A 72,089-nucleotide genomic window follows, 5' to 3' on the forward strand; every position below is an offset into this window, starting at 1 on the left:
GTGAACCGCTTCCTGATTCAATGAGAACTCTGTACTTGAGCTGTGAGGAGCAGTTTGGGATCATAAACTTGCATTTCCCAGGAACTTTCCAAAGTACTGGAAAGAGCTGGACAGTTTGAAAGTCACTTACATACGATACAAAATAGTTGACTCTAATAGTGGCTCTAATTTAATGCCCAATGGTATTTCACATGTAGTCCTGTGTGAGATGAGGTTTGGCACTCTTCGCTAAGTTTATGCTATCTGTGTAGAGTAGAATTTCAAGTCACATTTTTATTGCACACGGATGCTGAGAGGAAATATGAGGCATAATACAGAAAGCCCAGCATGATTTTGGTAGCACCGTTCCTAAACCACTTACTTGCGGACGGCAACAGCCACTGGATTTCCTACAAATGGTTGCGCCTCAGTTCATTCTTGAAACTGTTTGCCTTAGTTTTTGTTTCGTTTTGGTTCTGATCATAGTTAAAACTTACCGAAACGCTAAAAAATAGGGAGATGGTTCTACTTGAATAGCATTAGTAGCTTGTATTTGATGAGCACCCATTACATACCAAGGCACCGCTTTAACCCTTTTGAAATATTCCCTCAATAAGTCTTACCGCAATTACGAAGTGGCTGGGATTGGTTTTTTTCCTTATTTCACAGTTGAGAAAATTTGCATACAGAAGGGTTTTCCCGCAGCCTCTTGTTTCAGAATAGAGAAATAACATTATCCAGACTTAGGTAATTGGTGCTTAATTCTACACTCTCAGTTATAGCTTCATACGGCAGCAGTAGATAAAGATGGAGGACAGATCAGCAACATTAGCTATTCTCATCCAGATTGTATCAATTAATTAGATATACAATTGTGACAACTCATTGTCTATATGACTCAAGTGTTCTCATCAATTGTGTATACATTTATACAATGTATAGCATATACTGTATACATATAATAATATATAATATAGAATGTATATGTAAGTATATAGTATTATATATGATATTACATATTATATACTATCATATATAATATATTAATAATATTATATGTATATATATTTGACTGTGCTACCCGTTATGATAACTCCTATCTCCTTGCCTTTGCCGATTCAGTGTTGTGTTGCCACCTGGTCCCTGCCACTTTAGACCCAATTTTAAACCTATGGCATTTCATTCATCTAACTGAGCAACAGTTTCTTCAACCCTCAGGTCTGGCACAAGGGCAAGTGTGACAGCAAAGCTCTTCAAATGTGCTGGTGCCCCGCAGTGTTTTTGCATCTTGAAGGATTAGCGCAGGCCATGCCTTCTGTGATGCCCCATCGCAGAGGATTAGGTTTTATAAGGCACAGCCACACTAGCATTGCAATTTTCCCAACTCTGAAAATCCCTTCGGCAACACTAAGCCAAGAGATATTAGGCATCTCCGTCTCCTTTTCAGTAGGCTATCTTTTGACAAATGGTTCACTCAGCCGTTCAAACCATCTCTTTTCCCTCTCTTACTCAAAACCCTGGGTTCAGACTTTAGTAGCAAAGCCAAGCAAAATGCGACCTGAAAAAAGTCCCTGCAACCTATTATGAATGAAATAAATATAGTGCTCTTGTAGGACATTATCAGCAACACGAAATCAATGTACAGAAGAATAAAGAAAATTAAGTCCTCAGCTTCACAGAGGATGTTTGTATGGTCCTGTCTTTCATTTAATAATTATCCTAGAGAGGTGTTGGCCTATCAGTCTTAGGCCAGGTCACAACCACTTGTCAACAGGTGTGATTCACCTCAGGTCATCGATCATTGTGTATCTCTCCTCTTCTGCACTTTGTCTCTGCAAAAAAAAAAAAAAAAAAAAAAAAGAGTTCCTTATCTGTAATACGAGAGGCATCTGATAGACTGGGGTGATAGCATAACCACCTTTACATGTGAATTAGCAGCAGAAAGGGTTGAGGTATTCCATAAACTCAGCCTGAGGGCAGTCTTCTCTTATCCAGGCAAACTCATGTCAGAAAAAAAAAATCAACAGAAGTAAAGCAAATAATTGATCTCCAACATGTGCTTCTAATTAACATGAAGCACATTTACTCACCGGGAGGCTTATGTGTGATGAAGTCTTTTATATGAAAATGTGAAGACTTCTACATTATTTTTTTTTATCTCAAGAAAACTCCACAGTGAATCTTTCTTGAGTCGGGGTTCTTTCTGTATCAAGTTCAAGTTGCTTAGATGGTGTTTAAGGATGTTTTATAGGCCCCTGGGGTCGACATAGCAGTAGAGACAGAATCATTCCATGATTATGTAATTTAGCAAGAGAATTTGCTTGAGTTTACACACATTGGGATTATGGAAAAGCTCAAAGTAACGATTTTCTCTGTAGCCTGGGAAGTTTTCAGAGTGATAGGCTTATAATAAGTCTGGGAACCTCTGTTTGCCTGTTTTATCTTTACCCATCTCCCTTTTTTGATGGAAGCATGTAGGCATATTCCTATAGTTGTGTATACATATGTGTGTGAGTGCACATGGAGACCAGAGGATAGTTTTGAGTTCTAAATGTTCAAAAGGTGTTGGCGACATTGTTTCTGGAGACAGGATCTCATATTCTCTTGTGGCTTATGACCAGTGAGTCCCAGAGACCAGCCTACATCATCATGCTGAGCATTAGAATTATGGATGCTCTGTGTCATGACTACTGCTTTTAATTGGGTTCTAAGGGTCTAACTTGTGTCCTCATGTTTACAAATGGTATTATGATTTGTCTATGTTCAGTCCAGGGAAGGGCACTATTAGAAGATGTGGCCTTGTTGAAGTAGGTTTGTCAGTGTGAGTATGGGCTTTAAAACCCTCATCCTAGCTGACTGGAAGCCACTATTCTGCTAGCAACCTTCAGGTGAAGATGAAGAATTCTCATCTCCTGCACCATGCCTGACTGGATATTGCCATATTTCTGCCTTGATGACAGTGGACCTGTAAGCCAACCCCAATGAATGGTTGTCTTTTAAGAGTTGCCTTGGTCATGGTGTCTGCTAACAGCAATAAGACCCTAAGACAGAAGTCGGTACCGGGACTGGGATACTGCTATAATAGGCCTGACCGTATTTTGTTTGGCAGAATGTGGATTGTGGAACTTTGGGTTTGGAAAGCAATGGGGATTTCTTCTTTACGTGGGGCTAGTAGGAATATGGAAGATTTTGTTGCCGAGGGTGATTTGAATTGTGGAGACCTGGTTCTAGAGGTTTCAGAGGAGAAGAATTTTAATATGTGGTCAAGAGACCGGTTTTGTGATATTTTGGTGAAGAATGGGACTGTTTTTTGCCCTTGTCGGAAGAGTCTACCTGAAGCTAAGGTAAAGAGATTTATATTAATTACATTAACAAACTAAGTCTCAGAAATGCTCAGCATAGACTTTGTTCTCTGGTTAAGTCTCAGGAAGTGCTTTTTGAACAAGCTTAGAAAGGAGACATATTAAATATATGGTTTAACTATTAAATGGGCACCAGGAAGTAGAACGGAGCTGAAACCTATGTTCTAGGAGACAAAAGATTAAGAGAGTAGGGTTTGTGGCAAGATCCTACCCTATTAAGTTTAGATCCAGGCATGGTGATACATGCTTTTAATCCATGGAGATAAAGCTAACCAGGTCCCTGAGTTCAAGGCCAGCCTGAGACAGAGCAAGTCCTAGGTAAAGAAAATCTTAAGTCCACCTTTAATCCAAGCATTGATCAAGTCGAACAAGGCTGGGGCGGGGGGCATGTTCCAGCCCTAGCAAGCAGCAGAACTCAGCAGTTTCTGCCATATGGCTCTGGCTTCAGAGTCAGGACTAGACAGGGACTACTAGCAGTGATTAAGAAGAGACCAGCATCACTGGGGTGAAATCTGGGAAGTGTTTTCTGAGAGCACAAAAAAGCTGTGTTCCAGAGATTGCCAAGGTTGTACCTTATGCTACAGCTGTATTTGGTAATGTGTAAGAGTCACCCAGATGGTACTGGTTTTGAAGGCACAAGTCATGAAGAGCAAATGAGTATCGGCACTGGGAGAGGCTATGAAAGGCCATTGGTGAAGGTGCAGCCTCAGTTGTAATTGACAGCCCAGGACTGAAGTCATCAAGCAAAGGAGCTGAGAATTGGCACTATGAAGAGAACCTATGAGAAGCCATTGGTGAAGCCTAGTTGCAGTGGAAAACGCCAGTGTATTGGAGAGGCCAGTACCATGGGATGATCACCAAGAACAGCAGCAGCAGTGGAGTGGATCTACCTGAGCTTAGAGTGCTACAGCAGGCAGAGCTAGAGAAGTGACACCAGCCCTTTGGAGGAGCCCAGAAGATCATGTGTGGATCCCAGACATTGGAACAAGAAGCTGTAATGTTGAAGTTGCTTTGGAGACCCCAAGATGTTCAAGAAGCCAGAGCCATGAGATATCTACTGAGGAAAGCGGTTAATAGGGAGTATAGAACCAGCCCAGGAGAAAGAAGTTTGTTGCAGTCAGCAAGGATGGAAAAGAACTTAAAGATCTGAAGATCTCCTAGAAATCAGACATGGAGATGCAAAGTTTGGAGCGTGCCCAGCAGGTTTCCTGCCTTGCCTTGGAGATTACAGTTAAGTGATGGGATGAATCTCAGAAGAGACTTTGAACTTTGGACTTTTAACATTGTTGAGATGGCTATAGGCTATGGGAATGTTTGAAGATGGACTGAATGTATTTTGAGCTATGTTTAGGTATGGCCCCCATAGACTCATATGTTTGAACAAGTGAATGGGGGCCAGGGAGTTGAGTGTGACGGTTTTATATGGTTGGCCCAAGGAGTGGTACTATTAGAAGGTGTGTCCCTGTTGGAGTAGGTATGGCCTTGTTAGAGTAGTGTGTCACTATGGATGTGGGCTTTAAGACCCTCCTCTTAGCTTCCTGGAAGCCAGTATTCTTTTGAAGCCTTCAGATGAAGATGTAGAACTCTCAGCTCCTCCTGCACCATGCCTGCCTGGACACGGCCATGTTCCTGCCTTGATGATAATGGACTGAACCTCTGAACCTGGAAACCAGCCCCAATCTGTTGTACTGAGAAGAGTTGCCTTGGTCATCGTGTCTGTTCACAGCAGTAAAACCCTAACTACAGCACAAGGCGAGCATTTCACCACTGGGCAGTCTCCCCATAGCCACCCGCCTTCTCTTGAAACAACAGGCGCTCTCCAGGCATGGCGCTCCTTTAAAGGATTATTTAAAGAGGTGTTTGCTTTTATTCTATGCATGTATTTTACCTGCATGTATGTATGTGCACCATGTGCATGGCAGAGGAGGGTGTTTGGTATGCATGGAACTACCGTCACCAACTGTTATTTATCACCACGGGGATGATGGGAATTGAACCCAGGTCCTCTGCAAGAGGGGCCAACTTGGAATGCTGGGCCATATTTCCAGCCCGAACTTTACAGTATTTACACAAATTTTGAGTAAGACTGAAAATTCCAAACGGCAAAAACGTTATTTATATTCTTATTTTATTTTATCCTCTCTGTCTTCCATGTTAGGCATTCCTCCACCAGAATACCTGACAAACTTAAAGGTTACTTTCTTTTTTAAAAAAATTTGGTTATTTTATTTATTTATTTATTTATTTATTTATTTATTTTACATTTCTATAAATCCCCTATCATGTCCACCCTCCCCTTTGCCTCTAAGGGAGTGCTTTTCCATCCCCCTTCCCCTTTGCCTCTGTGAGGGTGGCCTCTACCTACCAACCCACCCACTCCCACCTCACTGCTCTAGCATCCCCTACACTGGGGCATCAAGCCTCCACAGGACCAAGGGCCTCCCATCCCCGTGATGTCAGATAGGGCCATCCTCTGCTATCTATGTAGCTGGGGCCGTGGACTGGCATATGTATACTCTTTGGTGGTTTAGTCCCAAGGAGCTCTGGATGTCCAGTTAGTTGATATTTTTATTCTTCCCATGGGGCTGTAATCCCCTTCAGCTCCTTCAGTCCTTCCCCTAACTCTTCCAGTGGGGTCCCCAGACTCAGTCCGATGTTTGTCTGAGTTTCCGCATCTGTATTGGTCAGGTCTTGGGCAGAGCCTCTCAGGGAACAGCTTTATCAGGCTCCTTTCAGCAACTGCTTCTTGACCTCAGCAATAGCGTCTGGGTTTGGTGGCTGCAAATGGGATGGATCCCTAGGTGCAGTCTCTGAATGGCCTTTCCTTCAGACTCTGCTGTTTTTTGTCTGTTTGTTTCCTTTAGACAAGAACAATTCTGGGTTAAAATTTTTGAGACTGGTGTGTGGCCCCAACCCTCAACTTGGGGGGCTGTGCCTATCTACTAAAGGTGGTCTCTAAAGGGTCTAACTCCCCTTATCTAGCTAATGTCAGCCCAGTTGGGTCCTGGGAGCCTCTTACTTCCCTGGCATCTGGGACTTTCTAGTGGCTACCCTACACTGCTATATATTTCTATTCCTTTTCCTGACCGTCTGTACTTCTCTCCAGTCTCTTCCCATACCTGATCCTGTGCCCCCTTTACTTTCAAACTTATAGCTAACTATCTTTGCGGTTTGGTACTCAATCTCTGGACACTGTGTGATGGACCTTAAACTAGTCCTGAACCTTCCCGAGGACTGGTGTCCAGGAAGCAGCTCAGCACCAATGAGACCTCAGCACCACGGGGTCCTGAAAAAAGAACCACATTAAGCATTTCCGTGCTACAAGAACAGCGGGAGAAACCCTGGGAAAGAAAGTCTTCATAGCAGCACGCAGGCGCACAAACCCTCCGGGATTGTGTCTTTTCAGGAAGAAACCCTGCTGAGGACCATGCTTGCTCTCTGCCCGCTCACCTTTCTAAACCAAGCCAGCATTAGTTTCCACTTCTCACTGTGCAGGAGAATCTTGGCAGGGGGTGTGCTGAAGTACGTCCCTCCCGCTTGCGCTCTCCAAGTGCTCTGTGTGAACCACATTTGTACTTTGTGCACGTGACTGGATGCTTGTCCTCTGGATGTGAGCTATGTAGCTCCTTGAGAAGTGGGAGTGAGAGAAAGGAAGTTTCACTGCTTTAGAGCAGAGATGGGTTTAGAGTAGAGGGGTAACAGGTACTCTGGGTGTGTAGACATGGCTTCTAGAAGTCTTTGGGTCACGGAACAATAGGACGGCCTGACAAAGCCTTTGGAACAGCTACGGCAGGCCTGTTAGAGGGAGGCCAGAGAACACCTCCAATTGAGGAGAGTTTGCTGTCCCATGATTTAAATACAGGTAGATGTTAGAACCTGATGTATTTGTATCCTGTGGCCAACTCTGATATAAGAAGTTAATTTTACAGTATATCAAACATACTTTATGTGTACTTCATAGTACATTTAACATAGTTTGCTTGCAAAGTATTGTCTGTGTACCACGTGCTTACCCGATGTCCGTGGTGGTCAGAAGAATGCACTGAGTCCCTGGAACTGAATGGCAGGCAGTTGTGAGCTGTTATGTTGGAGAATGGAATCAAACTCAGGTCCTCTGGGAGAGCAACCATCGCTCTAGATCTCTCCTGCTCCTGTTTTTCCTTCTCTACAAAAGGTTTTCACGTAGTTCAAACTGGCACAGAACAGGCTACATACAGCTGAGTATGATCTTGAATGTCTGATCTTCATGAGTCTACCTCCCAAATGCTGGGGTTGCAGGTGTGCACCCCCGTGCCCTGTTGTGTTTCTCTGCTGGACGTGGTAGAGATGTTTTACTGCAGGCTACATAAGCAAGTACTCAGTCAGCCGAGCTACAAGCTCTGCATCGGAATGTTCAGAATTCAGGTTCCTTAGAATACCTTTGAGGTTTCTTTGAATGTCCTAAGTTTAAGACATTTGGTCTTGCTAAGGTCTACTGAGAATTTAACCAGGGTTGAGGGGGACATTTTTGTTTGTTTGTTTGTTTGTTATCACTATAGGGCTTACCAGGCCTGTACATTTTTTTTCAGGTAATTAGCTCTTCACAAGTCCCACAGAGACATAGAACTTATGTGATCGGGTTGTGGGAAAGGCAGCTTCCCCTCCTCCACCTCCCCAAACTCCCTCCCCCCTCCCAATAGAAGGTCTGGTGAATCCTGTTATCAAGATCACTCAGCCACCAGTGTCTCAAAGGGATTTCCAGGTCAAAGGCAATTCCTTTGTGTTTGTCTTACAATAATGATGGCATTTCCTCAAGTCCCGAGAAAATATGTAATTTCCAGTGACCAGATCCAACAAATGTCATGTACAAGTACAAACTGGTCTGAAGCTCTACATCTTTCTCTTTTCCTTTCTACCCTGTTTTCAAAGTCATTCCCCCTGAGACATGGTTCTCCCTGTGACGGTTAGGAAGAGTTTATTTTTACTTGTGCATGAGTGCATGAAGAAAGCTAGATCCAGCTGAGTAGCTACTGCTGATAGCTGACGGCTACTGGAGTAGGGAGAATCCTTTGTTTTTCATGCTCTCGTAGGTTGTCCTGATTCCAGTGGATGACCACACACACACACACACACACACACACACACACACACACACACACACACACACGCACACCACCATATGTAGGCATCAATAACTGGACTCAGTGGGTTAAAAAAGACAATAGGGCATGAAGTTTGGAGGGGGTATGTTGGAGGGATCTGGAAAGGGGGAAAATTGGTTAGTTACTATGACCAAAGTACATATGTCATGTGTGTATATGAATTCCTTTAAGACTATATAGATATGTGCACTTGGAGGTCACGGTCCCTCTGTCCCTCCACTCTGCCTCAGAAGATGTACTTCACTTGTCTTCATACAACATGGCGGCAGAGTCAAAAGCTGTCCAGTCTGAAGTTCACGTGGGGAAGGGGGTGACAATGGAGAGAAGAGATACCTGCCTGCTAAATCTGCCTCTATAAAAGTCACACTGAGAGACCTGCGCTGATAGCACATGGCCCAGACTGGGGCTATTTAATACCATCCACACCCCATACTCCACCCCGGCCAGAGGAAAGAGAAACTGGGGAGCACTACTGCATGTTCTCACCTGAGAACACTGCTGCCCCAATTAGGAATTTGTTTGTGAGGGAGAAAAACAGAGAAGAGGACACTTGTTAAATATTCACCATTTCATCATGGAGACTGGGTACAACCATGGACCGACTGCTCTTGACAGAGCTCGGTGAAGTGGTAAAGTGGGGGCTCTCTCTCCTCCCTCTCCCACTGCTTCTTCTGCTTCCTCTCTCCCTGCTCCCTCTCACCCCCTCCCTCTCCTTCCCTTTCCCTCTCCCTCTCTCTCTTTCTTCCTCTCCCCACCCCCCTCTCGCCATTTATTCTTCCTGCACACAGACCACAGTACCTGACGGAGCAGAGACTTGATGCCACAATTTGTTTTCTATTAACTCTGATGGATAATTTAATGTTTAGCTAGATGGCATTAGATGACATATTCAACCTGACTCATTTAAACATCAACAACGGTGCAGTTAAGACGGGAAATACATTCTGCACAAAGCCAGTCTGTGCTGTGTGTAGAAGTGACTGTCTCTCCAGATGTGGCTGCTCCGAGTGCTGCTAAAAGCCCTATAAACCATTTTTTCCGTGAATTATAGGAGGCACCAATTTTCATTTTGGGGAAGCAGGGTCGACACTACAGAGAACAGAGGGATGTACACAGCCTTTGCACCAGTCTAAGATCTTTATTAAGTAATTCATCAGGCATGCCAAAGCATGTTATCAATCCGCACAGAGGATGAGCGATGCATGGGGCACATGAATGCTAACCACACATTCCACTCTGTGCATGAACACACAGTGTATCAGAATCTGTTTAATCAGAAATCAGCCAGCGACCCGTGCTCCCCCAACCCCGCTCCCCTGTTCTGATCTGGTCATGGGAAGACAGAGCAAAGGAAGCACAGTGCGTTGACGTGCACCTGCCTTCTGGGTAAACAAATTCAAGTCGGTGGAGAAAACATTGTTATGCTTTCCCAGGCTTGGAAAGAGTAATATTCTAATTTAGACAAGTAATTCCTGCTACAAAATCCAAATTATCTCTGCGTGTCTTTTCTGTCTCTCATGTCCCAACCCACCATGGGTGTGTGCATATCTGTGTGTGTGTGTGTGTGTGTGTGTGTGTGTGTGTGTGTGTGTGTCTGCATACCAGATGTGTGGGTTCATAAATACATGGCTGTATAGTTTAACTAATGGATTCTCCATTCCCGAGCAGTGCAGGTGAAACATGATTTAGGTTTCAGATATTAAGTTTCAGGACAGTTTTTTTTTTTTTTAAACATGCCCCTTGAACAGATAGATCTCTTATTTATAAGATAGCAGGAATGAGAGATTTATTTACACATGTGCATTAGAAAAGTTACCCTGTATTCTGTATTGATCCTGGGTAGCAGAGAGAGGCAAAGCAAGAAAGGGAAAGGGAGAAAAAAAATGACAGGAAAAGAGACCCCTTCGAATACCTATTTATTTGACGTAGCTTGGTAACCTTGGATTGTGTGGTTTCGTTCACGGTGCTTATGGGATTAAGTTTAAGTGTGTGTATGTATGAGAGAGGGGGGGGTCACTAAAAGAAGAAAATATGTGTGTGCTTAAATTAGACAACAGCTGTATAATATATTCACTCCTAGCTCAGCAACGGTGGGAAAAAATTACACAAATGATGCCAAGCCATTGCTAGTAATTCTTCAGTTTCTAAAGCTTTCAGTGTCTGAGACTGGGTCCGTGCTCAAAGGGATCAGGAGCTAACTTCATCCTTTAACGTGAAAACAGAGAATGCACATTTATCTCCTGTCCTAAGATTGAAGCAGCCCTCTGACATGCAGCTTACTCCTCTAGTAGGCCATCAGATCAACATCACTGCATTGTTGACGAAACTATTCCAACCTGCCACTCAAGCCACCATACACACTGACTGCTCCCCTGCCTTCAGAAAAGTCTCTCTCTCTCTCTCTCTCTCTCTCTCTCTCTCTCTCTCTCTCTCTCTCTCTCTCTCTCTCTCTCTCTCTTTTTGAATTCTTCTCACACTGTAGCCTCACAGGACCAGAAACCAACAGCATCTATTCTCCATACAGTGCTCTCCACTCCCGCATCCCGCCTCTGAGCCCAGGAGACTTCTCCAGGGAGCACACAGAAAGGCCCCCCGGCCTCCCTTCTGTTCCCCATTGGTTTGGTGGAACCAAGGTGTTTCAGAGAGAAATACCTCTTTACACAATGGTACCCCCTTCTCTTCTGTCACAGGGTTGGTTCCGGCTTCCAGCATTCACCAAGGACCCATTAGGCAAGTAGCACTGAAAGAAATCTGTGACTGGATGGCATTTTCACTGTCTTAGAACCACGTCTCTGTGTACCTGATACTGTGATACAATGAGAGGCACGTAGGGTAACTCAAACCAGACTGGATTTTATTTACTTATCTCAACGCTCCTAAGCTGAGGCGTTTATCTCATCTGTTGTGCTTAGGAGATAAAGATATTGTTTTAAGTTCTCATTCCATAATTAATTAATTTATATGCAAATATCTAGCTTACCGGTTTCTCTATTTTTATCTAGTCTATCAGCCTCTTCTCCCCCCTCCCCCACACATACTCCTAATTATCTCACCTTCAAGAGGAGACACAAGCATGCGCAGTAATGAGATTAATTGTAATCAATTAGGCTTCCTAATCGCTTCCCTAATACAAACTCTGCTACGGAAGCCGAATTTTCATATTAGAAAACTGTGGAACTTTCAAATGATTCTATGCCAAGTTTAGCTGGCTCTGCTTTCTGTTCCCGCTGCAAATCACAGAACTAACATTTTGTTAAAAAAAAAATCGTGCTTGCAGCTCCGGGCCTTCAGGTAAGGGTCAGAGAGGAGGGCTACATCTGGGATTCCATGGAGATCCTGTTTAAAGTCAGGAGGGCTTTCTGATAGGGGACCTCCTTACACTCATCTTGTGGGGACAGGCTGGTCTCCTCTGGGTTCTCACAGCTGCTCACCATGGCAACTGCGCTGAAGGACCTCCTCCTGGTGTTGGTGTCCGAGGTGCAGGATCCTCGGGCAGGGGACGTTTTCTCCAAGTTGTTGAGCTGTTGGTCCTTCCAGTCCAGTTGTTTGGCACTGCAAAAGGGGGCGTAGACTTCCACGCTTCCCTCAAACTGCAAGCAGTTTACCTTGTAGTACTTTCTCTTCACTTCTAATACATCGTGAAACCTGTGTCCCCAGAGAATTTCTCTGGGGACGTAGGAACTTCTGGACTGGTGGGATGTCCCAGTAGAGTCACCAGTATAAATAAATGTCACCAGAATCTCGAAATTATCTTTGGCCACTGCCTTGCGGTCAAGGGCATACAGAGGACTCTCGTGGTCAATTTCATGGACAATGGTCACTGGCGTTACCAGGATTATCTGGTCATTGACGAGTTTGAGGTCTTTAAACGCCATCGTCATCCGCCCTTCGCTGTCTTCTGAATAGCGCAGAAGTTGGGCTCTCACCGTGCCCTCCACCACGTGGTTCGGTCGGAAGTCACCTATGCGCCACATGAGGCAAAGCTTCCCGTCTCTCATGCCGATGAGTGCGAAATAGCTGAAGCGGATGGTCTGGGCTCGCTTCCGGGCGGTCGCCATCTTTGCCAAGGCTGCCCCAATGATGAAGGTGTTTATGATGCAGCTCAGGATGGACTGAAGGATGACCGTCAGCACCGCCACAGAGCATTCTTCCGTGACACAACGGTAACCGTACCCGATGGTGGTTTGGGTCTCAAGGGAGAATAAAAACGCCGCCGTAAAGGAATGCACGTTGTCCACGCACGGGGTGATGTCTGGATCGCTTAATAGGTCTCCGTGATGAAGGGCTATGAGCCAAAATATGGAGCCGAATATCAACCAGGAGAGAATGTAAGACAAAGAAAATATTACAAACATATGGCGCCACTTGGTGTCCACAAGAGTGGTGAATATATCAACCATGTAGCTCCCCCATTCTCCAAAAATGTGTTTAAAGTACACGTTACAGCTGCCATCTTTGTGGAGCAGGCGCCTCCTCGCTCTTCTCTTCTCTGCTATGGCGTGCTCTGGAGGATAGCCTGGATATTTGGAGTCCACGTTGACAATCCGGTAGCTACTTCCGTAATAGCTCATTCTTTTTTTTGGTCTTTAGGGCATCCAAAGGAGTCAGTTAAAAGTTCTAGGTATATTCTAACTTTTACGTGTTCAAAGATTTTCTGTTAAAGCCTAAAAGGATAGAGCAAAAGAAAAGGACAATTAAACAACATTTTGGCCTTAGATTCCAATTTCCAGCTTCGCAGTCTGAAAAATTGGAAGCAATTTTCCGCTATCTAAAGTTGCAAAGACTTCATCTGAACCACGGAGACATTATTGATTCAACATTTTGATGTAGAAAACAGCTCAGTTATTAAAGGAACGAAATCTCCAATCAGAGAAAATAAGATTTTTATGTTTCATAGTGTTTGAGTGAACACTATGATTACTGCAAATGTTACCTTAGCGCCCTTTCTCACCTGATAGAATAGTAAGTTTATACTGACATATTTCTCTTGCATGAGGAAACAAAACAATCTATAATATACAGAGATAAAGTACAATTTAGTTACCAGCTTTCCAATCACTAAATCCAGAACAGTAAATCGTTTCTACCTTTGACATATAATGGGACGGTTACCCTGGTTCCAGGAGTAGGCAGCCCCTTTCTGTGGCTTCTTCTCTGTCCCACTTGGGTTTTCCTTCTTGTCTACTACCCAAAACAGGGCAGAACTTATACTGACATCAACTTCAGATTAAACCCCTTCTCTCCTAGCTCCGCCTTTTACCCTGATTGGAAAAGAAAGCTTTCTTAACCCCAGAGGAGTTCAAACCACTCCCAGGTAGGCTCTCTGGTAGGTGTAGAGTTCCCTCTGTTTTTGTCTCTCAGCCTCTATCCACTCAACAGCTTCTTTTATTTTTGACACTAACAGTTCTTCTCTTTCCCCTGAATGGGAACTGAAATATCACCAAAGTTGCTACGCTTGTTTCCCTCTTAAAGGGAGCATACTGCCAGTCGATAGACCCTCGCCCCTCCAGTTCTGAGTGTGTTTCTCTGATGTGTGTACAACCTTCTCCAGACAAAACTAGTTGACAAGCAGAGAATGCACGTTTCATTTCAGGGCATCCATGTCTAAGGATACTCAAGCCTGAGAGTAAACTTTAAAAATATGATTGGTTAAAATTGTCCTCAGCTTTTTCCTGGGTAATAAAGTCAGAGCATTTAACGGTTCAGTAGTTATTGGAGTGGGTCTTTGACGTGAGGCACCTTTGCCAGACTGAAGCAAGGGGGTATAGGCAGAAACGGGTCATGAGATCGTACTATTCCAAACACAGTCACATGGAAACGAATATTATAAAGTACTCGACTCTCTAAAACTCATTAGGGAATTGATCACTTTGGATCAACTGCCTTCCGCACTGCAGAAGAGAAGAAAGAGTTAACATCTCTCCAGCCAGAAAGAATCATTTTCCCTCTCTCCAGGGATCAGAGTCTCTTTACAAAGAACTCTTTGTCTAGTGGACCACTCACAAGGATGAACTGTGCTTGTGCCCAAAAGTCCTGTAAAGCATCTTCCCTTTTCTCTCTCTCTCTGTCTCTCTGTCTCTCTGTCTGTCTCTCTCTGTCTCTGTCTCTCTCTGTCTCTCTCTCTCTGTCTCTGTCTGTCTCTCTGTCTGTCTCTGTCTGTCTCTGTCTGTCTGTCTCTCTCTCTCTCTCTCTCTCTCTCTCTCTCTCTCTCTCTCTCTCTCTCTGCCTCACTCCCTGCACTACTAGTTCATCCTCGGGATCTCTTTTAAATGGTTTCGTCTTCTCTCTGGGCAGTTCTTGACTTTGTTTCAATAATTTCAAGATATGATCTACATCTCCCAAAACACTTATAGGAATGCATGGCATAAAATCTTTCCCCAAACATTCTTTGTAATATCAGTTCATTGGTCATCAGAGGTATGCTTGCCTAATTTAAGGTAGTCTCATGGTATTGCCCATTCTTTGCTCTATTCTGACTATAGAAGTCAAGAGTCTGGGATAAATTATACTAAGAATCAGATGGGTTGAAACCAAAAAACACACGCAGAGATGGAATTATTTTCTCGTTAAATGTTTTCAACCAAGAGAGCTCCTTAAGGAGAACTCCCCCAACACCGGGGGAGGCAGACAATTAAAAAAAAAGTTTAGAGATCAAGAGCTACTGTGCAGCTGCCAAAAGGGGAAAAAGTTTTACTTGAAATGAGGTTCAGCTGGCATCCAATTTGGATTCCAGTGGTGCTAGGAACTGTTATAAACAAGCCACTTTGAAAACACCTTCCAAAACAGGATAATTGGTGAATTGATTTGCAACTAATACAAGTTTTAGGCGAGCAAATTCGAGCATGTAGAAAATTTGTTGCCGACTACTATTAAGAATGTCAGAGATTCAAATAACGGCTGAGATCTCTGCCCCAAGTCCTCCAGGTCTTTGATAGGGTTGCTCACTGCAGCCATACAGTTCAACTTATCCAGAGCGACGGGCATCCAGATCCTGTGTAGGTCCCCGTTCTTTCTTTATGTAGTTTCTGACTCTTTAAACATGTCAGCGAGACATGCTCTGAAACAAATCTCTGTAATCTAAAGTGATAAATTATGGCAATGACAGACCAGCCTCATGAACCTTGTGCATCTCTCATCTCAGCCTACACAATTAATAAAGGGGTTGATGGAGGGTCCATTGTCAAGATGGCTAGACAAAACAAACATGTATTCATCGCCTGGTAAGTGTGTTGTGCTAACTTGATAAATTTTTCAACTGCTTACCAATAACCATCAGAGGAGTGGGCTTGTGGGTTCATGGGGATTCTGTTTGAGGTGTGTCTCTTAGGATGACGATAGAGCCTTTAAAAGTGCTGTGATGTTCACTAGAGAGGGTGCCTCAGGAAGGGAAAGGTGCTTGCCACCAAGACTGGACTACATATCTGGATCCCCGAGATACACAGAATGGGGGTGAAAAGCTGACTTCTGAAAGTTGTCCTCCAACCTCCACCCAGCACACAGCACATGGCCCGGGCACACAAATAAATGTAACAAATAATTCTGAATTGTTTCGATGTTTTTATAATCTCCTTGCCACCACAAATCTCATCAAGAGGAAGGAGTTGCAATGTCCCAGCTTCAGCTTCTGTCCTGCATGTCACCCGCTAGAGAGAAAGCTAGATGGAAGACAATTATAAAATGATGGCATATGAAGGTCAAAGATAGAGGGTATCTTGACTCTCTCTATAGCTGGGGATCTATACAAAGGGGACCATTCACCATCTGAATGATGGATCCTTAAACTACTGTAGGCCTTTATTAAAACATCCAAAAGTCGTGGGTGGCAAGATAAATCAGAGGGTAAGAGCACCGGCTGCTCTTTCAGAGAACCCTGCTTCAATTCCCAGCACCATACGGTGACTCTCAACTTCTGTAACTCCAGTTCTGTGTCTGCTTCTGGACATGAGTACCAGAGAGGCACATGGTGCCCAGATACATATGAAGGAAATACTCCAATACACATGCAATAAAATAAATCCATCCAAAGGTATTTAGAAAGCTACTAAGACGTACTCAGTCGTATTTTGTTTTGTGGAGATAGCTAAGGGTGGGTGGGTGGAGAGAAGACAGACAATTGGAGAGAGCATTCCTCTTCCAGATAGGCATTTTCTGATATCTCGCTAATTATATTGAGTAGACACTGGAAAACATTTTTAACCCACTTTGACTATTGGGTTCTGCTTTTTAAACTTCTGTTTTGCATGGATTCAAGTCAGGGGGCAATTTGTACTAATTCAGTGCATTTTGAATGGCCAGTAGACATAGTAGGGGGCATTTAGAAAAAACACACAAACACCCCCTTATTTGTTCTTGTTTCCCAATGCATAAAATTAAAACATTTTCTCCTCCATTCAGCCACATCCTCCCATATTTAACTGCTTACCAAGTGAATGCCTTTCACAGTTAGGTCTTCAAAAATAAGTTTCCCCGAGCAGGTTGACTGCACAGCACAAAGAGACTTTGCCACCTTGTGTCACATCGAAAATGCAATCCTGCCTCTTCCACCCCCTTTGCATAAACACATTCATTATCTGTCTTGCATAATTCATCATACACCACAAAAATGTCCTAAAATATTTTGGTGAGATCCAATTATTGAAGCCAGTGGCTTCTGAGGTTAACAAACACTTTCTTTCCCCACATAATGGATCTGAGGCGGTTGACACTTAAGTCATCAGTAATCAAATTACTCTCCTGGCAACCATTACATGAGATAAGTTTTTGATGGAAATGTGAGAGTCGGTAGGGCAAAGAGGAGAAAGGATGGCTTCATTCCCCTGGAAACTCAGTGCTTGAAAATAGCCGCTTTTGTGAAGCAAAGTGGGGAAGACAGGGCTGTGAATAACACACTCTGTGGGAGAGGCTGTAGTGAGGACAGGGTGGGCTCTGGTTGGAGAAAGGAGAGGGGAACTGAATTTAACCTCAAAATAAAGGAGGGCTTTTGCTAGTTTGTTCAAATTCTTTATCTTTCCTGGAATTCTTTTTTTTTAATTTAAATTATATTATTTATTTACATCCCAGTCATTGCCCAACCCTCAGTCCTCTCCCTGCCACGGTTCCTCATCCCATCCCTTTGCCTTAGAGAGGGTGCTCTCCCCCCTACCAGGCCTCCCTTAGGCTTCAAGGCTCTCATAAGCACATCTTCTCCCACTGAGGCCAAACAAGGCAGACCTCTGCTATATTTGTGCCAGGGGCCTTGGACTGGCCCATGCTTGTTCCAAGTTGGTGGCTCAGTCTCTGGGAGCTCCCTGGGGTCTGGGTTAGTTGAGACAGCTGGTCTTCCTAAGGGATTGCTCTCCCTTTCAGCTTCTTTAATCCTTCCCCTAATTCAACCGTGGGGGTTCCCAAACTCAGTGCAATGGTTGGCTGCAAGTATCTGCATCTGTCTCGGTGAGCTGCTGTCAGGGCCTCTCAGGGCACAGCCATGCCAGGCTCCTGTCTCTAAGTACATCATAGCATAGTAGTGTCAGTCCTTGGTCCTCCCCCACCCCCATCATGAGGTGGATCCCAAGTTGTGCCAGTCACTGGATCTCCTTTCCTTCAATCTCTTCTTTTTGTCCCTAGAGTGTGTTTGTTCTTTCTTTCTCCTTTCTTTCTCTCTCTCTTTCTCTCTTTCTTTCTTTCTTTCTTTCTTTCTTTCTTTCTTTCTTTCTTTCTTTCTCTCTCTTTCTCTCTTTTCTCTTTCTTTCTTTCTCTCTTTCTTTTAGTGGATTTTTTTTTATTTACATTTCACATGTTATTCCCTTTCCAGGTTTCCCCTCCGGAAACTCCCTATCCCATCCTCCCTCACCCTGCTTCTATGAGGGTGCTCCCTGCTCAACCCACCCACTCCCTCCCACCTTCCTGCCCTGGCTTTCCCCTACACTAGGGCATCCAGCCTTCACAGGACCAAGGGCCTCTCTTTCCATTAATGCTTGACAAGGCCATCCTCTGCTACATATGCAGCTGGAGCCATGGGTCACTCCATGTGTTCTCTTTGGTTGGTGGTTTAGTCCCTGGGAGCTATGGGGGTTCTGGTTAGTTGATATTGTTGTTCTTCCTACGGTGTTGCAAACCCCCTCAGTTCCTTCAGCCCTTTCTCTAACTCCTCCACGGGGAACTCTGGCTCTCAGTCCAATGGTTGGCTGCAAACATGTGCCTCTGTATTTGTCATGCTCTCAGAGCCTCTCAGGAGACAGCTATATCAGCTATATCAGCCTGCACTTCTTGGCATCCCCAACAGTCTCTAGGCTATGGGATGGATCCCCAGGTGGGGCAGTCTCTGGATGGCCTTTCCTTCACTCTTCGCTCTACTCTTTGTCTCCATATTTTCTCCTGTGAGTATTTTGTTCCCACTTCTAAGAAGGACTGAAGCATCCACACTTTGGTCTTCCCTTTTCTTGTGTGTCATATGGTCTGTGAATTGTATCTTGGTTATTCCGAGGTTTGGGGCCAATATCCACTTATCAGTGAGTGCATACATTGTGTGTTCTTTTGTGATTGGGTTACCTCATTCAGGATGATATTTTCTAGTTCTATCCATTTGCCATAGAATTTCATGAAGTCATTGTTTTTGACAGCTGAGTAGTACTCCATTGTGTAGATGTAGCACATTTTCTGTATCCATTCCTCTGTTGAAGGGCATCTGGGTTCTTTCCAGATTCTGGCTATTATAAATAAGGCTGCTATGAACATAGTAGAGCATGTGTCCTGCAGACCTGCTCTGACTGATCTCCCCATTCAGCAACTAAATGTGTGCTTTATCTGAAACCTAATAGGCACTGTCCATTTCTCCCCTAATCCCCTCAGCTCTGGTCTCAAACAGTTTCTCTTTCAGGATGTATTTGGTTCATATTCCTGTTTTCTTCTCAGTGGAGTCTCATCTAAGACTTTCATCTCTAGCTCGCAGGACTCACAGGGGACTGGAACTGCAAGTGGGAATGGGGGCGATGGAGGCCTGGGAGGCTGGGAGGCTGGGAGGCTGGGAGGCTGGGAGGCTGGGAGGCTAGGCCTTTGTGGGGAGTATGCCTACAGCTTTCTATTGCATGAAAGTATCCTCATGTCACCACAAACATCCTGGAATGGGGAGCAAGGGAGAATGCTGCATCACACAACTCGTGGGGACATTCACTGAGGCCCTGCTTCCGTCCCAGTTTATGACATGCTCAATCTAATTTAAATCCTCCGTCACTCCCAATGCTGCTGTTGGTTTTAAACATTTTTAAGAAGGTACTTGGTTATTTGCTCTGTGTCTATGTGTGCTGACTATGAGAGTACACACATGCCATGATGTGTTGAGGTCAGAAGACAAACTTTATGGCATGCAAAATACAGTGGTTCTCTCTACCCATCTTATTTTGAGCTATCTCTTGGACCTTTGGCTTGTGACTCCTGTCAAGAATGTCATCTGATCCTCTTGTCACCACTTCTCATTTTGCTACAAGTGCACTGGAATTACAGTTGTTGCTTCCACCCCTGGCTTCTTCCACGGGTCCCAGGGATGAGCCTCGGGTCACAAGGCTTGCCCAGTGATTGGGCTTACACTCTGAGCTGCCCCATCAGCCCAACTGCCTTGCCGCTTTATAAACAAGCAGAAAGTTTGAGGCCGGGACATGCTTCCGGTTTTCTTGATGTCAACATTACATCAAAGATAATTTGATTTTTACAGATTCCCTGCACATGCCGAAAGGTCAGTTCATTGTATAAACTGGCAACATGCCTTTAAAATCAAAATGAATGTAAAGATGATATATAATTACAAATAATCTAACGTAAAAATCAAGTTACAGAAATTGGAAATGTCTAACAGATATTTTAGAAGCTGAAGTCGTGTATGAGTGTGAGAAATGAATATATAAGCTTAAAAGATGGCTCGAGAGCCAGAATTCACATAAAAAGTTGAACATGTCTACGCACATGCCTATGACCACATCACTGTATGGGACAGAGATGGAAGGATCATGGGAGGTACAAGCTGAGCAAGAGATTCTGTTTCCAGCAGAGAATAGAGAATGATAGGGTGGAATAGTTGACATTTACAATACCTTTGCATGCTTCTGCACAGCTTAAGTGTATACTAGGGAGTAGGGGGTTATCACAGGGAAACCCTAAGTTCTAAGATGGACTTCAAGTCAAGGTCTATCCTCAGCTCCAAGAGCATCTTGTTTAAGCTACTCTTCTGAAACGTAACGTATTCACTTATGATGTGGGAGGTTATGGCCCGCATCACTGGGTTACTTACTGTGAGGTTTGAATGAAATAATGAAGGTGGAGTCAACATGTACTCCAGCCCACAGTTACTGGTCCGGAGTCACTGTTCTGTAATCCGTGCCTGGATAGGGATTGTGGGAGAGGTGTTTACTTACTGCATTTACTTTCTCCCTCTTTCCAAAACTAACTCCCGGCTGGCTGGCATGTGAGTAGCAAATTGTGTGTGGTTAGCAGAGAACAATTTTAAGTAAATTCAAGGTAGCACCACTGTTCTAGCGCCATACCACAAGCTGCTTCTCTTTCCTCCCACTAGACTAGCTCCTCAAAGCCCAGAAAGCAGGCAATTTTTTTTATAACAAATATCTCATATAGGAAATTGTTCTTTTCCTTTTATACATACATATACGTATACATGCATATACGTATGCATATACATATATAGGCATGCATACATACATGCACATGTACATACACATGCTCATTCAACTCAATTTGAGAATCATATTGCTACTTTTTCTGAGAACAGCCAAAAGGAAGCAAGAGCTCCCAAGGTTGGAAAACTCACCAGATGGGATCACCAAAGTATCTTCAAAAATGTGGCCCAGAATTGTTCCTATCTAAGAGAAATTCAAGGACAAAAATAGAGAAGAGACTGAAGGTAAGGCCACCCAGTGACTTGCTCAACATGGGATCCATCCAAACCCTGACACTATTACTGATGCCATTTTGTGCTTGCAGACGAGAGTCTAGCATGGCTGCCCTCTGAGAGGCTCTACCAGCAGCTGACTGAGACAGATGCAGATACTTACAAGCTAACCACTGGACTGGTGGTTTGGAACCCCTATGGAAAATTTAGGGGGGAAGATAGAAGGAGCTAAAAGGGGATGTTAATCTCATTGGAAGACCAACAGTATCAACTTACCTGGACCCATGGGAGCTTCCAGAGACTAAGCCACTAACCAAAGAGCATCCATGGGCTGGCCTGCAGCCCCGGGCACATATGTAGCAGAGGGCTACCTGGTCTGGCTTCAGTGGGAGAGGATGTGCCTAACCCTGTAGAGATTCCTGAAGAAGAGGGAGTGAGAGGTGGGTGGAGCACCGTCTCAGAGGCGAAGGGAAGAGGGGATAGGATGAACAGCTTTTGGAGGGGTGCCCAGGAAGGGTGGTAACATTTGGAATGTAAATAAATAAAACAATTTAAAAAATTCTCAAGGTGATCCTGCCCTTATTTTTTTTTTTTTTTTTTTTTGTCTAGAACACCTGTTTGGGTAAAACAGATCTTTATGATCTTTCTTATCTTTATAAACTAGGCTGCCCATCCCTGTCTCGGTTGGATGCTAGCACATCCATGTCTTGGTTGGACGCTATCCCATCTTTGTCTTGGTTGGGTGGTAGCCCATCCCCGGCTTAGTTGGATGCTAGCCCACCTCTGCCTTGATTGGACGCTAGCCTAGGTTGCTCATACCTCAGTTCGATCTGCATTGAGGGAGGTGCAGAAGCCAGTTGTGATAAGATCAGTTGTCCCTTTAAAAGATACATTTCAATCTTTTGTTGTGTAATGAAAGCATTTCTCCTCCGACTTCTAAATTTCCACTGAGAATCTACTCGGGTGACTTCTACTATCTACCAGGTACAATCACGTACGGACGTTGAAGGACATCCTGCTATTTGTACGGAGTTTACATCTGTGAGTTTCGCAAGACAATGGCTGTGAAAGTGATACAGGAGACAACGTATGTAACTGATAGCTTCTAGGGAAAAGGAACAGTCTATGTCACTGTGCAGGGGGAACAGGAGCAAAGAGGCAAGTTACTGTGTGACATGAAAGGTTCTGCCTCAGAAGCTGTCATTCTGGTTCTGTGCTCTGTACTCTTTGCCCCAGGTAAAATGCTTCCAAACAGACCTGGCTCTCCATACTATTTTGTTTATCAAAGACCTAGTCACTATCTGGTTGTTAAGGCTCTCATTATTTATAGGGGTGGTTTTGCCTGATTATTCTACATGAATCTGAAGAGCTGGTTCTCACAGGAACCCAATATTACAGGAATCCATCTGCATCTGAACACAGGCCTTTTGCTATCTTTCACCTGGTTTCACCTGGCTTGTATAACACCTGCCTTCTAACACATCTCTCGCTTTCTTTCTCCCAGGGAACATTTTAAACCTGAAATAAAATCTCCCGCTGCTGTGGGCACAGACTGAAACAGCAATGTGAGCCTACGTAACAGTGTGTGAAGGACAGGAACATGAAAACCAGAGACGTGTATCTATCTTTGTTTTGACCACGTTAGCAAAATAATATCGCATTACAAATATTTTCAGCTTATTGAATTTATATGAAATTTGAGACTAGAACTTGATGTTTCTCAAAAGGTTTCCGTGAGTAGCAAATGGAAAACTCACTAACACCGTGGGTATTCTCTAGTTTTTACTGTAATTTCCTAACCTGAATAAGTATCTATACTCCCATAGCTCATCGTACTGAGTATTCACCTACTCTGTAGAGACGGATGATTAAGCTGTGACGTGAAAAGAGGATGTGAACTAAGTAAGAGAATGATTGCTTCCCAGGAGGAGGAAAACCCACCATCAAAAGCTCTACAACCCAACGATGTAAGGAACAGCTCCATGGAGGGAGATATTAGAGAGAGATGTAGAAGAAGCCTCCACTCACTATAATGTTGCTGGAGCAGAATCATTTGAGATAATGGTGACCAGTCAGAATTCCACAGTCAAGATCGAATTAAAGAAGTTACATAAAGTTTTAGAGGCCATTATTTTAGGCCAGGGCATGGATGGGGTCAGGGGGCCAGTGATGAAGCAGCACACACTGAAGTGTTCAAGAAGGGCATAGCTACCACTTCATAGGAGACGGTCTCAGCCACTGCATCTTCCTTGGTCTTCTGCTTCTGTACAGAGTTCCTTATAAACGTTCTTTGATTCCCTCAGCTGATTTTTTTCATCATTTTTTTTTCATCTTCATACCAACCAGTGACAAATTTCGTTGCTTGAACAATAACCAAGCCTTTAGAAAACCAAGTTGGCACACACAGAAAATATCTTCCAATATCTTCCATTTGTGAGAATGTAGTCTCATCAGTTTTCTTAGCAACATTTAAACTATCAGCGGGTGTTGCGGTAAAAATACAAATTGGCGGAAACTTTTTATCCTGCGCTAGCACCAACACGCGTGGGGCTGCACGGCACTGCAGGGTATCTTTACCTCAGCGGCTGCATGCTTCCCCCAAGTACTCTCTGACCCAGGAACCGCTGGTCTCTGGTGTCAGTTCTGGCATCCACGGGGCCAAAAGGGACTAACCATGATTTATCTCAGATTAGTATTTCTCCTGGAGGCTCTCTGCAAGCCTCAAACTCTCTGGTTCCAGGTACCTGGTAAAATCAGGGCTCTAGAAGTCCAGCATGGGCTGGCCTATTACGGTTCCCTGCCACGGACCCTGCTCACACTCCCCATAAACCAGTGAAATGATGAGTCAATCAACTGTAATTTATCAATCAGATTTATATGTTATATTCTCAGTCCACAATACATCCACACAATAAACTCACAACCAATTGATAAGGTCATAAACCACCTACCTAAATAAGATAAATTTGCCCACAGAAATCCATCCCTTAAGAAAGATACATAACTACCTTGGCAATTCAAGACCCCCTGGATCTGAATCGTCCTTCCCCATCTCCATCTTGATTTTGCTTTTGTTCCCCTTCTCTTAGGCCTTATAAATGCTTTGTCCCCATTTTATTTATTTATTTTTTTACTGTCCAATCATGGCCTTGACCTAACTAGTGCCAGCCCTCACTACATACAAGCAACCTACAAGCAGGTCCTAGTTTTCTCACTGTTTGCCTCTTTTCAAAATCTTCATACCTTCAATGGACCATGTCTTCAGTGGACCATCATGAAAGGTCTCCTCATTTTGTTCTCTACATTATTCTCTTGTAACAGGCAAGGTCAAAGCCTGTCAGGAACAATCTTCCCATTGAGAGTGGAGTATTTTGTAGAATCCTTACTATACACAGACTTCTGTTGTCTTATCTCTACCTACCTCTCGCTAGTCTTCAAATAGCAAGAGTACTTCTGGGCATCTTTAGTTGTTTCTCTATGTGTGTGGTATAGTGTCATAGGTGACATTGTGTGTGTGCCTGTATGTGTGTGCGTGTGTGTGTGTGTGTGCATGTGTGTGTGTGTGTGTGTGTGTGCTCAGCTGTGGATGAAGTCTGGACCTTGACAATGGCATACTTTCCTAAACATTTCTCCACTTCGGTTTGGAGATGAGATCTGTCATGGAATTTAGGACTTGAAGCTACTAGCTGGAGAGCTTCTCTCTGAAAACACTCTGAGGACCCCTTCTCTAGTGCTGGAGCTCCACATTCCTGCTGCTACTTCTGGCTTTTCTGAGTGCTAAGGATCAGAACTCTGTTCTTCATGCTTTTGAAGCAACCTTTTGCTCCCTGAGCCATTTCTCAGCCCCACATATTTTTCATTAACACAGGGGTGTGGCCTTCAGACTGGAACGCAGACAACTTTGTAGATATTGTGTATGCCCACGTACTCAGCAGTAGTTCAAGGGGTGTTACCTCCCAATATACTACCTGAATGTGGTGATTAATTTGAAGTGTACTAACTAGTTTGGGGGATAGGAAGCCCCCCTACAATGGTTTCTATAGAACCTCCCTATCTGTTCAAGGATAGGTTTTCCAAAAGAGACTTAATTGACATGGAGTATTCTCCAAAGAGTTTCACTATTAAGAAAGAGAAACTCCTATCCCAGGAAAGTACACTAGATATGCACACCGACCCCAAGAAAGACATTTCAGAGCAACACAACTAATGGCCCACTTTAGTTCTTCATTCATAGACCTTTAGAATTCTCCCATTTTCTATAAGTGGTAGAAGGGCAGCATTTACTCTTTGTGGGTTGACGGGCATATGCAAATGCTTTTCCTAGTGTTAACTTGGCCTGTTGCATTTCAGACTCCATTATTCTTCTCTAAGAAGGTCAGTTTCCCTGCCTTACATCAGGCAACGAAGGGTAGTTGTAACAAAGGACATGCGATCTGTGAGGTCTACAGTCTCAATTTTTGGCTTGTCATAGAGTTGTCTCCAGACCTGTTCCAATACATGATTACATTGTTGACCTAATACATGGTTGAATTGATGACCAGAATGCACCACGGAAAAGACTGTAAGCTGCCAGAGGAAAGACCTTCATTCATCTTTTCATGCCTAGATTCCTTGTAGCTAATACAAGACATGGCAGTTGTTCATGGGCTCACTAATTGTAGCTTAGTGGGGAGAGTGAGCAAACACTGGAAAGACATTATTTCCTATCAAAGAAGATAACCAACATCCTGTCAATACTGACACCTTTCCAAATTCCAAATCCGAACGATCCTTACTTGTCACTCTTTAATTATCAATCTACAGATATAAAAATAAATGTCTTCGCAAATTTCTTTGGAACAACTCTAGGTCTTAGCGTAGCAGTGAAGTACCACTGTGTTACAGAGTTCTCCAGAAATATGTTCTTGGTAGTAAAGGGTATTTGCTCAGGACTAGGGGTGTAGATCAGTTGGTAGAGTTCTTGTCCAATGTGCAAGAAGCCTCAGGTTCAATCCCCAGCATCACATACAATGGGTGTAGTGGTACACACCTACACTTCTGTTATCTTCCTGCCACTGGAGCAGGGCCAGCAGCAAAACCAGAAGTTCAAGGCCATATACGGCCACATAGGAAGTCTGAAGACAGCCTGTGCTCTATCAAGTATGTCTCTAAATAAGTAAATAAGTAAAACTGGAAAATAAGAGGTCTTTAAGTTGGTCTATCACTGAATCTTTAGAAATCGGATACTTCTGGTACCAATGCGAATCCTTAATTTTTATAGAGATAGATCCATAGGTGCACATTTATATATGTACATATACATTTATTGGAACTAGTTTTGAAAACAGGTATTTGTAAAAATAATCTACACAATTGGAGTGGTAGACATAATCTCCAGGGATGAGCCTCCTAATTAGATGCCTAGTAACAAGAGTTCAGACCAGGAGACATACACACAAGTGATAGCAAAAGGGTTCTTGAGGTTGTATGTATATATTTAGCCAATTAAATGTGATATATATATATTATATATGTATATTGTAAATATGCATATATTCAGATATAAGTACACATATATGCACACACACACACACACACACACACACACACACCAGTCATAGTTAAAAAATACAGGCCTTGCTTTAAGAGGAAGCAAAGAAGGGGCACCTGGGAGGAATTGGAGGGAGAAAGGGAAGGAAGAAAATAATATAATTACATTTTAATTATTAAATATTAAAAAAACATTACAAATCTAAACTACAGAAATGTGGACTAATCTAGCAGTTCTACCGACAAATCTCATTCCAAAAGTTTATCATGGATGGGCGCAAAAAATCACACCAAATCAAAAGGCTGTTTGTGGTGACTCTGGGTTTTTAACCAGACCATCTGGTAAGCATGGGTAGCTGGCACAATCACACTTACTCTGTAAATATTAAAAGTGATACGGGAAAGCATGTAACACGTGATTTGCCCAAATAGAAACACGGTTAGGAAACAGTTTGCACGATGCAATTTTAAATGTGTTTACACATAGCACAGGTGTGATATACAGCAAAATATAAATTGTTACTCTATCAGTTTAGTTATGCTTATTTCCTTTCTTCTTTACCTATATTTGTGATTTGTGTGTTTATATATCTGAACTTTTACAATAGAGGCTACGGAGAGGCCTGAGGGAGTAAGGCTACTTGCTGGGCGAGTTCAGATTCCAGAACCCATGGAAACAACATGGGACATTTCAGTGCACCTTTGACCCCAGCACTGTGACTGGGGAACGATAGATTGCAGGATGTCTGGGACTTGCTGGCCACCAGCCTAGATCCAGAATCAGTGAGTGAGAGTCCCTGTCTCAATGGAATAAGGCAGAGTGGTACATCAAGACACGCGACACCCTGCTCTATCACCACGTGTGTATACCACACACTTGCACCATGCACACACACACACACACACACACACACACAGAGAGAGAGAGAGAGAGAGAGAGAGAGAGAGAGAGAGAGAGAGAGAGAGGCTGAGGGAGAAAGAGAGAGAATAGATTTTTCCTGTAAACAAATCCTTTGCAAAAGGAAATCCAGGTATTTTCAGTTCAAATTTGAAACCTGCCAATTCTGAGGCCCTGTAAAGAAAAAAATACAAACCGAGAGCGATCTACAAGCATTTATTAGATCTTTTTAAAAAGGGAGCTATAAATAGCCCAGAGAAGCAGACAGCCTTACAGACATCTAAAGTCAGACATCGATGCGGTAATTTTTGCTGGAACAATTCGCAGAAACAAATATAGTGACATTTAATTCCTCTAAGTAAAACCAGATCTCCTTTGAAACGCAGAGGTTGGGGGAAGAGGGAGTTGATCTGATCTGGACACTGAGAACAACTGGGGAACCCGTGCAAGCTGTCAGTAACCTATCAGGTCTACGTAAAAGCAGCGTCGGTTCTAAGGGGTCGTAGAAGCACACGTGTCCGTTTTAGTACCAACTCTCCTGCCTTGCCCCATTCCAGACCCTACTAAAGTGCTAATACCTCTGAGTCTTGACTTAATAGAGTCAAGCCTGTTTTCAGAATCTTTTGTTTTAGGAAATAAAATACTAAAAACTTATTTTTAATACATGTAATAAATAATACTAGAAGCCTTCAGGTAACTGTACAGCAGTGTAGTCTATAAGGACAGACTTTGAAACTCCAAAGAAAGTGGAAAAAATGCCACCCTCAGTTAAGATGTGCATTGGTCAACATAGTCGAAATGAGCCAGTCTTTACTGAATGAATCTTGATGCACTCTGTTCTTGTACAAACCCGCCTAGAGGATGGCATTGCGCTGTGCTTGAATGTAGGTCCTCTCACAACTTGCCTTTAAATTCCCAGAGGAGTACATGGCGCTCACCAATTCTGGGGTTGTTTTAGCTTCATCCTTGTGCTATGATGGTACCAAATGATTCCTGCACACCCTCAGGACTCCGGTCTCCTCGACTCTCGACTTTTTAACTTTTTTTTTTTTTTTTTTTACTGAGACTAGCTATGGAAAGATAAGAATTTCAGTTCAAATGTTTGATGGCTCCCTGGGCAGCCTTGGCATTTTTAGACGAGGTTAAGATGTCCAGAATTGAATTTGTTTGTTTGTTCGCTTCTTTGGATTTTGCATTGACCTTTACGAGCCGGTGCTGACTCGCCTGCACCTTTGGGGGAAGTGCCACTCTGGGCAGAAAATTAAACTGTGCTACGGACCCTGTTCTTGATAGACACGGAACTTATTACAGGTTCAACAGCAGAGCTCACAGCTACGACTACTTCAAATGAATCCAACAACACGAATCGAGGTCGTCTTTTGCAGAACATCAGTCTCTTCAAGTATATGTTTCTACGTGGAGAGCGTTAGGTGCCATTAGGGTGAGCATATTCAGTGAATGCTATGATGGGCAACTTCAAAGACTTGTTTAAAAGTTCCCTTTCACATCTAATCGTCTTGGCCTTCAGGTTCCTTCAGGAAGAAGTGACAGAACACTCCAGAAGAAACTCCTAGGATTGCTAAGAATAGAAAGCATGTGGTACCCAGCATTCACTCCCCCTGCCCCCAAGGATAAAAAAGCAGTCTTCATTGTGGCTCCAACGCCAGGTTGCCTAGGACTGACCCGTAATAGATTCCAGACCCTTTTATTTGAAAGCTGCTTTGATTAGACCTGCGAGTGCATTCCCAAACAAACTTACCTTATGGAAAGCACATGTGGCCACGACCTTTGACCTTCCCGGCTCAGTATTAACGGTATTCCGACAGAAACCGAACTCCTGGGTCTCTGTTTCTATTTTCTCATCTGCGATGAGGGCCTGCGAACTGTCCTCTTTGGCAATGGGAAGGGTATTTATTAGTCTGTTGCATCTGCCGGGAATCGGTGAACTCACAGATGTGTTATGCTTGTAGACTAGGAACTCCCTGGATAGTGTCTACAACTTCTCTGACCTTTAAATGATTCAGTTTCTGTTTTAAGTTGTCAAAATGAAAAGTCAGGACATCTTTATTGGGGAAGAAAATGAAGCAACTGTTATCGTTTGTTGGCTCAACTCCCATCTCTTCCCCACGGACACAGAAAACTGAGAGGCCTTAAAATACGAGATAAGATACCTCTCCTGGGTGATCCAGATACACGGTCTCTTAAGGATTCTGTGCGGTGCACACTGTTAGCAATTGGGATGAGCTTTCTATCGGTGTGTGCATTCTCACGCCTCCTTAGGTGGGAGGCATGAGCCCTGAATAGCTTACAGATGATTTAGGTAGATGCTTAGACTAAACTACATTCGATCGACTCTTGAATTTCCACGAATCTGATTTTCTATGCTGCTGCTTCTCACCATAGTTTTAGTCCCATGGTGGTGCCGTAGACTAACCCGGCCTGACCTGATTTCAAAAGTCTGAATTCATTCTTCCTGAATGTCTGCACGAAGTGACAACCCAAATCAGGGCTGTTTTCCTTAGAAAGGCAAGTGATATATGTCTTGGGTCCAGTGGTTCTCGGGCTAGAATATTCACTTTCCTGGTAACTAGAGAGTCAGTGTAAGGGTTGAGACAGGCACTTTTGAATTATGTCAGAATTATATCGGCAAAATTTTCTCTAGAGTGTCTGTGCCACAGCCCAATGTCCCTATGCCTATAAGTGGTTTTAAAAAGCATAGAAATGGTCTTATGTATTCAACTTAATCAGCACTCAACTGTATCTGTGATGCTTTAGACTAAGGATTGGGACGATTCTTTTTGCTTCTGAGAAGTTTCAGTCTTAGTCTACCTGAGATGTTCTGTTCAAACAGCTCTCTCAAAAGGCAGACCTTTGTGGGAGAATAGGATCACAGTGACTGCGGGTAAGGCTCCATGCAGAAGAAAGGCGGGTGGCTAAGCTTGAATCCTTCCCAGCATCTAAGACTCTGGTGCACATCTTCACATTATGCCTGTGTGGCTAACTCTGCTTCCCTAGGCATGGCCATGCATAGATAAACTGTAAAAGGAAAATGGTAAGAAATCGAATTGTGTTTGTACAGAACACCCATTCGTGTTCCCCGGGAGGCTATTCACACTGGCTTTGTGTTCCCTGAAGTCGATGATCACATAAAGATCTTGAATGTAAATTGCTGAGCAAAAAAAAAAAAAGCAGTTTAGGAATTCAAACTTTAATGCCTAAGTCTAATTCATTCAGCAGGCAGTGTGCCTATGAAAATCCGTGTGATACTTGGCTCAAATTAATGCGTTTCCCCCCGTGCCAATCAAAACGGTTTTTTCTCCCGCCAAGAATTTACACAACATAGCAATCTGGTGAACAAATCCTAATGTGTTTTGAAGCTTCAGAAACGTTTAGCTACTAATGGTATTAAAGATTAGCTACAACCATCTTAACTGTAGTCCATGTGCCTCCCCTCCCCCTACCGCCGCCTGCTTTTGGTTTGAAGTTACCTGGGGAAGGACGCAGAGATGAACCAAGTGTTTTCTTTGGAAATGAAATTTGATTTTGCTATCACTTAGCCAAAATGCCATTTTACATCAACATAGGATGAATATTATTTGCAAGAAACTCACTTAATAATTTGTCCAGAAATTCTTTTGAGACTTAAAATGGAAGAGTGCAGTAAGGTCGTGTTTTGTTTTGTTTGTTTGTTGTTGTTGTTCTCATTCATATAATTTAAAAGCAGAGGGAAAAGTACTGTTTTGATGTTTCTGTTTCTAAGATGTAAAAGTTGACTGGCATTTGGAGCTCCTGCATCTCCTGTAAGTTTCACGTAGGAGCAAGTGGAGACCATAATTGAAAGAAAAAAAATTGAAGGGTTGAGGCAAAGCTCAGGGGTAAAGTGCTTGCCTAGCATGTGTGAGACCACACACACACACACACACACACACACACACACACACACACACACACGATTAGAAACCAGCCCCTCCTCGGCAGATTTCCAGCTGGCTGTGACTGTCCCCATGCCAGCTCCCACATCCACAAACATTTTTTTTAAAGGACACATAGCAGGGTAAGAAAATATTTGTGCTTTTATTCATTCACATTTGGTTAAATGGCATTAAAAACGTTTGCAAGCCAAGAACTATAAAGCTGACTCTATCGCCCCTAAGCCTCTGGGATTTCCACTTGGATCCCAGTGCTGCAAAAACATGGCAAGACTATGGGTCTGCTGACTCCACGGAGCAAGGCAGGTCTCCACCTCCCACCCTGAGAAGGTCCCCTTCCCTCCGAAGACTCCCTTGCATAAAAGCAACACATTGAGACCTTTGGCCTTGCCTCTCCGTGGCCTTGCTTCTCTGTTTCCCAGAGCAGTTTTTACTTTCAGTTCTATATAATAGCACTAATCAAATATCAACGGATAAGTAACGATGGCCAGGGTGTCAAAAAGTATGACCTAGCAGTGTGGCACAGCCTTGCAGATCATTGGTGAAATCAATCAAGATTCCTCTCACCTGTTTCTGCTCTTACAGACACTGCCCCCAGCCCTGGCCTCCAGCACATACATCTTCAGCTGCTCTCTCGTGGTTTCAGGGCCTAGCCACTTACTCTGGCTTCCTAATGATAATCACACAAGGCGAGTTTCAATAAATCATTGTTTTGAACTTACAACACTTTCATTTTATGTTTGTTGCACTTGTACTGTGTTCCACGGCGGGAAGGGGGACCGTACCCAGACACAGCATAGATGGAGCAAACCCCCTGAATTACCATCCATCATTCCCTTTCCTCCCTATTTCTCTTCCTCCATCTCCTCTTTGTTCCCCTAGATTGTTGTGCTCCGTGTGTGTGTGTGTGTGTGTGTGTGTGTGTGTGTGATTTTATGTATCCACATAAAGTCTCAAAACCACATACGAAAAAGTACATATCAGTCTGAGACTAGCTTAATTTTCTTAGTATGATTGTCTCTAATTGTATCCATTTTCCTACAAAAAGACATGACTTCCTTCTTTTTTAGAGCCACAAAAATCCTACAGTACATTTTATTTATTCCTCTCTTTCCTCTGTTGTTGGACAGAACACATGTGAAGCTGGTTCCACTGCCCATGCACTAACCTTACAAAGACTGCTCAGAAATCAGCACAGAATTTATAATTCCATTTCTGTGTAAGACACAGATATATCTAGCACTAATAATGCTCACTTATGAGACTAGCAGCTTTTAATTTTCTGGTCTTGCTCTTGTTCTTGTTTGGGTTTGGGGGACCTCACTATGTCACCCTGGCTGCTCTTAAACTCACTATGTAGACCAGGCAAGATGCCTCTGACTCTGCCTCCCAAGTGCTGGGATTAAAGGTATGCACTACCTGTATACTATAATATTTTATATTGTATTTATATTTTTTCCATCTTTATTAACTTGAGTATTTCTTATTTATATTTTGATTGTTATTCCCCTTCCCAGTTTCCGGACCAACATCCCCCTTCTATATGGGTGTTCCCCTCCCCATCCTCCCCCCATTACCACCCTCCTCCCAACAATCCCATTCACTGAGGGTTCAGTCTTGGCAGGACCAAGGGCTTCCCCTTCCACTGGTGCTCTTAATAGGCTATTGATTGCTACCTATGAGGCTGGAGCCCAGGGTCAGTCTATGTATAGTCTTTGGGTAGTGGCTTAGTCCTAGAAGCTCTGGTTGGTTGGCATTGTTGTTCGTATGGGGTCTCAAGCCCCTTCAAGCTCTTTCAGTCCTTTCTCTGATTCCTTCAATGGGGGCCGTTATATTTTTATATGTTGGCAATTAACTATCTACAAACCAAATGAGATAGTTTACTAAAGAGTGTGCCAAGAAAACTAGGATTGCAATTCAGTTCTCTATAACTAGACTGCATGATACAATGAGATCAATGCTGACACCCTGGGATTGCAGTCTTTTGTATATAGGGACTGAATCTGGTTCCTAGAATTAAACAGATTCGATTCTGTTCTTCTGTCTCCGGGTGCCAGGCTGTGGCAAGCTATTTCAGCTTACGTGAGAAGCTTCATCTACACCACCAGTGTACACATATGCATTGAATACCTATCAGCTCACAAACCCTGGGTGGACCAAATCATTAAGATTCTAAAGATTGGCAGGGGAGGCCAAAGGATGCTCAGACCCCAGACAGCACTATCATTGATAACTAATCCACTGATGCCTTGTTATGGACAGTGTTTTCCCGTGTGAGATTAACCCATCCAGTGATGAGATGAGAGGCAAGATTCCTTGCCTCTGGACACCCTTTGGAGTTAAGCAAAACATTTGAAACACAATGGGAAATACAATTCAATGGGGATGATGTCATCAAGTGTCCCGAGGAAAGTGGCAAGGATAAAGCTTCCTCCTGCACACATCCCAAGTATACAGCCTTATCTCGGTGTCGATTCCTTCTGCGGGCAGCCGTGTATGTGTGGGGAATGTATGTATGTGTTATATGTGTGTATATATGTGGATGAGTATGTGATGTGTTTGTATGTGTATGATGTGTGTATGCATGTGTGATGTGTGATATGTGTATGTGTGTGAGTGTGTGTAGGTAGCAGAATGCAAAACCGGTTTTTTCTTGCCACTTTATTTTCTGTAGTATATCACATACCAATCACAGTTTCTCCTCACTTCAGTCCTCCTAGTCCCTTCTCCTTTTTCCCCTCTCTTCAGATCCACTCCTCCATTTCCCTTCAGAAAAGAGCAGGCCTCCTGGAAAATCAACCCTACATGGCACAATGCATAACGTGTTACACTAAGAGTTGGCACGTACCCTCACATTGATGCTAAATGAGGCAACCTGGTAGGAGGAAAAGGGTCCCAAAAGCAGACAAAAGAGTCAGAGACAGCCCCACTCCCCCACTTTTAGGATTCCAACCAGAACACTAGGCTAAACAACCATAACATATATGCAGAGTACTTAGCTCAGACCCGGATAGGCTCCCTGGTTGTTGGTTCAATTTGTGTTAGCCTCTGTGGGACCTGCTTAGTTGAATCCGTGGGACATGCTCCTGTGGTGTCCTCCACCTCTCTGGCTTGTACAATCTTTTCCCCCTTCTTCCCTGGACTTCCCTGAGCTCCACTGGATCTTTGATGGCTGTGGATCTCTGCAGCTACTCAGATCAGTTGCTGTACCCAGCCTCTCTGAGGAAGGTTATGGTAGGCTCCAGTGTATCAACATAGCAGAATATCATTAGAAATAATTTCATTGACCATTTCTTTGCTGGTCAGGTTTAGTTTTATCCGGGGTCTCTGGGCTATCAAGCCTTTGGTTCCTTGGTGTCTACTTGTGAGTTTCAGCATCAGTCAACAACTCAATCCTCCTCCACATAATCTCAAGATTTTCTGTGGATAGCCTAAGGCCATTTTCACTAAACTAAAAAGATCATCCACTTTCTGTAACAAGGACATTCTCAAATTGTGATTGCGTACCTTCTAGTGGCATTTAATAATGTTTTAGAATTATTGTGTACAAGAAAGATGGGGTTACAGAAGCCTGACCCCAAATCAAAGGGTCTTCTTTGTCACTGTCAGCCCAGCATCATTTAAATAAAAAGATATTTACCCCACAATAGATAACTGAGGAGATAGTGTCAGGCAAAATTAGACAGAATTCCTGAGGTTATGTAGGTCAAATGACACAAAAGATTACTTAATGGGGTTGGCTAGATGTCTCAATCAATACATTCCTTGGTGCCAACATAAAAGGTTGACACATAAAAGCCAGGAGTAACAGTGTACACCTCTAACCCTAGGACCTGGGAGCCAGAGACAGGCAGATTTCTGCAGTTCATGGTTGGTCAGCCTGGCCAACTTGGTAAGCTTTACCTTCATTGAGAGCTGCTGCCTTGAGTTAAATGTGCAGAGCAATAGAGGGAGATACCAGATGTTGACCTCCACATACATATGCAACACCATCAGAAACATGTACCTCTATGTGCACATGATACACACGCAAAAGTTTAGTTAGGAGAAAAGAATTCAGTCTATGAACCTACCATACAATGTGGGGGCTATGATAAGCAATGTGTTTTAGTATTTCAGTTTGCCAAGAAATAGGTTTTAAATGCTCTTATCACAAAATTTATGGGAAACTTTGCCTTTGTACAGTGTACAGTTTGTGTGTGTGTGTGTGTGTGTGTGTGTGTGTTCATTATTTCTCAATTAAAATTAACAAATAAAACTGGAGGGTTGGTTATAACCTAAAGACAGGCATTTCCACCTTCTCCAAAGACAATGTCTCTCAAGAGAATAAAAAGAAGACAACCACCTGAGTCTGTAAGAATTCACTGCTCATGCTGATCAACCACAGGTTATGGTACAAAGTCTTCACAGAATCTTGCATGTGGTTCTAGAGAGCTCAGCAGAGTGGAGTGGGGAAGGAGTTCTCTTGTTAGGGGAAGTGAGTAATGCTCTTCTGAGTTACAAGTCAGAAGCATCTGAATTCATGGATGTTACAATGGCCAGCATAGTGAAGGACAATGCCCTAGAATTTGACATTGTACACTGAAGGATATTCACTGGGCATACAGAAAATTTAGATCTTGAAGGAGAGAAAATTCATGCACCTTCTTGGGGAAAATATATGGAGCAAAAACTGACAGGTCTTTTCATTAACTTCATGGACAAGGAAAGAAGAACCTATAGTTAAGGAATTTAGAGAACTCACTACACGTAGGGTGAAGATTAATACTAGCAAGCATTACATACCACATGTCCTAAGCATGAAGTTGAGTCTAGGATTTCCACATACGACCATACAGAAATAATGGCACAATCCTCAGCCAGAGAAGACCTTCTTAAGTGTCAGGCACACCAGACCAGGAACATGCTTACTTTTCCCAATTATCCTGAGAACCAGGCATCAATACCATCCTCTTCCTCCAATACAGAAATGATGCTTAACTGGCTTGGTAATCTTTCCAGAGTCAACAGGAACTATCGAGAGAAAAGGAGTACAAGGAACTCATCTCATTCCATTGCCTAAGACTTGTGCTATGAAGAACTTTACCACTGAGACACATTCATCCTTCTGTGATGTCACTACCGCTTTGAGCTATTATAAGATACGAAGTTGTTGGACGTGAAATTATTGTTCAGTTGTCTTTAGACACCCATTCCTATAACCTAGGCTTAGATTCAGGACAGAATTAGCTGCTAGGAATGTTGGCTGGATCCCGAGATATGCTACAGAGCCTTGCTGGTAAGAGTCTTGGGATAGCTCAGCTCAGAACCAGGAGCTGAGAGAACTATACATGAGATCTAACAGCCTTGAATGAAGGGGCTGGAGGTCACAGGCAAGGAAATTAAAGGAGAGAGTCCCTAAATGCTCATCTGAATTAAACCCAGATACAGAACAAACGGACAATGAAACACGACAAAGGCAAATCGAGAGAAAAACAAGCATCTTTGCCAGAAGAGTCGAGGCAACTATTCAACAGAGAAAGAAAAAGAATAGATTTTGATCAGCAAATAATTTCCAATGAAAATAATTACAAAGTTAAATGGAGATGTTTTATACAAAAGGGTCTACTGGCGGTATTGTGTTTTTGAAGACAGGTTTCTGTGACTTTAAAGATGAAAGTAGGAAGTAATACAAGAACTAGTGAAGGAGAAACCATTGAAGATATACACTCTTATATTGAAAATCCTTGTCAAGCATCATCGTAAAACAGCTTTTTCTAGGTTGGAGATGCCCATCGCTGTCTTGGAGTTGAGTGGTTATCGGCACCCACAAAATACCTCTTAAGATAATGGTTATTGGCATTCCCTACAGAAGGAGCAGGAAGGGTCATGACATCTACCAGCCTCTCTCTTTCAGATGCCAATCATCCCTGTTGACAATGTGGCAATTGACTGAGGTAGGCTTTCTTGGTAGAGGAGCTGACCATCCGTTGCTCAAGGTACCTCTCAGTAGTGTAACTGCCTTTTGAGTCACCCATGTTCCTATAAGTAACTACAGAAACCTCATAGGTTCACTGTTCTAGATTGGAAGGGAAGTCTTTCTTTGATCTGTAGATGATATATTGAGACACGTTAGTCCTTTCCTTATGTTTTCTAAGAAAAATTTACCCAACATGTATCAACTAAGCTCTATATAAGGCGAGCTAGATTTTCAGAGATACCAAAAGCATGACTCTGCTCCAAGCAGCCAGCACCTTGCATGTAGAAATGGCAAATCCACATATTAATGCAACAGACTCAGTGGCCCAGCTTCGTAATGCTTATTCTAAGAACTGCTTACCGAGTATGCAAGGTTACAGATTTAATACCCACATCAACAAAGAATGTTTTGCCACTCATGTTTTCAACAATAGACACCATGCTGGGACTATTTGTTTGAGATTTGTGTAATCAAAGGATTTGTGGAGGAATTTCCTGCATTTGTGAGGAGCTGGGCTAGACAACTCTGGAGTTCTCTTTTAACAGTAAGAGGCTAAACATTTTTGTTAACAAGCACATGAGGTATTTACTCCCGTATTAGAGATGAACAATGGTTGAGTGGATTCTTAAGAAGATTAAAACTGAAACAGTGTCACAAAAACTCCATCAGATCATCAGGATCCAAGCACTGGAACCTTCTGATTTAAAAGGAGAAGTAAGCGCTTTATTGTCATACGGACAGGAAAAGTCGTCCCCTTTCATGTCTGCTTGCTATCTTTGTGCTTGATCAATGCTGACATTTTTGGTTTAGATGAGTTGTATTCATTTTTATTTTGTGATCTGCCTGCAGCTCAAACCTCAAAAACAAATCAACAGTAGGATGAGGAACAGTTCGCATGTGATTAGGGGTCTTCTGAGCAACCATGAAGGAGAACTTAGAACGCTATACTTGGTAGCACATACTAATAATTATCACAGTACTTGGGAAACAGAGACAGAAGGGTCGCTAACAGTTCAAGGTCAGTATGGTCTACACCGAGTGTTCTAGTTAAGCTATGGTTGTATAAGGAGACTGTCTTAAACAGGACAAAACAAACATAATGCCATATGAAACGCTCAAGAACTACACATGACTCTGGGTCAGTCAGGAACTTGTGAACTCCAGGAGCCCCTGATGCCCTGCGAGACTAGGAGTACTGCCTCTTGTAAATGAGCAAAATCCTGTTTTTATTTATCTGTACCCTGGGAGGGACTTCAAGTGTTCGTAACATCTGACACAGCGAATATGCCATTTCTCAAACCAAACAGTGCCTTCACCTCAGTTACTCAGAGTCGGTTCCAAGGAACAGACTGATTCCCAACTGAATCTCATCATAAGCATTGACTTCTTACAACCCAGGCTAATTATTTTGCCCCCCCAAAAAAACTAGTTGTAAAATATGAAATCTGATAGCATTGTGAAATAACAGAGATCCTCTTAATGTTTATAAATCAGACACTAAGCTTAAGTACTCGGGTCGAACAAGGGCTGATTTGAAACAACCACCTGATAGGCATAGAGAAAGACACCCAGCTAGATTCATTCAGTAATGGATGCCTTAATGTGGCCTGACTTAAGAGATCAGAATATAAAATGGTTCATCTTTATTACATCAATACACAGAAGAGAATTTGCCTGGCCCTAAATCTACCTGACCCTGTTTCTTCCTCATGCCAGGCCTTCTTAGCATACTGTCTCTGACCTTAGGTGCATCACTAGCTGTAGAGACTGTGCTCATCAGTGGAGTAAGGCCCGGAGTGGAATGCAGCTATCAAAAAGCAAAATCCATGGCAGCAACACATCACAGTTGACATTTTGGAACTACCTCCTGTTTTTTTATCTTTTATCCCACTTTCCCCATTACAAATTTACAATTGGCGGTATTTTTCTCAAATAACAAACAAAGTTGCTCGGACCTGAGCGATTTGTTGGAATGTCACTCTGAGTTTAACCATTGAATCAAGAGATTCTTTATACCAGAATTTCCCCTCCTCTAAAAAAATGGAGCTAATAACAGTTATCTCTGTGTAGTTTATGGTCCTGAGGTGCCAGGTACTGTACCACAGAGGTTATATACTATCTAGGGACAGATACTGTTAAAGGCTTTTTTGAAGGAGGTGGTTAGAAGCTGCAAACCTTGGAAAGGTCACTGCTGATAGGCAGCCAATTATGATAGGATGGTAAGCTTTCATAAGCTCTGTAGATGCTGTCTCAGCCTTTTGTGAGTTCTCAGGATGACTTGAAGACTCATAGGCATTGAAGAAGGAAATGGAACTTTTGAAAGGCAAAGACTCATGTTCTCTATAAATAATAAACACTTACGGCCATATCCATGATCCTGAACCTACATGGTTTTAGAATTTCCACCAGTCAAACTGTACCCTTTCTGATGGTGTCTTTTCTACAAGTGAAATGAAAACTTACAGACATGGGATAGCCTGAGTGCCATTTACTCCATAGTAACTCTCAGATATGAAAATTGAAATAAAAGAATTCATAGAAGAAAAACATTAATAGAAAGCCTGGTGATTTTTTTTATCTCTAAAGCATATTTCAATGTTTAGGGAATGGGGCATTGCTCCTCACTAAAGACCTACAAGTAGTTAATTTTAACATACATTTCATAATAACGTGTGCCCATGTTTTTAGTGGTGGGGGATGTAGTTACGGCAAAGCAGTGCAGAAGCGTGACCCGTCTTACAATTTCACGTCCTTCCTGTTGCTTTGTTGTCCCTTAGAAGCCGTGGAAGGGTGACAAAGACATACAGCACAGCTTTGTTTTACTCCTGCCTGCTGACAAAGGAAATTAAAGATTCACTTCTGCCACACCAGCCACGTCAATAAGCCAGACTAGCAGTCCACTGATGAAGCTGCTCCTCTTTTTGTCTTCCTCTGACCGTTACTTCCCTTAAGAAATCTCTAAATGGCACTTGCTTTCTCGTTGTGTTTGCTTCAGCCCTCCCTAGTGATGATATGAAAAGAACAAAGGATCCCAGCCATTAGACCGTGGAGTAATAAAGTATGACTACATAGCCCATGGACGATGCAAGCACCCAACAAAAGCCTCTATGCTGAAAGAGTAAACTTAAAGGAACAGACAGACAAATGAGCAAACAGCCCAGGCTTAGATCAGTTTGTACATGACAGCAAGGTCTTACCTTAGTTACAGATCCCAACCCTGGGGCCTTTTCATCTTCAACACGACTGCGCAGATACACCTCATGATCTCTTCTCTGCGCTCTTCCAGTTCCCCTTCTGAGGCTGCCAGCACCTACCACCATGGAGATGAGAAACCCCACAGCAGAATCTCCTTCTGTTTTGCCTTTCCGGCCACATTCAGTACAGACAAAAGCCAGAGTTCTCAGCGTTACTTGACTGAATCGACACTTTCTTTAACTGGTTCCCATGCCTACTCATGGTAGAGATGCCTGCCAATGGGGGCTGACAGAAAACAAGAAACTAGGAGAAATACCCTTTCTCTATGCTCATTTACAACACGGTCTTTGATCACAGCTCTAGGAGCCTGTTAAATGACAAGAATCCCTCAAATTACCAAGTGGCCACATGCTGCCCCCTAAACATCACATTGACCCAGAAGGCTGAATCCTCTCCTGCTGACATCTGAGGGCTGGTACAACTTCATCCAAATCTGATCTTTTTATGTGTGGGCTCTCTCACTGTCACAGTAGAGTTTTCTGTGAAAACACACACCCTGTCTGACTATGTAACCCTATACCAAAGGCAAACAGCCTCTTGCCCAACATCATCTCGCATGGGTTCCGAGGTGGTAGGTGACCCTAGAGAAATTATCAACAACCTTTGTATTAGTTCCAAGGACATTAAATGTTCTCTGGAAACTGTTCTCATTTGTGGTTGTTTTCTTTGCTTTCTTTCCTTAGGGGGGTAAAAGAAAGAATGAGTCAGTTACTTACTGTCCAGTGTGCATTTCTTAGGAAGGCTTATCATTGGTGGCCTTAATGAAAAATGTCATAAATCTGAAGGCAGGGCCCTGATTAAATGACAAGCAAGTGGGAGCTGAGTGGGAGGCATTAGCGAGACGAGGCAAGAAGTGTTCACATGGTGCGACGCCGTCGATAACTGGGAAAGATAGAAAGCCGTGTAGGAAAAAGGAGAGTAACTCGCTATTCTGAGAAAGAGAGATTTGTTTGTCTTTAATTTATTGGTAACTTGACACATGTCTATCGGTTAGAATGCACATACCCGGCCTTGCTCTCTCACACCTGCTGAAACCTTTCTTCTTCCCATCAGCTGCCCTCCTTATTTCGTGTTTTTGTGACCCACTGGGTTTAACTGGGATTGTGCATGAGCATGTGCTGGAATTGAGGGTTGATGTAGGGATAAGCATCCAGTGGTGACGTCTCTAAAGAAAACAATTTCTCCCAGCTAGACATTCGCTGCCGATGGCTTCTTAGGGGCGTGGGGAGGATCCTTCCACCCTAGGAAAGAACTGATGATTTGCCTGAAAAGTTTTTCCATTGACTAACTTTCTTAATTAAGTAGATGGCCTGACTCTTGCGTAGCATTTGTTTTAAAACCAAGTCTTTTGGTAAATAAGAAGGTATTGTTTTACCCTCACGGTTTCATTTGCAAATTCTTAGAGAAAAAAATACAACATGGATATTAGAGCCACCATTAGAATCTCCCAGTGAGTTTAATGTTCTCAGCTACCTGCTTAAATGACTGTGCAGTTAGTGATTAATCTCACCCACTATGTTTTCTTAATGATCTATATCATCTTAAAATACTGTTCTTATTTCCGAAGCAATGATTCTTTCTATACTATTATTACTTCTTAAGTAATGATTCTTTTATACATGTAAAAATAAGATAAAATATAAATTCCATAATTTTCACTATCATTAAGGTAATCCTATTATTGATGTACAAATTGATCACCATCTTCTAAGCCATATGTTCATTTAAAATATCCATGAACATAAGGTCGGTGCTTAATGCCTATTTGTCAAAGGTCAGAGTAACTATCTGAATAAATACAGCATTAAAATGATCTATAGCTGCAGTTATTTACTGTGTGAGTGGTCTGCTCCCTTTTTTAAAAATGAGATTAAAATATATACATTTAATTAACTTACCATGACAAACCAATTGTGTATACACACACACACACACACACACACATATATATATATATATACAGCTCTTAGTAAAAGTAAATGAAGTAATATTTGCAAAATACTTAAAATAGTAGCAGACAAAGTAAATGCTATCAGAATCATTGTAAAATTATTCTAATGGAAAGTCTAGAGAGGAAAATTCCTACAAGAGGGTCTGTGGGTGTGGGTGTGGGTGTGGGTGTGTGGGTGGTGGGGTGAGTGGGTTTAATTTTTTTCTGTAGTGCAAAGATTGACAGGAAACAGGGATGAACTCAAAAAAACCTACACGGCAGAAGGAATGGGCAGACAAGTATCAGGTATAATTAAAGCTGTGCAAATGAAACACATCGATCTTGAAAATACTGCCAATTATGCTTCTGGTAATGCTATAAAAACTACACAATTTGTATAAAGTAATTCTATTTTCAAAGCAATTTTTGCTTCCTTTGAGATAAGGTCTCACACAGCAGGCTGGACTCAAACTTGCTGTGGAGACTTGGATGAGCTTAAACTTGCTTTTTTTTTAAAAAAAAAATACCTTACACTTCTAATCCTCCTGCCTTCACAGCCCTAGTGCATCGCCACTCTGGGTTTATGCAGACCTAGCAATAGAACTCGGGGTTTCATTCATAGTAAGCCAGCATGATGTCCACCAATTGACCTAGACTCCAAACCTATATTTTGGTACATTTTCTCCAACATAATATTCTTATTAATTTTCAGGGAATTTCACATCATGCACCTGATCACACTCACTTCCCAGGCCTCCCTTGTCCATCCTCCAACCCTGGTGACACTCCTTCAAAAAAGAAAGAAGAAAAGAAAGAGACAGAGGGTTAGGCGCACCTAACCCTCGAGAGACTGGAGACCCCAGGAAATTTTGAGGTCTAGTGGAGTGGGCGAGGTGGGGACATCCTTGTAGAGACACGGAGGTGGGGTAGGGGGTATAAGATATAGAACTGTCCGGGAGGGTGGGGAATGGACTGGGAGGGGAATAAAATCTGGAATTAATTAATTAATTTTTAAAAAGTTTTTAAAAGAGAGTCTAGAGCATAATCAAACTTTCAGTGGCTCCCCTCTTGAAGAAAATGGAGTAAGATCAAAATCCCTTTACTGCTGCACAGTGCCACGTTTGTGCGGATAACGGACAGAAATGTTAACTTTAGCCCGATTTCAACATCCAGCGAAAATGCTTACGTTCTTGATGTTCACACAGTCTTAGTCCTTGCTGAAAGGTTCCTCCTGACTGACTGAAACAAACTGCGCAGGTGCCATGTTTTGCCTGCCTGAGAACTTCCTGTTATTCTAGCTTCCGGGCTACCCTAGGATATGGAGGAAGTGGTTAAAGTTCCCATCAGTAAACAGGGCGCCCCTCCCAGACCTCTTTCCCTCTGCTTAAGATCCTCAAGCCCGTTTCTCTTTCCTGATACATTTCCTTTCCTTTGACCAGGCTGTGCTATGTTATCCTGAGAGACTTTGGCCTCTGAAAGCATGCATAGGACATTGGCGAGATGTTTACTTCCTCTCAGATGAAGGACAACATTTAATTTTAGAACAGAATACAGAAGTGCCCCCACGCACTTCTGGTTAGATCTTTTACTTAAGAAATTACATAATTTTTTTTTCCTAAACAGCTGGCTGGTATTCCTCACTGCCAAACACACAAAGTGTTAGGCAAGGTGTTCTGAGAACGGACAGAAGGGCAGATCAAGGGGTAACCTGAGATTATTCAAAATATCATATGAATCATGAGAATGTTAATGGAAGAATTTATCCTCTGAGCCTCCTTTGCGTGTTTGATTTATATAGTTTTCGTAGACCAGGATCTCAGTGGTACACGTACGTTCAATTCTTGCTTTATGGTGACTCTACATGATTAAAGAGGACGTCCTTCCTCAGACTCTGATAAAAAGTGTGACTTCTTATAGCCTTTACTGACTTTCCGGTATTCAGTGTCCCCAAATTCCTGCAAAACAAGCCTCTCTAGACTTCCAAGAGCTGGCTCCTGGGCTGAATGAAAATGAGAGTTTCATAGTCATAGCTTACCTTCTAACACAGACATCCATAGTCATCATTTAATCTGTTACTGAGATTAAATAAGATATATGTTACGGTCCCAAGTCACTAGGGAAATGGGTACCACCCAGAACTGCTGGTTATATGGTCAATTTATTCATGAGCTGTGGCTAGGGCCACATTTACAACAGAGCTCAAGGTCTTGGTCAGCCCAACCAATGGTTGGTGGTTCTACAGCTGAGCCACACGCAACTCTAGGCTGATTGGTAAAGTTTCCAATTTCTGTGGAATGAATATTCGAGTCATGGCCAGTCACGAATCTTTCAGTATCTGTCTTGTGTCTATTCCAATCGTGGCTGGTTTTAAGGTAAACATGTGAGATCTCAGGTTAGGGCAAGTGCTGGTAAGAGATCTGAATTGGGTCTGGTGAGCTGAGAGCTCAGTTTGTCTCTTAAATTCTTGAGGGTGCGCCTTAAACTAGAATGAAATCCGAGCACAGTAGCAGGCTCTTGGAATCCCCAGCTGTTGGGATGCTAATGAAAGGTAAGAGGGACAAAGACAAGTTGCAGGTCTACAGAATGGCGTGTTGCACTAGGTGTAACTAAAGGACTGTTTTGTTTATTCTAAGGGTTGGGGGAGAAAAGAAGAAATGAAATGTAACAAGAACTGGATGTACTTGCAAAAAGCTCGTCTTGCAAAAAGTGATACCACAAACACAGACTCATGATTGAGCGTAATGTCTTAAAATGTCTCCCTAAAATCCAGTTAATGCTCAAGCCCTTATCATGAGTTATGGAAAATCCGTACACATTGAACTTAAATGTCTCCTTATGATTAACCTTATTATTATTTTTTTTATTCCCAGTCTTTTCGACTCTGGAGTAGGCTCCTCCATTCTCAAAAGCCGTGGATGTAGAAGCTTTTGCTTGCCCGTGTATCCACTCCCCAGTAGCTGCTTGTTGAGTCACGCTTTCCCAAGGGTGCAATTCACACCCTTCATCCTGAACGGAAATGATAGAGACAAATGGCGTGAGCCCTGAAAAGGAATCAGCGGGCAAAAGAAGCACGCCTATTTGGTTTCATCTCTAGGTCAGTTCATGGGGGAAATATTCCAGAGAGCTGAGGTGGTGAGCAGTCACTGGTTAATCATCTTAAACTGCTAAGATTAGTCTTACAAGGAATGAAAGGCTTTGATCAAGAGACTAGGGCAATCGTAAGAGCATTGTGGTAAAATATCTCTCTGTCTCTGTCTCTGTCTCTGTCTCTCTCTGTCTCTGTCTCTCTCTGTCTCTGTCTCTGTCTCTCTCTCTCTCTCTCTCTCTCTCTCTCTCTGTGTGTGTGTGTGTGTGTGTGTGTGTGTGTGTGTGCATATGCAAGGGGCAGGTTGATATATGTACACATTTCTGTGGTGGTGAGAACTTATGTGCACTGACGCCAGAGGTCAACATCAGGGATCATCCTCAATTGTTTTCCTCCTTATTTTCTGAGACAGTTAACCTGGCTGCTTGTCCAATGAGCCATCAGGACATTCACCTATCTCTCCATTTTCCCCAACTAGTACTGTGTTAGAGACCTCATCATTTACTTTTTCTGTGGGTCCCAGGGATCCCTTCTCATGCTTTCACACCAGGAAGTCCACTGAGTCTAGCGTCTCTCTGGCCCCAAAGGTAAAGTACTAAAGAGTAACGTTACACTGAAAGTTGTGGGTCCAGAGGAGTGATTAAGCTGACGACACAAGAGATGGAGATATGAGTAAGGAGAATATTACATAGCTCCAGAGGGGTAAATTCTGAAGATGCTTGCAAGTCAGCTATGGATTCCACAGTGATCAGAAATCCAGAGGGAAAGGAGGCAGAAGGGAAAGGCAGTGGGCGAGCAGAGAGAATAGAGGATGTCATGAGAGTCTAGACAATTCCATGAAACCTGGTTGACCATATATACAACAGAGCCATTTCAAGACGAGAGTCAGTGTCTTGAAACGTAGTGGGTTCAAAGCAGAACAAACAACATTGAATAAATTAGGGTTTGTCCTGTCTTCAGTTGGCTATACCTATGTGTAGTTCTGAAATATCAGATTTCAGATATAGGTTTGTCTGTGGTCCGAAAGGCAGAGGAGGCCGACTGACCCACAAACTGAGGAACAGGAAGTTCATACACGGTATTATGCTATTGTAGGAAGGATATCGAATAGAGGTAAGAAAGGCAGAGGTTTAAAGAGAAGGGAGCACACTTGAAGAAGACAGTTTTGGAAAGTTGCAAAGTCCAGTCCACGATCCTCCTTTGGTGCTCTGCATTAGTCAGATTCTGGGTGTTCCCCTCCCCATCACCATTGTGCCTCCCACTTTGTGGAAACCCCACCCAGACTAAATGAACACTTTCAGATTAGAGACTTTTAATAGCTCACTCATTCCATTTTCATTTTCCAGATTGGCCGGAAAATAGCCTTTGCGACAAGAATGACCAAGCTCCCACAAACTATCTGTTCCAAAAATGCTTGCTAAAGACCCCTAAGCGCATGCCTCTGGTATTAGAGAAGAGGCATGAGCTCAATCAAAGAAAAGCACTGTGGTTGAAGCTGTCCTTTGTGGGGAAACTGTAATTGAGTAAAAAGGCAATAACTCCCCCTCCTCCTCCCAGGTGAGGTCATGTCTCTTTTAAGATTGAATAGCTATTTGTGTCTGGAGTCACCATTGAAGAAAACACATATGAAATACTCAAGAATGCTTCCTTTGTTTTATTCAGAACTTAAACGTTCGTGCGTCAGTCATGTCTTCAAGATGAGCATTCTGAGGAATATGATGATCTGTTAAATTGCTGCAGAATAGATAATGTTTTGTGCATCAGGACATGCATGACACTGATTGCCTGTGCTTGTCTATTCTCCTAGAACAGTATATTTTAAAAGTAGGGTCGCCTCCATTCGAAAACGTAAAGCTAATATCTAAATATCCCAACCAAAATATTACCTGTCATTTTCTCAAACAATAGAAGCCATATAGAATAGAAGCAAGACAAGTCAAACAAAACCCCAAGAGCATGATCTCAAACTGTGCTGGTCCCAAGATTTAATTCTGAGTATAGCTGAGGGTCTTTGGGGCTTAAATTGTGTGCACAGCAAATTTATACTACATAGATCATTCAATACTTAAATTTTCTTGTAGCAGTCTTGTCTGATACCTTAGAAAACCTGACACATTATCCAGCTAATGGAAAGTTTCAGGTCTTAGCAGTTCTCAACTCTGAACACTGGATGAGTCATTTCAAAAATATGGCATTTGGACATGTAAACACCGCTTCTGATTTAATGATAATGATATGAATAGGAACAGCTATCATTCATTTGAATAAGTGTTGCATATCAGAACGGAGGTCACTGTTTTGCACAGATTATGTTCTATTTCTTTAGAAACTTCATATACCGTCTACCAAGGTCACGATCCGATTTTTTACATGAGAAGCACAAGACTCAGAATGTTAGCACACTATTCCAGTGTCACGCAAGAAAGAGGGGTTATTGACTGAAATCAAAGTCATCTAATAAGTGCCATTCACATAATTCTCAGTTAATAATGAAAGATCAGACCTTCTTTAAAAAAATAGAGCCAATCTCCTTTAGAGTTTTGATAAGAACCCCCCCAAATAAAATATATTATTGGTGTTGTATTTGTGCCTTCCCATAAAAGAAAGTAAGCCCTACTGCTAGACACCGCATACTTCAAACATGGGACTTGGAGGAATTTTCTAAATCTGACCTAGAATCCTCCTCCCTGTGGGCTAGAGTTCACAGTGCTGTATGAACTTATATGCAAACTCTCAATGGAGAAATAAATCAATAATCCTACCTAGCTGTGCCACCTATGAGCCACAATAGTGACCAATATGGAAAGATTCTAAAAAGTATAACAGTGGCATTTATATCCTAGGAGTAGCCAAGTGCTGTCTAATTAGACTTAGGACTCCCCCAATAGGAAGGAAGTCATGCCTGGTCCTTTAAACTTCATCAAATACCCATGAATGTCAAGGCCATAAGACCTAGATAATACTGTCATATTCCCAAACCAGTGTAATCTCTAATTGCATGCTAAATTATTTATTCTTGTGTGTACAGATAAATGTAGTCCTCTTCTCTTTTTCTGCAGATGGAGATCATTATAGAAAATGACAACAGGTCATGAACTGACCATGGAATACCTTCCTCTCTTAACTACATTTACAACACAATCCGTACGAATCTGGAAGCATGGTGGAGAGAGGTCCCAAAGAGTGTAAAAGACAGAGGGCAAGGCCATCTGCTTTGAGATACTCTCCTATTGATCAATTTTTTTAAAAAAAGATCTAAAGTAGAGGATGGAACTTAAGAGGGGAAGAAATGGATCTGAGAGAGGTTGGGGTAAGGAGTAGAACGTGGATGTGACCCGGATAGGTTGGGTGAAGTTCTCAAAGAGTATAAATATTATATTATTAAAACTAGAAATGGAGCCAAGTTATTATTTGCAGGGGGGGTTCCTATTATTCTCGAGTAGTTCCACAAATAGCCTGTCAAATAATATCACATGCAGGAAACTCACAGAAGTTCAGTCTTTGCCGAGATGTCTAGAAAGTCAAGCGAGTCTATAAACACCACATACTCACAGATCTCAGCTAGTCCACAGGAATCTTGTGCCAAAGGTGGACCAATTCCAACCATTTATCTACCTTTTAAAATCATCGATGCCACACACCCGACATCCAATCGACTCCGACTCATTTCCTTACTTGGTCAGAGCTAATCTTCCATTTACATATTGCTGTGCAAGAAGCATAAAAGACTGCGAAAATAGACCAAAACCATGCAAATCCAGGCGAGCAGTGGTTATGTACTTCCAGCTTGCTGTCCTGAAGAAGCAGGTATTATCGTCCTTTGGCAAAAGTTGCAAATGAATTCGGAGGCTTGGGAAAGCTTTATATCGTGGGGGGGGGAGGGGGGAGAGCGGGGAGGAATCTGCCCAAAGGTTTGTGGTTCTTTCACAGAAAGCTCTATCCACTGGGCCATCTCTCCAGTCTAATCTTCTGATCTTAAGAAATCTGTTATAACAAAAGGCTCAATGACTTTGGGATTCTGAGGACAAATTCTTCCACCCCTGCATGCAAAATTTAAAAGTCAGTAGCTCCTGCTTTTGAACTCTCCCATGTCCACATGTCATCATATTAGAAGCAGAAATTGTCTGCTTTGCAGCTGCTTTCAAGAATACTTCTGTAAAACAGACCCAAGTTTCAAAACCTGTGGAGAGAGTCATAGCATGAAAACCTCATGGCTCACAAAAATCTATCAACTGAACAATTTCAATCACAAAGGTTATGAAAATCTATCTTACCATTTCCAATTTAAAATAGCTGTTGGTTTGGGTCATTTTTTGCTAATAAATCTGTGCATTGGATAATTGTCCTCAGTCCAGTTCTTTGAAGCTCATTTTCTCCCCATCAAGGTGGTGTCACCAACCACATTTACTGACTCTGACCACCTCAAGTTCCTCTCAAGTCTGTAATTTCTTCCGACTTACACACTAATCCCCGTGAACCCTATCTCTCGCATAAATATTGGTGATATTCTAACCTCTCCTAGTCCCCTTGCTGTCTACTTTGGCTTCTGTGAAAATTAGGTTCCCCAATGCAGCCTTGACCAACGAAACTTGCTTGAATGAGGTATTGCATGCAGCATTCCTGGAAACACAGTCTGACGTTTTCCAAAGCCTTAAGCAAATGCAAATATCACTATTGCTATTTCTCCTTAGGCGGCAGATGGAAAATATAGAGGAAGCTTTATAGTACTGGCTGTGTGGAAAGTTACGGAAAGAAAACAGCACCCAAATCACAATTTTTTCTTTGCTTATAAGAGAACTAAGTACGAGGAAGCTTCTTGTTCCCTCTGTGATTGATCCTGCGTTCCTTTTATTCTCCATTTTCTTTTCCTTTTTTTGCATTTTTATTAGATATTTTGTGTATTTACATTTTATACGTTATCCTCTTTCTTGGTTTCCCCCTCTCCCATCCTCCCTCGCCCTGCTTCTATGAGGATGATCCCCCTCCCACCCACCCATTCCCACCTCAACACCCTGGCATCCTCGGCTACATATGCAGTTGGAGCCATGGTTCCCTCTGTGTGTACTCATTGGTTGGTGGTTTACTCCCTGGGAGCTCTGGGGTGTCTGGTTGGTTGATAGTGTTGTTCTTCCTACGGGTTTGCAAACCCCTTCAGCTCTTTCAGTCCTTTCTCTAACTCCTCCATTAGGGTCCCCGTGCTCAGTCCGATGTTTAGCTGCAAGCATCCTTATCTGTATCAGTGAGGCTCTGGCAGAGCCTCTCAGGAGACATCCATATCAGGCTCCTGTCTGCAAGTACTTCTTAGCATCAGCAATAGTGACTGGGTTTGGGGGCTGCAAATGGGATGGATCCCCAGGTGGGGCAGTCTCTGGATGGTTCTTCCTTTAGTCCCTGCTCCACTCTTTGTCCCTGTATTTCCTCCAGTGAGTATTTTGTTCTCCCCTATAAGAAGGACTGAAGCATCTGTCCATGTCCTTCCATGTTGTTTATCACTGGAATGAAGATGGTTCTTTGACTGCTAATCAGATTCAGTTAGCTGTGAGAATTACTGAAAAATTATGCTCTTTCAAAAAAAATTAAGCCAAAGGTAGGAAAAGAAGTATTTCCATTTAGTATTATTTTACCACAAAGTTGGGCTTTACTTCTGTGACTCTGACCATATTTGATAGTTGTTTTCTTTTTATTCTGTGCTTATGGATGTTTTGCCCAACAGAAAGGTAGATATCTATGAATTTTAGGTCAGCATGCTGCACATAACATGTTCTAGCCAGCCAGAGCTGTAGAGTGTCAGGGATACTGTCCTAAAAATAAAATAATAAAAAGAGACACATGAAGACATTACAAAGGGTCAAAGAATGTCAAAAGAGTGGGTGGCTATAAGATTTCCTGGCATTTGTATAAAATCCTAAGAATGAAGACGAATTGTTTTTTTGAAACGTTAGGTGAACATACCCACTATACGATATGGTTAGCACATAGGGCTGTAAGGCAGAGCTTAAGCCAGCACAAAGAATTACCCAGGGAAATAAAGCCTTAGCGCTTCATTGACCTCAATTTCTCACATGTTTGTGTCCAATTCCATTGAGCCAACAAGCCACAAGTTTGATCTATTTTCCTAGTCACTGAAGGCCTGTGAGAGAGAGGATAAACTTTTCCTTTATCTTGGTGCTTTCAGGCCTGTAGAATTTTCTTTAAAGGTGGGGGGGGGGACCCTCAGAACAATTTCCCCATTCAGTTACAAAATCACTGCCATCAGACTTTCTCCAAGTACCCTTTCCACAGAGGCAGCCAAAACAGGCTCAGTCCAGATTGCCTGCCCCATTTCGCCAGCACAGATTCTTTGACAGGTAGAAAAGTAAGGGATTACATTCTAAGTGGAGTCCAAAGGCTAAATGCTCGAGCAACTGTTGGGGCAGCATTCTTTGGGTACAGTGAACCAGCCAGGCGAGGTCAGGCAGAAGTGGCTTCAACCAGTTTCCCTCTCAAGGTCTTTTCCATTAAAGCAGCAGGGCAGAAGGTAGCAGAGGGACAGGAACAGGTGTTTCTAGTGTTAACACATCAGTGGTGTCATATTCTCCTTTGTGTTGATTATAATGTTAAGTGTAGATTCAAATCATTCAGAGCTGTGTGTTCTCTATAAATATTGGAGTAGCAAGTTTTCATCTCTTTATCTACACAAAAATGTAATAAACAGAGATTAGAAAGAATTGTTACATGCAGTTGGAAGCCTGTTTATGGCTAAATATTTTCCCTCATCCCAAGCAAGTTGAACGTACTTAACAGTGTGCCCTCGGGTTGTAGACTACCAAAGTCGTGGAAGCACTGTAGTTTTATGCTCCAGTAATTCGGACACTACCTTCCCGAGTCATTTTAGAGTACTACGGAGTGGAATACCGAAGTGATGTGACAGGAGGCACTGAGAATATTGTTTCTTGTCCAACAGTAGAGAGCCAGAACAACAAGCAAAACATAGAACTCTGCCTTTTGCCTGTCATCACAAAACTACTACTTAAATTTTACACAACTCAACTCCAAAACAAAAATGGAGGCAGCCAGGTGGTTTAGCTCACCACCTCCAGCTTACGTGACGGACTACCCGCCATTAAAGGGAACACACAAATGATACAACACGGCCCTTAGCAAACAGCACAAAACCTGACGTCTGGTTGGCATTTAACAGCCATTCTATGCCCTTGTACATCCAGAAAGATGAATCAGAAAGACAGACAGACGGACGGACGGACGGATGGACAGACAGAAAGAAAGCATCAGAAGCATAAATTGGCAAGTTTTATTTGTGTTTGTGGTTATGCATTTCTCCCCAACACTGGGGTGTGGGAACGCTTCTGGGCAGGCAAAACGCAAAGATGCCAGACCGCATTCACCCTGCACCTCTCTCAGGTGCCGGGCTCAAGGGAAGCACCAATACACTGCTCAGGAGGTGGGAGAATGCAGCCTAAGATGTGGGAGGTCGACACTGGGGTTCTGAAACTGGAGTTCCCTGACTCCTGGGCATCCAGCAGCCACTAGAAGTCACAGAGGGATCTGTGGTGGGGGGCTGGGGATAGAGAACTCCAGCTTAGCTCATAGATGGCTCTGTAGACGAAGGCTTTCTCCGTGCTCCCCCGTCCCCCGCCCCGGGCAATTCTTGATGAAATAGACAGCCCTCGGTTCCAAACTGTTTATTGATTGTTCATTGTGCAAAATGGGTGCATGCCATCTCCTCTGGGTAGGCCAGAGACTAAGTACCTTTTGCAGGAAGGAATGTCTGGGAAGGGAAGTTTACTGGGTAAACCTTCAGGGCCTCTGGATACCTCAGTAGCATGGAGAATTCTGTTCTGATCTACAGGATCATAGGAACATTCCTAAGTAGGGAGTGTGGTCATGTGACAGGGGCCTGGTCAGAAGCAGGTGAAGCTCCTACCATATTCTCAGAGATTCCAGGGCTTCTAAACCGCTCAACCTTACCAAGTTTCCTGACACAGTTCACTGCCCCCAACATGTGTGCATGCGTGTTTCTGCGTTCTAATTTGCAAAATTACCTATTTTACTGAATTATCCTATTACGCCGTGTCAAAATGCCAATAAAATTAATACTATTGCTGGTGTAGGGTGAGGGTTGTAGACAAGCACAGTAACTTTTTGTTGTGTTTGGGGGCTAATAAGACTAAAAGCCTTTTTAAAAAAAAATAAGAGTTTTTGAACTGAATCTGTAGTTTTTATGTAAAATGAGGATTTTAATTCTTTAGGTTATAGTTTGGTTTATAAATTGCAGGTGATTCAAATCATCAGACTCAAATCTGTCTATTGAGCAGAGTATTGGAATACAAAAGTTGCAATCACATGAAGAGCACGTGAGGTAAAAGTGTTGAAGAAAACTCTCACTCATGCTCTCCTGCCCTCAACCAAAGTGCTTGTGTTGCAGAAAAAAAAGAAAGAAAGAAAGAAAGAAAGAAAGAAAGAGAGAGAGAGAGAGGAAGAAAGAAAGGAAAAGAAAGGAAGGAAGGAAGGAAGAAAGAAAGAAAGGAAGAAAGAAAGGAAGGAAGGAAAAGAGAGGAAGAAAGAAAGGAAAAGAAAAGAAGAAAGAAAGAAAGGAAGGAAGGAATAAAGAAAGTAAGAGAGAGAGAACACAACCATCAACCAAGAGCTTCATTTGCTCTGTTTTCAATGACAGCCACTAAGCACTTTGAATACAGCCAGTGTAACCATAGATAATCCAGACAGATATATGTTAGAATTACCAATCAACTTCAACTTAAGAAATACTGCTGTGTTCAAGAAGGATCACCAAGTGAGTGCCTTGCTTCCCTTCCCCACAGAGACCAATTTTAAAGAATTCGTTAGAATTAATCCTTTCAGTCAACTTGGATGCCTTGGGATGCTTCCATTTCTAACCTGCTGGCTATGTTTCTCTTCACAGCCTCATCCTCAGAGCTCTGTAGCATGGTTGCCATGGACCCAATTCCTGAAGCGAGCACAGGCTATGTAGAAGTACTTTGTCCCATGCCTGTTTTTCAAAGTTCAGTGTGTACCACAGTCCTGTTGGGGTTTGTTAAGCAGATGTCCCAACCTCTGTCCCCGGATGTAGATGACCAGGTTGTAGGGCCTAAGGATCTGCATTTCTCATGAGCTTCTAAAGAAGGCTAATACTGCTTCATACGGAGAACTACTAAATTAGACCACGTAGCAAAGAGTATACACCACACCGAAAAGCACCTGCTTGCCTGTAAGTGTTCATTAGTGCAAAAGTTAACAGAGGAGAAAAGGCGCTGTCCTGTTTAGATGGTAAATGGAAGGGTAGTGGATACTGTAATGTGGGTTCCTGGCTCTGCGATGTTTGCACATCATTTAATTAATCTGATCATTAGTGTTTCCATCACCAACAAAAGAATTCTAACACCAAGAGTTGTTTTGATATGAAACGTGTCAAGCTAATGATTGCTAGTAGAGACAGGGCTTACTAGACCACAGCCCTACCTGAGGATCTAGAGACAGATAATGGTTTCTTGGCATGAAGACATTTTCTTCAGTAGTGTAGCTGCTGTTCATGCTCCTGTAAGCAGCCCATCCCCCACGGTCCTATAAACAGCCCTAATGGAATTAATTAGCTTAATTGGATAAGACACATGAGAATTGGAAGGGAGCTAGTGGAGGCTGGGAAGGCATGAGAGGGACAAGAGAGCTAAAGGGGATGACTATGATAAAAAACAAAGTATCTGTGTGTATGAAAATGTCATGATGCTAACTTTAAAAGCCCATGAAAACATGCCCATCGGGGTTAAAGAACTTCCAAAGCTCCAACGCGCTACCGCAAATGCTGCTCGTTATTTTTAGTGGGAATCAAAACAGCAGTGAGGTGAAGATGGACCAAAAGAGAATGCCACTATGCCACCAAAGGAACGGGTCTTCGGTTTAAAAGCCGGGATGACGTAAAAGGAAATGACAAGGAAGTTTATTAGGACCTCAGAGGTTGTGCCATCTTTAAAGGGACCTAACTAATGGTTTCCAGGGTAGACCACAAAGTGCCTCTCCCAAGAAAACATTTTTGTTTTCAACTGAAAATATAAACATCCTCGCTCCCCCACCCCAAGGTGATCGTATAAGTGTGACTGCTTTGGCAACCGTTTGGATTCCATGCTCCCTGCTTTCCTAGGTGCTAGGCTTTCACCAAAACTGTCTTTCTTCTTTTGTAGGCTGTTGGCTTTTGTCTGAAGCACACTGAGAAAACATCCATATGACCTCCTGAGTAATACACTCTGGGACATGACTATAAGATTCATGCAAAACGTTTGCAGGTTGACTGCATGACACATGGTTACTCTCCAATAACTAATTGTCATGCAAAGGTATTAAGTGTTGTGTTTTATAACAAGAAAAGGAAGAAGGAGTATGTTTGGTGAAAGGGGCAGTATGTTGTGTGGGGGAAGGGGGTTCCTCTGTGGGCCCATGCTGAGGTATCCCTTCCCCAGGAGGTACCAGTGACAAGACTGATATAGTATAGAATAGAGGTTATTCAGGGCATAGTGAGTAGAGTTGGAAAAAGGCAGAGAGAGAGAGAGAGAGGTGGGGAGAGAGGAAGAGTAGAGGCCAGCCATGAGCATATAGAGAAAGGAGGAAGGGAATGGGAGAGAGGACAAAAACAGTAAGGAAGCAGGAGCAGAGAGCACGAGTGCAAGGAGGGGTCGAGCAGCCTCTTTCATAGCGAACCAGGCACACCTGGCTATTGCCAGGTAACTGTGGGGCAGAGCCTAGACGAAATGCCAACACAAAGTAGCCTTAGTCTTTATTTCCTCATGAAAAGTGAAAACCCAGAACCAGCAACTTTCAAGTAATGTTTATGTGTTATTAACGCCATGTTGGATTAGGGAGGAACTTCTGGTTCTAAAGAAAGCAACTTAACTTACCAAGCACTAATGCACTTCACTTTCATGCTCTTTTCTTTCCCCACAAATGCTGTTATGGGGCAATATTTGATATTTGGCCCATCGGGTTGGCATTCATCATTAAAAACACAAGGAACAGTGGATTTTCCCACATCAATGAAATATTACTTCCATTTGGTTGGATATTATATTTGCTCAATGAGTCAAAACTCTCATTGATTTGTGTTACTGAATGTTTTGTTTATTTGTTTGTTTGTTTTTTGTGGTTATCAGCTTTTGGTGTAAATGACAAGCCCTACTCTGGTACCTCAGAGGTTGTACCTGTTCGGTAAAATACAGATATACCTTCTCCCTTTCCGACCTGATTGTCCCGTTGTTTTGTTGTTAATTCCTTGATAGGGTATGAACTATTAATGCTTGGTATGTGCTGTGATTTTGAAAACAGAATGTCCTTTAATGGCTACTGTTTTGATCAATTGTTTCTTAGCTGGTGGCATTATTTTGGGAGGCTGTGAAAGTTTGAAAGGCCCAGCTGGTAGAAATAGGTTCCTGGGTGTGGGTCTTTGTAGATGATAGCCTACTCTGGTCCCAGGTCCTGTCACATTCTGCTTTCTCGTCTACTGTGATAGGGACCTACCCCACTACATGATCCCACTGCCACAATATGAACTCTCTTCTATGATTTCCTCAGCACTCTCTGAAATTATGGTCCAAACTAATGATTTCTCCCCTTTTTAAAATCTTTTCTGCAGTTGTATTTTGTCACAGGGTCATCAAAGTAACAAATATGAATGGTAGTCTGAGCTCTCAATACAGTGAATGAATTAAATCGTCCTACTGCACTTCAAAAACCCAATGCCCAACCCTCCCTAAGATAATGCTGAAAGTGATGTAAAGTGCTTCTTAAATACCCAACAAACTACACAGATACAAATTCACGGATACAGAGTCTCTACAGAGCGTGTAGCCTAGCAACTAGAAATGCAAACTAGGGAGAAAGAGAGTTTGACTCACATTTAGCTACATCTTTAAGTGAAATACATGTGTGACATTTAGAATATCTGTTCTCCTACCCATGCCGATTCCTCACATGTGATAAAGTCTGCCTTTAGGATTCTAGAGTAAACATTTCAAAGCACTTATGATACTCTCCAAAACGTTTTGTGAATTAAAAATGTAATAAATGCTAATTGCAAAGTATAATTTCTGCTATGAATTGGTGCATTTCTTGCTTGTTTGTAGGTGACAATTCTGTGCCATCTACACACAGTTTATTATTATTATTATTATTATTATTATTATTATTATTATTATTATATTATTATTCAGAAAACAGTTCAGAAATTTAGTCTTTTCATGAATGAGTGAAAGAGCATTTGGGATATGGAAATAATAGATTTGAGTAAATTACTTTACTTAATTGGATGCTGTCTTTATAATATCAGGAAATACAGAATTTTGAAATACACAAAATCTTCCCTACCAGATAATGCTGGCATGAAAGAAACTGGAGCAAAGGTTCAGTGAAAAGGAAGAAAATAGGACAGAAACGGGAAAGGCAAACATGGATAGCGTAATAACACCTCATTGACATCATGTGGATTTGGCATCATATTTTGAGAGTACACGTCCTACCTCCTGTCCTTACGTTTCAGTTATTAATTGTTAAGGAATTTTGATAACGATTTTCCATATACGTTTGTTGCTTTCATTGCTTAAAGTAGATATACAGTGTATAAACGTGGTGGGAAAGTAAACGGTGGCTTTCAAAAGTGGGCACACTGATGTGAAGCAGAGCATCTCGGGTAATGGAGCTGCTGGGTTGCTCTCCGTTCAGCACCACGACTCCACCAACTAACAGGACAAGAGACAGGGCAGTCCTACAAAATTCAAGCTCATTAAATTATCTAAGATGGAGTCATACTCCAGCATTTCATCTTTGAAAATGGAAATAATTGAATATCAGATGGGCAGGGTGGATCTCTGCAAACTCAGTAGACGTTTGATAGCTCCAAGTCTTGTCAGTTTGCATTTCTCTCATTAAAAGCCAAGAGCAGGGTGACACTGCTATCCCCCCAGTCAACTACTTGCTGGCAAAAACTGTGAATCGCTCATTTGCTTTTTTATTCTGACGTTGTCGTGTGCAAACTTTGATACAACAGGCTCAGAAGGCTCAGATTTTTTATTTTCTGCACACACTTTACAGTTAGATTCCCAGGTAGCCCAGGCTACCCGGAATAGGTTACTTCTTGTAGGCAGGGTAGAAGAGAACCAATAGTTACATTCTTTCTGCATTAATGGGCCACCATAGGACATGAGGCCGTGACAATTATGCAGATTGTAACTGCTTCTCCAAAGCATCCTCTTGCTGCATGTCAACAGAACCTGCCGATTGTTTTCCACTGCTGTGTCGCCAGCTCCTTCTGAAGAGCACCTGCATTATCAAGTTGGAGGCTTTAAAGCCATGAGAGAACAATGTAGACTTAAAAATGGTGTGGACAATCATTATCTTTACCCATTGCCTTCTTCCTCTTCACTACATCGGTCCATCCAACTGCTCGCCCTATAGCATCAGGGTCTAGTGTTTGATAGAAGCAGCAGCTTCACCTAGGCTGTACATCCATGTGGAGAAAGCCAACATGACTATTTAACTGTGTGTACATCACACTCTTTTAACTCTGCTTCTCTCCTACACTCCAGCCATGTTGAATGTTTCACAGAACCAAATAGGCTGTTAATTCTCACAGTTAGGCAGATAATTCTCTCAATTTGTAACAAAAAATTATATCCCTTATAAAGTTTTCTATCATACCGAGCACTGTGCTTTCTGCAGAATATTTACAAGCATTTGACCCTACCAAAGCTAGGAACTGAAAGGGTAATCTAAAATCCTTCCAGTAACCAACAGAATGAGTCACTGTGCATCGATTTAGAAGAAAAGGAAGTGACACTTGCTCACCTCTGGAAAATAGCAGTTTGCCATCATTATTTTGATGTATAAATAGCCAGGCCCACAAAATTGCACTCACTATGTAGCAATTATCAGGATAGAACTTCATACATTAAAGACATCGATTTTATATATACTCTCTCGCATGCAAGACATTGTAATTGAACAACAGTATCCTGAGGACACAATGCGCTACTCCTAGCATGCTAGCTCTGCTTATTCAGTGTTCCTGTTCCCTTTTCACAAGCTGGCCCAGTGGATGACAGCCAAAGTCTAGGCACATATTCTGTCTGCATCAACTTAAAGTCAGGAAATAGTATCCCAAGGCCCAGTGCTATTAATGTTCATGAGTATAAGGCACACTGTATTTTGAGTCTTCCTGGTTTTCTTTGGGTCTGGGTGTCCTGTCTAGACCATTAACTATGCTCCTATTTGTTGCACTGTATAGTCTTTAGCATGTAAAACCCTAGAACAGACTATACAATCTTATCTTCACCCCAATATCATTACTGATTAAATTTCAGTCATGAGCGAATGAAACAATCTGCTCTTCCCAGAAACCCTAAATTTAAAAATGAGTAACTCGTAAGTCTTAGATCATTTGTGCCCATTCACCACCATGTTCTCCTCGCACTAACTTGCACGTTGAATCATCTCTGGTCCAAACAAAAGTTGAGCTAATAGTCTGGAAACTTTTCAAGTTCCAGTTGCAAATCCAGGAAGCCTTTTGTGGTGTAACCTATAACTATAACCCAAAATACAATTCTAGAGAGACGAAAGTTAAAAATTGCATTCCCTACTAAATGAGCTACCTAGAAATGGCACACTGTGTCTCTTAGGTGCTAGCCAGCTACTAAGTTCTACAGCAAAGCACTGTTCTGCCTTCATTGATAAGAGCGCTGAATCGCAAACATCATTTTACAATGTCATTTCAGATTCTTTTCCCAGAGCAAAGACAGAATATCCCAAAGGACCCATTGCCTGGGCCAGTCTCGTTGCATATGAAATAAAAATACAGTTGTAAAAAGAGTGGACAAGCTCTTGGATGAGTGGTTACTTTTTTGTAGGCAAAACAAGCTAATTAATTAATTACTAATTGAGCTCAAGAACTTCGTGTCATAAAATCCACCCCGTGTTGGGAAGATGGGTTCATATACATGAGGATCTATGCTCGGGCTATTAGAACCCAGCATCTTCCTTATACAAAGAACCTCCCCACCTCTACCCCCACACTAAATCAAACCGACTTCTCCCTCTACTGATGTGCCTTAAACTTTTCCATAAAAGAAACATGACTTGATACAGAGGAAGAAAATTAAATACATTACTCTTATCCCAACCCCAAACCCTAGAGATTATCAAAACATGAGAGACTCAAAATATTCTAGTCTTAGAGGTTTTTAATGTATGTCTGTGTTAAACAGTATACATGTTATATAATATAATATAATATATGTATAATATTAATTAAATATGTATAATATAATAAATATAGAATATAAATTGTTATATAAATGTGTAAAATATGCAATAAGACATGTAATAGAATATTTATTATAAAACTAATTGTTTTAATTAGTTATCATTTACATTAAGCATATTTCCTTATTTTGAATCCAAATTCTGTAATTTATGAATAACATATTGTATTACACTGTAGTGCTCATAGCTCCTTAGTCTTCTACCACTGAGAGAACAGCTCTACAAAGATAGGATTCCTATGTATGAATAATACAGTACATAAAGGTACAGTGGAGAGAATGGCAGTTAAAATATATAATAAACTTCAATAGTGCTGTTAAAGAGCAGGACCAGAAATGTCTTTTACATTAACTTGTCCTCTACCTCATTTAAGAAAAATTACTTTCTCTTGATCAAGTTACATTATCAAAAGCTAAACCCAGCCACAAACCTACAATTAGTCCTGCCTACAAGATGTGCTACTATAAAAATGGCACAGAAATTGTGAGAGTGGCTAATCAATGACCGTTCCAGCTTGATACCTAACATGAAAGGGAATCTACTGACACTGCCTGGAGGGCCTGAAACCAGAGGCTGGATAGCCCAGAAACTTAGGATAGAACCAAACAAAAACCAAAACAGTTAATGAAATGATTTCTAATGATATTCTGCTGTGCTCATAGATTGGTGCCTAGCCCAGCTGTCACCAGAGAGGCTTCATCCAGCAACTGATGAAAACCGTTGCAGAAACGCACAGCCAGACATTAGGCAAAGCTTGGGGAATCCTGGGAAAGAAGGGGAGGAAGGGTTGTCGACACCAGAGGAGTCAGGGAAATTCACAAGAAAATTCACAGAATCTACTAACCTGGACCTATGCTCAGAGACTGAATGGCCAGCCAGGGAACCTACATGAGGCTAATCCCTTTGCACATACATTACAGTTGTGTAGCTTGGTCTTCTTGTGGGTTTCCTAACAGTGGGAGCAGTGGCTATCTCTGATTGTGTTGCCTACTTTTGGGACACTTTCATCCTACTGGATTGCCTTTCCCACCCTTAATAGGAGACGAGGTGACTAATTTCACTGCAGCTTGATATGCCATGGCTGGGTGACATCTATGGGAAGCCTGTCCTTTTCTGAAGAGAAAAGGAGGAGGAGTGGATGGGGGAGGGGAGGGGGAGATGGTGGAGGCACTTAAAGGAAAGAAAGAAGGAAAACTATATCTATAGATAGATAGATATAGATAGACAGATAGATAGATATCACAGGAAGCTTTTAAATGAGCAATGGACACTCCTACATTCAAATATTATTGGGGAGGTACATCTGTGTCATACAATTTAAACATATACATAAAACATAGTAGAGTATGGATCTCTCTTTCCTTAACAGCATCTGAAGCTTTAAAATGCATTATATTTCGTAGCCAGATTTCAAAATACCTTAAGAGAAATAAAAGCCCAAGTTACCATCATGGCTAACTCATGTGTCAACTTAGCTAGGCAGTCATGCCTACTTTAATGAAAGAACAATCTGGATATTACCATGAAGTCGTAAATTGGATTTTTGTTTTCAATACTACTGATCAGAGGATCTGGGGTGAGCAGATCATACTCCAAAATGTGGGTGGATTTCATGAAATCACTTGAAGACTCCGGGGTCAGGAGCAGTCTTCCAGAAGAAGCATCAGCCAGTTCATCCTCAAAACTGCAATTTGGAAATGTATAAATCCCCTGTCTGCTTCCATTCGTCAATCCTTACTACAGTTCCCAATTAACTCAACAGATTTCAGGCTTACCATTCCTTAGAAGTCTGTGATCCAATTCCTTAAAAACCACACCACCATGACCATCTTCCTTCTTCCTTCTCCTCCTTTCCTCCATCCCTTCTCCTTCTCTCCTCCTCCAACTCCCCCTCCCCCTTCTCATCTTTCTATACACCCTACTGGGTATGTTTTCTAGGAAACCCCATTTGGTAAGCTATGACTGAGATTAAGTGGAAGGGAGTTGTCTGAGTGATCCTGTGATGATGGAGAAGAGTGTAGTTCAGAGAAGATCCTCCCAGTTTTTCAAAGGGCTCTGAGTTCCAAAAGTACACTTGGATTAAGCTAGAAGGCCTCAGACTCGTGTTTTCCTGCTGAACAATGCTCAAACACTGTCTTCCCTTTAACTATTGGCAAGTTAGCCTTTCCTTCCCTTGTTCAGGGCAGAGACTAGAACACAGTTATTCTTAGTGTCAAATATTAGGAAAAATGGGACTCACTGAGAATAGATGTAGTGAGAATTTAAAACTTGGAATTAAGATTATATTTCTGCAACATGCTAACATTAATGTTATCTTGCTTTGAACTTCTGGGAAATCTATTTTGAGGGTATTTCTCCCTCCAGATAACTACTCTGGATAGTTTCAGGTATATTTATAGGACAACTCATGTAGAAGGAACTTGGGGAAGTTGTACTCAATGACAAATGCTTCTACTGAGTGTTATATATATTTCGTATAGAATACTTGACTTTGGAACACTGAAACCCTGGAACAAGTAGAGGAAAAAGTTGGCTTCATCTTTTTCCTTTCACTTAAATGCAGTTACATGGAATGAAGCCACCTTCCCATGTTAGGTAGAGTAAAACTCATGAGCCTGGGAACACAGGATCTGAAGGATGATGGAGAAAGGAGTCCGTAGAAAAGAGCCAGCTCTAAAGGCAGGATGGAACCCTCCTTGATCAGAGAGATTCCATGGAGTACTTTTCCAAGTGTAAACCATCGTATGCCCAAAACTTGACTTGGAATTAAGAACTTTAGCCCACCCCCACTATTAGTTTATTTTACCTTTGACCGAAGTCCCCAAAGAACTTCTTTTCAAAAGTCATCATCATAGTTTCCAACAGAGATGATTTGGAGGGGCTGCAGCTGATGGATATGCTGACTGGTCACAAATTCTCCCATGAGAGCACAGTGTGTCTCCATCAGGAAGGCATTGGAAGAACATCTCCTAATTCTGCTTAGTATCTGGGAAATCCATATTCACTTGCATTATCTTTTGTGACCAACATCTGAGACCAAGCCAGAGAGTGCCTGGCTTCTCTGCTGATTAGATGTATGCAAAGGCTGGTTTTGTGTGTCAACTTGACACAGTCTGGAGGTATTACAGAGAAAGGAGCATCCCTGGAGGAAATGCCTCCATCAGATCCAGCTGTAAGGCCTTTTCTCACTAGTGATCAAGGGAAGAGGGCCCAGCCCATTGTGGGTGGTGCCATCCCTGGGGTGGTAATCTTGGGTTCTATAAGAGAGCAAGCTGAGCAAGCCAGGGGAAGCAAGCCAGTAAGAAACATCCCTCCATGGCCTCTGCATCAGCTCCTGCTTCCTGACCTGCTTGAGTTCCAGTCCTGACTTCTTTTGGCGATGAACAGCAATGTAGAAGTGTAAGCTGAATAAACCCTTTCCTCCCCAACTTGCTTCTTGGTCATGATGTTTTGTGCAGGAATAGAAACCCTGACTAAGACAATGTACATGCATAGTAGCCTCTTTGTGGTGTCTGCAGCATTAACTTCAGCATGGTCTTGGTTCCATGATGTCATTGGTTTACTATACTGGGCAAGCTAGAAGAGTTACATCTTCAGCTCTTGTATTGCCTACACTAATTCCACTTATTACTTTGCTCATCCACACATTTTATCTCTCACGGCCTTTCTACCTACCACCTCAAAACCTCGCTCTGAAACATCTGGCTTAAGAGAAACTCAGATTTATACCCTTTCAACTTTGCTTTTGCCCCATCCACTTCCTTCCTATTTCTTGGCCATGATGTATATCCTGTTGCCTCAGGGAGTTTCCATGGACCAGAAAGGTTCTTCTTTAAGGAATCTACATTGATTCCTGCATGACTTCTTACAACCCCCAAGTATTCATCACTCAGGTATCACTGTTCTTAGGGAATCTCATTGTTAGTGGAATCTACAAATTCGGAGCCATAATCAGAAGCATTGAAAATGTTGCCCCATCCATGCTTCTATTTCACAACTACTCCTTCAGTGTGAGCTACATTAAGAGACTCATTTAGTGTGTTTTAATGCATTTAGTTTATGTGTCTGCATGTTTTGCCTTCATGTTTGTATGTGTACCAATGTCTGTGCTTGGTTCCCATTCACAGATCAGAAAATGATGTCAGATCCCCTAGCACAGTTGCAGATCATTATGAGCAACCGTATGGTGCTGGGAATTGAACCTATGCCTGCCACCAAAGCAACAAGCGCTATTAACCACTGAGATATCTCTTTAGCCCCATGTGATGCACTTTTAATGAATAAAACATGGCCAAAAATAGGGGTTATACTTTCATAATTATGTGGAAAAGGACTCGGCCTCCTAGCTAACTTTTAATCTGGTTGCTACAATTGAAACCCATGGCTGTGCTGTTAGCCAGCTTTCAGGGAAGCCCATTTCGTAAGCAACTGAAGGCATGTTCTAGCCAAAGAGGAGAGATAGTTTACCCATCCAGTTGCATGAAGAAGCCTGCTAAATTCCAGATGATGACTTGAAATAAAGATTATCCCAGGTAAAATGCTGCTGTAGTCATCTTGCCTTTAGTACAAAAAAAACACTGGGCATGACCCAGAAGTTCTGCAGAAGCCAAACCTCCTGACTCACAAATATCATGGGATAGAAAAATGCTTGTTCTTCTTAACCACTGTTTCAAAATCATTTATTACACATCATTAGAGGATAATAAATTATTCTCGGTTCTTTGTCTTTTCCATATGATCCCCACTCTTATCCGGTTTTCTTTCATACTACTTATCACTATTGAAAGTGTTATTTATTATTACATTATTCATATTAATTAAAATAACTATATAATTATTTAATTGTATACTTTTCTCACCGAGAGGTTTTTAAAACCCTACTAAAATTTGAGGTTCAGCAAGACAGGGATTGTCTATCTCTTTTTATTTGTTAGTATATTGTTATAATTGATAAACGTTTATCACAGAATAGGGAAGTAATAAATATCTGTTGCAGACATGGAATTATTTCTCTATGACATATATTTCTCCTTCATTAACCATACATTCATCAAGGCAATGGCTTAATTTTAATAGGCAATATTTCATTCAGCCTTTCATACCTTGAGGCTGTTGAGTCTGTACAGAAGTTCAATATGCAAATAAATTGTTGGGGGTAAAATGTACTATTAAGTACTGTATCAGCCAAGCCCAGGGAAATAACCCCGTAACCCATTGTATCAATTTTAATGTTTATTTTGAACAAGAACTTGAGACTGTGGTAAATGTTTTAAAATCCTAGAATTTTAGTGTTTATTTCTTCAAAGGCATAATAATAAAAGTATTATTTTCCTTAAAAGATGTGGTAGCACTGGGTTTGGTGACACACGCCTTTAATTCCAGCACTCAGGAAGTAGAGGCAGATGCAGGTGGACCTCTATGAGTTCAAGGCCTCCCTGGTCTACAAAGAGAATAAAGGACAGACAGGGTTACACAGAGAAACCCTGCATTGAAAAACCAAGAAGAAATGAAGAAAAGAAAAGTCGTGGCAGCGTGGCAGTAAATTGAACAGATAAGATCAAACTATATCCTATCCATGCATGAAACTGTCAAGGAAGAAGTAAAAAACAATCACCTTCCCTCTCACAAAAATTGTAGTAGTGGAGAAAAATACACAACCTATGATATTATTAGAAAAGTTATTTTCATCATTAGGAGTTAAAATTAAGGGTATGGTAAAAAAAAAAAACTGAAAGAAATTAGGAACAAGTCTTGAAACCTAAGGCTTTAGACATGGGAAGTGATGGGACTTCCTAAGTAGTAGGCACTAAATCAATTGTTAAAAACATTTATGTGTGGAGAAAAGTCACTGCTAAGCTGAGAGGGGGTGGGAGAGGGAGAGAGAGAGAGAGAGAGAGAGAGAGAGAGAGAGAGAGAGAGAGAGAGAGAGAGAGAGGAGAGAGAATGAATTAGTGGTCCAGTTGAATTACCAGACACATCAGAACACAATAACCAATGTCAGAGACCTTGGTGATACCTTCCTTGTTCTCTTTAGTCAACCCTCTTCCTTTGGTTGAGAATGAGTCAGAAGGGAGGGGTGAGGAGGCATAGGCATGCCAAAATTCAGTCAGCAATCAGTTTGCATCTTAGAGAGGTAAAGAGGTTAAGCAACTGGTCCATCCTGAGTAGAAAACTCAAGCTTCATGCATTGGATGGATATAACAGAGCAGGTCCTCTCTAAGACGTCTCTGACCAGAGCGCTTCAGCACCAGGAACACAGTAAGCACCCCAAGTTTTTCATCCCCACCTTTCCCTGAGCATATTTGTAGTCCATACGGTGAGGGGAATAACCAAATTAGTTACCAAATTTTTAAAGCTAGGCTTGTAGTCACTTACCCTAGTGCTAGAAATCACCATAGGATACTCAAGTGTCTCACGTTGGGCAAAAGCTGAACACTTTCCAAGTGGTAGGTTTTACAAACCAAACCAAGAAATTGCACAGATTATTTGACTACCACATGTATACTGTATTTGACCTTTGTGTGCCCATCCTTACTTTGCCAAAGCAACCATTTTGTTTACTCTTAATTATATCTTAATTCATTTTGAAGTCAAGTCCTCACCATTAACATATGTACGCATTGTGTGAGAAAGAAAGAAAAAATTCCCAATGACCTTGAAAACTTCTTGCCTGAGTCAAATCACTAATTCGACAAATACATCAACAGTTCTGGAAAGATGGTTCGTCAATTAAGAGCAATTGTTGCTCTCACAGAACACCCAGGTTTGGTTCCCAACATCCTTAAGGTCACTAACAACCGTCTGTAACTCCAGTTCCAGGGGATCCAATGCCCTCTACAACTAGTAGGTCCCAAGCATACGCATGTGCATAGACATGTATTTTATTTATTTTAATATATTTTTGCATCTTTATTTATTCAGGGAAAGCACTTATACACACAAAATTAATGAATTAACTAATGCATCAGAACAGCATACTGAGCACCTTTTATATATTTTTATATTTTTATAAAATATATTTTTTATATTTTATATACTGAGATGTTTTATGCTTTCAAATGTTGAACTTTGTCCTGATTTGGTTTTGTTTGTCTATTTGCTTGCCTTTTGGACACAGTGTCTCTCTATGTAGTCCTGGCTTGCCATGAACTGGCAATATAAACCAGGCTGGCTTTGAATTTATAGAACTCGCCAGCCTCTGCCTCCTGACTGCTGAGATTTAAGGCTTGCACACCATGTAAGCATTTTTGTATGAGACAGAAGTCTTGGGTTTATCACAATTCCCCTGTTCATATATAAGATGATGTCCATCAGATACTTATCAAGTTAGTTCTTTCCCTCTTTCTCTGTCTCTGTGTCTCTGTCTCTGTCTCTGTCTCTGTCTCTCTCTCTCTCTGTCTGCTTCTCTTTTTCTCTGTATCTCTGTGTGTCTCTTTCTCTATGTATCTCTGTGTGTGTCTCCCTCTCCCTCCCTCTCCCTCTCCCTCCCTCTCCCTCTCCCTCTCCCTCCCTCTCCCTCTCCCTCTCCCTCTCCTTCTCCCTCTCTCTCCCTCCCACCCCCTCTCTTTCTTTCTCAAGCCTCTCAGCTCCTCCACTGTTCTCTCCTAACTTGAATTGAACTCTGAGTCTTGTTTACTTTTAGCCTTCCTTTTTTGGCTTAAATTCAGAATACCCTCACATATGTGCTACAAATCAGCTGCAATTCAAACACCTCATATTATTTTATTTTCATTTTTATTTTGGGAGGGTTAAAATTGTGCACAGAGAGTATGTGGTTTACATTTCCCATTGTAACTAGCAAGAGTACACAAATATATTATTTTCTTTTTAAAGTCCTGGCTCTCACTGAGTGGTAAAGGAAAAGATTAAAATGTCCTACTCCAGCTCCTGGGACATTCACTCTTCTAACATATACCTCACAGGGATATAATCCACTCAGCAAACATCAACTACGTTATAGAAATGTCCTTCTTGGTGGCCACATAAACCTACGAACACCAATTCAATTTTATATGTTTGAACTCCTGGAAGTCAGAGGATAGACCATGATGTCCACAATTTTCTGAATAAATTTTTAAAAAGTAAAATTTCTAAGATTTTTCACAGACAGTTAACAAACAGACTCAACTTTAAGCAGCAATTCTCAAACGTCCTAGTCCTATGCCCCTTTAATATGGTTCCTTATATTGTGCTGAATTGTAATGTAAATATCCAATGTGCAGGATATCTGATATGCAATTCCCCCAAAAGGTCACAACCCTCAGATTGAGAGCTAGTGCTTTACAGGAATGAAGGTGTAAGTTCCTGGTACGAAATCATGTTAAGACAAGTCTGGAGAAATAGATGTTTTATTTCCTCTTGTCTCATTCTAAATACTTAGAAGAAAAAAATTCTTAAAGCTTTTTGGATGGTATAAAATATATAATTTTGAGGCAAACACACTGATAAATATGCATATTTACATTTAGGTTCCAATACTCTGATCTTGAAAGGAATATCAGACTACCCCAGGTGGGATCAACATGGTAAGTGACTTTAAATAGCCACCTGTATAATGATAGATGAGACCTGTTTCACAGACTCTATAAATGCCGGCGTGAGACTGCTTTTACCTAAAGCCTCAAAAGAAATGCAGGAATATGACATACCCTTATTAAATCACTTTAATTGCATTTAATTCAGCCTAAACATTTGTACTAGATGGTCATGGAGCCTTAAAGACCCATCCCCACCGGGGAAAAAATCAGTCTGTGTAAACCATCAATGTAGCAAAGATTGTATAAAAACAAATTGTAAAGGAATGCTTACCTTCATTCAGACTCTTCCACAGGGAGGTCTGAGCTGCTTGCTCTCCGCTTGCGATGGTTAAGAATGTTCTTTAGTTAATAATAAAGGAAAGAAAAGTCTCCCATATCAAGAACCCAGGTTAACCATTGACACCCGTTTGCTCCTCGGGTTCCACCCTGGAATCTACATCAGCAGCCGCTGGCATCTTCTAAGGCAAGCAATAACCGGTCAGCTGAGACGGCAATGACCTCACTGGTTCTCTTTCTCTGAAGGTCACTCAAGTGTACCCTGACAAGTTTATTTTATTTTTTTTTTTAAGTCAGGGATACAGAGGAGGAGGAAGAGCTCTTGGGCCAGAAGTATGCTCAACCATGCCAGTAGAGGACTCAGATGTTGACAGGTTTACTGAGAAATGACCTACAGAAACGCTCCTGTCTGTCTTATGGCTTTACAACATACAACAAGTGCCATACAACAGAACCCTTTTCAGAAGAACTGTTTGCCCATAGTTCAGCAAGTGAGGGCTGGGATTGCATGCCAATGGACAGTTAGGACAAGACAACTAGAGATACCCAAGTGTTCATTCCACTACGCCACTTAAATCAAATGTAGTTCATCCTGGGCAATGCAGTAGACTAGCCCTGATAAGATGGAAGACAGTGGATTGGGGCTGGGGACTGCTTCTTTGCAGGATCCCGAACAGCGAGATGGGTAATTAGAGCTCAGATTGGAGTCCAGGACCTGAAAACAATTTCTGATAGCCAGTTACTGTTCATGGACCTGTGTCCTAGAAGGTAAATAAAATGTTGAAGGACCCATACCGTCAGTGCGGCTCTCTAGAAGACAAAACACAGCCTCAAAAGGGAACACGTGGATTAAAATGCTAGAGGAGTATGAAAGGCAGCCATGAGGAACTAAAGAAATCACCCCCCAAGCTTCTGAAGTTCTCCTTGCCCCAGGAGAGCTGTTTTCAGGAGAGGTCAATGGGGCTCTTTTTCTAGCTGGGAATTTGACTTTATTTTGCTCCAAGGGGCAAGAACAGGCAGAGAGTGTAAAGGAACCCTAAAGCTTGGTTCACACTCGAAACTTTGGGGACATTTTCTAGATTTCCACCCCTTTTTGCAGCCTGGTTGCTCTTTGGTTTTCAATTCTATTTTCAAAGGCTCCAGTGCTTGGGGGAAATTGAACATGGGTGTCGTCAGCCCCTCTGGGGAGTTTCTGATGCTTTTATTTTTAATCTCAATTTTTATCTCAAACATCCTCATTTGTAAAAGTGGGGGAGGGGCAGTGACCAACAGCGGCAGCAACACCTCCCTCAGGTAGACAAACATTGTGCCAGACTCTAAGCTAGCTTAAGGTCTTGACGTTCTAATATAAACAACTGCTAGGCAAACTGTAACACAATACCTCAGAAGAATCTCACCCTTCCAAAAGACAGAACTTTTCACCTACACATCAATGTCTGGCAAACGGTGTGCCCGAAGCTTGCTTTCTCTGCAAAGCAGTTTAAAAAACTAGACTTGGGTTCCTGTGGACCTTCATCTCAATATAACCGAAGCCACAACTTTCATTTGTAATGTGGAGGAAATTAGTCTGGCCTCATCGTCTAGTGGTTATTATTCCTTACACTGATCAAAAGTGGAGTTTCCTTCTTTATGCTGCCTCAGACTTTGAGTTTGGGCTCATGTACGTACCTGTCTATATGAATGTTCTTGTGGCATAAAAATGTGTGTGTGCATGTGTATGAATGTCAGAGAGTAACCTTGGATGTGGTTCCTCAGGTTCTGTGAACCTTTTCTATTATTCTCAGCCTTGAGAAAGTTTCCCTCACTAGCCTAGAACTCACCTCTGGCAAGCCACAGGGAACACCTCACCTATTGCCACCTCAGAGTGGAAGTAGGATTACCTAGTAATTTGGGATTGATAATACCAGTTTGCTGTTGTCTTGTTTTTTTGTTTGTTGGTTTGTTTGTTTGTTTGTTTGTTTTTTCTGCTTCACAGAGGGTCTGGGGATTCAAGCTCAAGTCCTCCTGTTTATATAGTGAC

The 72,089-nt window shown here is 42.2% G+C and overlaps 1 protein-coding gene across 1 annotated transcript; it reads right to left on the bottom strand.

Moving 5' to 3' along the window:
- Positions 1–11,314: 11,314 nt before the first annotated feature.
- Positions 11,315–41,068, bottom strand: Kcnj16 (potassium inwardly rectifying channel subfamily J member 16). Its single transcript, XM_032913836.1, has 2 exons — positions 40,869–41,068; positions 11,315–13,146 (listed from the first exon to the last, which is right to left on the bottom strand). Exon 2 carries the CDS (start codon positions 13,051–13,053, stop codon positions 11,794–11,796), a length of 1,260 nt encoding a protein of 419 aa, XP_032769727.1. The 5' UTR covers positions 13,054–13,146; positions 40,869–41,068; the 3' UTR covers positions 11,315–11,793.
- Between the last annotated feature and the right edge of the window lie 31,021 nt (positions 41,069–72,089).

This window comes from Rattus rattus, chromosome 9 (genome assembly GCF_011064425.1).
Source record: "Rattus rattus isolate New Zealand chromosome 9, Rrattus_CSIRO_v1, whole genome shotgun sequence".
Classification (NCBI taxonomy): domain Eukaryota; kingdom Metazoa; phylum Chordata; class Mammalia; order Rodentia; family Muridae; genus Rattus; species Rattus rattus.

Bases quoted from the DNA above. Each gene is read 5' to 3' on its own strand.
- Kcnj16 (XM_032913836.1), bottom strand. From the start codon at position 13,053: ATGAGCTATTACGGAAGTAGCTACCGGATTGTCAACGTGGACTCCAAA.